The sequence below is a fragment of the Thamnophis sirtalis genome, unplaced genomic scaffold, assembly GCF_051295495.1.
Source record: "Thamnophis sirtalis isolate CommonGarterSnake01/CBP01778 unplaced genomic scaffold, rThaSir2_p1.2 scaffold_2, whole genome shotgun sequence".
In the NCBI taxonomy this organism is placed as follows: domain Eukaryota; kingdom Metazoa; phylum Chordata; class Lepidosauria; order Squamata; family Natricidae; genus Thamnophis; species Thamnophis sirtalis.
Window position 1 is genome coordinate 65618401 of NW_028261382.1, and position 58987 is coordinate 65677387.

At 46.2% G+C, this 58987-nt stretch overlaps 2 protein-coding genes across 13 annotated transcripts in view; one reads left to right on the forward strand and one right to left on the reverse strand.

The window, feature by feature from the left end:
• NCOR2 (nuclear receptor corepressor 2) overlaps positions 1-15170 on the forward strand; it is a 205648-nt gene extending 190478 nt beyond the window's left edge. For 7 of the 10 annotated variants that reach the window (XM_087705827.1, XM_087705828.1, XM_087705830.1 and 4 more), the window contains exons 45-47: positions 914-1144; positions 4387-4566; positions 8298-14907. In XM_087705827.1, the coding sequence (XP_087561953.1) occupies positions 914-1144; positions 4387-4566; positions 8298-8479 (593 nt within the window). In that variant the 3' untranslated portion in view covers positions 8480-14907. Of the gene's footprint in view, positions 1-913; positions 1145-4386; positions 4567-8297 lie in introns of all 10 variants that reach the window. The other 3 variants (XM_087705832.1, XM_087705831.1, XM_087705836.1) reach the window with 2 other exon arrangements.
• Positions 15171-38265: 23095 nt separating this feature from the next.
• On the reverse strand, positions 38266-55382 carry RFLNA (refilin A). Of its 3 annotated transcripts, none has more exons than XM_087705841.1 (5): positions 55292-55382; positions 53948-54081; positions 52438-52658; positions 43771-43880; positions 38266-39890 (listed from the first exon to the last, which is right to left on the reverse strand). In XM_087705841.1, the coding sequence occupies exons 3-5, from the start codon at positions 52654-52656 to the stop codon at positions 39554-39556; spliced, it is 666 nt and encodes a 221-aa protein (XP_087561967.1). In that variant the 5' UTR covers positions 52657-52658; positions 53948-54081; positions 55292-55382; the 3' UTR covers positions 38266-39553. The 3 variants fall into 3 exon arrangements, with proteins under 3 accessions (XP_087561967.1, XP_087561965.1, XP_087561966.1); XM_087705839.1 differs by lacking the exon at positions 55292-55382 and adding an exon at positions 54655-54980; XM_087705840.1 differs by lacking the exon at positions 55292-55382 and having other exon boundaries at positions 53948-54531.
• Positions 55383-58987: the final 3605 nt, after the last annotated feature.

The following is a 58987-nucleotide window of genomic DNA, read 5'->3' on the forward strand; positions in this document are numbered from 1 at the left end:
ATCAACTGCCTTCTGAGTCAGACATCAGTGAGGCAGAAGAACAACTGGAGCCTGTTCCCAGTGTGCACATGCACAGAGTTGCCAGACAAAGGGAACAGTTAAAGAACAGGGGTCGACTTGGGAGTAAGGCCACAGGGGGACGATGAATGGCCCCTCCCAGAGGAAATAAAAGAGGAGCGAAAGGGGAGTGGAGTTTGCTGGAGAGACAATTATTTCACTTATTGGTTTGTGACTCTCCAAGACTCCTTGACAGGTTTTGCAGATATCTGCCTGGCAGCTCTCCAAGCCAGATAAGGTCTATGACTGTAAATCCTGTGACTGTAAAATGAGCAGAATTCACAGTCAATTAATAAAAGGGGTTTTTGTCTGGACTAGGAGTTTGCTTCCTGCTCTTGGGAAGCCTCAGTCAGAACAGGCACCACGAGATAGGAAGACCACAAACACTGGTAACATCTGAACCCATTTAAGTTCAGCGCCCCCTCACAAAAGCCAAGATGAAGCCATGCCAAGGTTTGAGTGCAAGCCAGCTTCCTTCCCACCTCCTTGCCTTGAGAAAGAAACCATGTGGTCAATGGGTGCGCCCAAACGCAGCACTCCAGAAACTAGCAAAGCCCATGCCTCCTCCTGCCTCCTTCCCGGGGGGGGGGGGGGGGGGGAAGGACATCTCCAGAACTTAGGACCAGGCCAAGTGTGGTCTGCGTCGCAGGATTTGGTGGGGGAAGAGGAGAACTAACACAACAGTGTTGTGTCGTTTCGCAAAGGATGTGCTGACAGTTTTGTTTCTCCCTTCCCTTCTCCCTTCCTTTGTTCTCTTCCCTCCCGCCTCTCCGATTTTCTTCCTCGGTATGCCCCTTTTCTCCTTCCCCACCCCGAACCCCCCTCCCTCTCCTCCTTCCCTTCCGTACCCCCCCAGGGTTAATCAGTTGTAGGAGCCAGGCGGTCCAAGAAAACCCCAGTTCCAACATGGGGCTGGAGGCCATTATCAGAAAGGCTCTCATGGGTAAATATGACCATCGGTGGGACGAGCCCGCTCCTCTCAGTACCAATGCTTTTAACCCTCTGAATGCCAGCCCAAGCTTGCCCGCTGTTCTGCCTGTAACCTCTGCTGAAGGACAGATTGACGAGATTCATTCTTCCACGCCAGGTCGGCTCAGTTGCGTTTGACGTCATTAATCCTCTCTCTGTCTCCCTTCCTTCCTTCCTTCCTTCCTTCCTTCCTTCCTTCCTTCCTTCCTTCCTTCCTTCCTTCCTTCCTTCCTTCCAGTCTTCTCGTTGTGTGTTGTGTTGTGTGTTCGTGTCGTGTCATGCTGCCGATTAATTCCTCCCTGGGTTTCTTTGGTGTGTGTGTGTGTGTGTGTGTGTGTGTGTGTAAGCGCTTAGCCAACGTAACCCTGTCGCTGGCTTTCCGTAACCACTGACCATTTGGGCTGTCTCTTTTTTTTTCATCCTCGTTTTTCCCCACATTGTCTGCTCTGTGTCCACATTGTCCTCACGAACACGTTGTTAGAAAGGTTGGGGTGTCAGGGTAGTACGCTGGGGTTCACACCAAGGGTGGGCTTCAAAAGTTTTAGCAAGGGGTTCTCTGCCAGATTGCTGGGTGGGTGTGGCCATGGTGGCCTCCTGCACCACGGCAGGGCGTTTTTGCCTTCCCTGAGCTCCGGAGGCTTTTCGAGCCTCCGGGAGGGCAAAAACGGCCTCCCCAGGCTCTGGAGGCCAGAGACGGGCCTCTTTCCTGCCTTCCTGAACTTCCGGTAGGCCCTTTTTTGTCCTCCCTGAGCCTCCGCATGCGCCCAACACTTGCCTGCATCTAAAACGGGCCACGTGGGGACTCCTGGAGGAGCGGGGTGGGTTGGGTGGGGCCAGCCAGCAGTGGGATTTGGGGGTTGTCCGAACTGCACAGAATCTTAGCTAGAGATTCTCCCGAACCCCTGCAAATCCCCCAGCAGCTCCACCCCTTGTTCACACCCCCAGCAGTCCGGGATAAGGGACAGGAATGCCAACCCCTTGGAGACGGAGGATAAAGGGTACATATAGTCCTTGACTCACAACCGTTCATTTAGTGACTGTTTAAAGTTACATCGGCACTGAAAATAGGGACTTTCGACCGTTTCTCACACTGAACGACCGTTGCGGAATCCCCGTGGTCACATGATCAGAATTTGGACCCTTGGCAACTTGCGTGTACTTATGACGGTTGCATTGATCCCCGAGGGGAAGCTGCTGAGGTTGAATAGAACATTTTGGGAGGATCTGGGTGCTCCCTGAGCTTGCTTGTTTTCTTGCGGATGTTTCATTACCCAAACTAGGTAACATCATCAGTGCTAGCACGAGCTGCTCAGTGCTCGGCACTGATGATGTTACCCTGTTTTGGTATTCAGAGGTGGTATTCAGCCGGTTTGGGCAAACTTGTAGTCGAGATCTGCCCCGGCACTATGTCATCCTATTTAGCCATGTTTTTGATGCTGGAAGGCACACGCGCAAGCAAAGCACATGCGTGGAAGGCCGGGTGTATGCGCGGACAGTGCACGCGCCCAGCAAACCGGTGGTAAAAATAAGTGAAACCCACCGCTGTTGGTATTGAAACGTCCACAACAAAAGAACCAAGTTCAGAGAGCACCAAAGACCCTAAGGCCTCCTCCTCCACCACTCCACAAACGCCATTCCCTTCTAGCACTGATGATGTTACCTAGTTGGGTGTTGAAATGTCTCCAAGAAAAGAACTCAGCTTAGAGAGTACCAAGGGCCCCTCATTCCCAGCCTGAGCTACAAACATTCTCCTTTATTGATAGAGAACATGACGGTGGCCTTCTTAACTTCCAGGCTAGGCTTTGGAGCGATGGCCATTGGGGCCCTTCATGTGATCACATTCTTGAAGACCAAAGAGGACTCTCTGGGCCATTCACCTCCCTTTCCTTACAGACTCCCATGGAGTCGCATGTGACAGTCATTAGTTAGGGCAGAAATGGTCCCAATAGATGTAACGGATTCAGATCCTGGGCTGGTGTTGCCAATGTCGCCATAGATCTAGGGTGCATCTGGGCCCCTGACCCATCAGAAACAGAGCAGAGAGAGAAGGCCGTGTCCTCACTCTTCCTCCCAGGTCTACACCAAAGAGACATAATCTTCTCCAAATATTCTTCCAGATAATTCTGCCCCTACCTGCAAAGTTTTGGGGAGAAAACACCCCCCCTCCCCTATTTTCATAAGAGCTTGGCCTTCAGATCTTATTTTGAGAACAGTTAATCTTTGGAGCAGGAGCAGGAGCTTTCATTTCAAGATATTGGACAACCACTTGTCTGAAGTGGTGTCGGGTTTCCTGCCTAAGCAAGAGGTTGGACTAGAAGACCTCCAAGGTCCCTTGAAGCTCTATTCTATTCTAATTTCAGGAAGGGACAGCCGTTAGCCCCAAATTTTGCTAGGGTCTAATACTCTACAGCCCCCTCCTGCGATCCTTGGCAAACTTTGGAGTTAATACAGAGAGTCTTCGTTGAATGACCATTTTTTCACAGTTATGACCTCTGCTGCATCTCACGAGATCAAAATTCAGACGCTTGGCAACTGGTTCATATTTTTGACCGTTGCTGTGGTCCGCTTTTGTGACCTTCTGACAAGCAAAAGTCCATGGGGAAGCTTAACCACCGGGGGACTAACTTTTTTCAACTGCAGCATTTCACTTAACAACAACCACATAGAAAGGTCATAAAATGGGACAAAACCCACTTAGCAAAAATCTCTCTTGACAACAGAAATGTTGGCCTCTCTTGTGGTCGTAAGTCAAGGACTACCTGTCATTGGGGTGAAAAAGGGGGGAGGTCTTTCTTTGTTTCTCAGCCTTCTCTCTCTCTCTCTCTCTCTCTCTCTCTCTCTCTCTCTCTCTCTCTCTCTCTCTCCCCCCCCCCCTTTTTCTGCTACCTGCTAAGCCTCGTTGTTCTGTTGTGACCAAGTCCCTGGGAAGATGCGTTGGGAGGGCACCAAACCTTTTCACTGGTTTGACGTAGTACAGGGGTGTCAAACTCAATTTCATTGAGGGCTGCATCAGGGTTGTGATTGACCTCAGGTGGAGCGGGGGGCGTGGCCAGCTCGATGTCACTTCTGTCGGGGGCTCCTATGGTGGCCCAAGCGCTCTGCCAGTGGAAACAGGCTCCCGAGCTCCGTTTTAGGTTGCAGCAGCCTCCTGCAAACCTCAGCCACGCAGCCCACCTGAGCTCCATTTTCACTGGCAGAGCCCCCCCCCCCAGGACGCAGTGTCCATGGCCGTCCCGCGGGCCAGTTCTAAGCACACCATGGGCGAGATCTGACCCACAGGCCTTGAGTTTGACACTCCTGACGTAGTATGACTTTCTCCTGGGAGTTCGAAAATGTTTTCTTTTTTTTTTTCCCTTACAGGAGGGGGGAAACCAAAGGCTGCCGCCAGAGCGAACAGTCGGAAGGCCAGATCTCCAGCACCCGGCCTGTCCTCCACCACTGAGAGGCCGCCATCTGTTTCGTCCGTTCACTCCGACGGGGACTGTAACAGGAGGACACCTCTAACCAACCGGGTTTGGGAGGACAGGCCATCATCCACAGGTACTAGCGCGTCCTTTGACACCAAGTTTGCAATTCCCGGGAGTGTCAGGCGCAGAGAATTGGGTTAGATTGTGGCATGTTCAAGCCCACACACAAGAATCTGGCCAAGTGAAGTTGAACACTAAATTGGCGTAAGATAAGGATCAATTAAATTCTGGAAGGGTTGGGTTTAGACAATGTTTGTGGCAATGTGACAACTCTAGGCTGATGACTCACTTAACTCCATCACCCATCTCTGTCTGCACTTCTACAAATAGGTGGAGTTAGAGATACACTATATTGCCAAAAGTATTCGCTCACCTGCCTTTACTCGCATATGAATTTACTGTAAGTGACATTCCATTCCTAATCCATAGGGTTCAATATGGTGTCGGTCCACCCTTTGCAGCTATAACAGCTTCAACTCTTCTGGGAAGGCTGTCCACAAGGTTCAGGAGTGTGTTTATGGGGATTTTTGACCATTCTTCCAGAAGCGCATTTGTGAGGTCACACACTGATGTTGGACGAGTTTATGTGGCCTACCACTTTGTGGCTGAGTTGCTGTCGTTCTCAAACACTTCCACGTTCTTATAATGCAGCTGACAGTTGACTGTGGAATATTTAGGAGCGAGGAAATTTCACGATTGGATTTGTTGCACAGGTGGCATCCTATCACAGTTCCACACTGGAATTCACTGAGCTCCTGAGAGCCACCCATTCCTTCACAAATGTTTGTAAAAACAGTCTGCATGCCTAGGTACTTGATTTTATACCCCTGTGGCCATGGAAGTGATCGAAACACCCGATTCTGATTATTTGGATGGGTGAGCGAATACTTTTGGCAATATAGTGTAAATGTGTTGAACAGGCAACCACACAGCAGCTTGGCTGGGAAATGCATTATCAGACATAGCAACCAGTAGAGTAGAAGGTGGCCCAAATATAAAAGACTGCCATCAAGGTGGAGTGGTTGAAGGACTGGACCTGGAATGAGGAGACTTGGGTTCAGTCTCCATAGCTACAGAAGTCCCGAAGTGACAATGGGTCTTCTGTCTTGGCCCAACAAAATCTTACATGGGAATGTTGTAGGAAAGCTTTGGAGGACATGAGATGTAAGTCTCATTCAATATTGGCACGTGGAAGCAGGGCAGCAGATGACTTTGAGAAGGTAGGCTGGTGTGGATATGAAGATGATGAGTTAGCCCCAAGGACACCTGGACTTCCCTTCTTCCTCATTGTGGAACTTCTTAAGGTGACTTTGGACCCGTCACTCTCTCTCAGGCCAGCTTAGATCCCAGGGTTGTGTTGGGCTCACCAGCGGTCGGCAGAACTGGTGGCAGACTCAGATAGTGAGGAGGAACATGGGTCAGCCCTGGTGTCTGGGGAAGACTCTGGGGCAGAAGAACAGCTGGAGCCTGTTCCTGATGTGCGCATGCACAGAGCTGCCAGGAGAAGGGAACAGTTAAGGAAGCAGGGCCGACTCGGGAGTAAAGGCACAGGTGGATGATGAATGGCCCCTCCCAGAGGAAATAAAAGAGGAGTGAAAGGGGAGCGGAGTTTTCAGGAGGCAATTATTTTGCTTAATTAGTGTGAAGATTTGTCTGTGACTCTTAGAGACTCCTTGCCAAGTATTTTCTTGTACAGTTGCATTTGGAAGATATCGGCCTGGCAGCTCTCCAAGCCTGATAAGGTCTGTGGTTGTCAATTCACCCTTGAAAGACTGTTTGCCGGGATTTTGCTGGATATGAATGCGAGGAATTCGCATTAGCTTCATAAACAGGGGTTTTGTCGGGACAAGGATCTGCTCCGTTATTTTGTGAAGCCTATGTCAGAACAGGTTGTTACTTAGAAAAAGAGGAGGGGGTTTCTACACTCCTTTTTGCTCCTCAAGGAAGGGTGGGCTATAAACCAATAAACCAGCAACAGTTTCTGTGACCTTATCTTCAGGTGACAGCATTGGAATTTCATTTCTTACACCACTTATGCATGGTGCCATCTTCCTAGAGGTCAATGAATCAGAGGTGAGACAAGGAATGAGGATCATCAAGAGGTCTCTAAGAATTTGGACCTTGACGTGGTTTGTCCAGTCAAGGACATGTGGTTTGGGTGCCCTGGTTACTTCTCTAGAGTTTCATCTGGAATGTCTCCCTCTGAGCCTTTTTCTTCTCTCCCTTCCCAAGAGTTGTCCCAAAGGCTCTTCTTTCAGAAGGCAACTGGACTTCCTTGTTTTTTCTTTGAAGACTTTTAGCTTCTCATCCTGGAAGCTTCTTCAGCTCTGACTGGATGGTGGGGAGCTGAAGGAGCTTCCAGGATGAGAAGCTAAAAGTCTTCAAAAAAAAAAAAAAACCTACAAGGAAGTCCAGTTGCCTCCTGAAAAAGCACCTTTGGGACAACCATGACCTGGATGACTGAGAATCTCCATAAATAGAATTATTTTATTGGCCAAGTATGATTGGACACACAAGGAATTTGTCTTTGGGGCATATGCCCTCCCGCCACCTTTTGTTTTCTCCTTCCTTCCTTCCTTCCTTCCTTCCTTCCTTCCTTCCTTCCTTCCTTCCTTCCTTCCTTCCTTCCTTCCTTCCTTTTTTTCTTCCTTCATTGAATAAAATAGCACAGAATTCTTTATTGGCCAAGTATGATTGGACAAACAAGAAATTTGTCTTTGGTGCAGATGCTCTCAGTGTACATAAGAATACAAGATACATTCGTCAAGAATCATAAAGTACAACACTTAATGGTAGTCATAGGGTACAAATAAGCAATCAGGAAACAATCAATATAAGTCATAAGGATTCAAGCAACAAACCTACAGACCTGCAGTCAGAAGTGGGAGGAGATGGGTGATAAGAACGATGAGAAGACTAATAGTAATAGTAATGCAGACTTAGTAAAGAGTTTGACAGTGTTGAGGGAATTATTTGTTTAGCAGAGTGATGGCGTTCAGGGAAAAACAGTCCTTGTGTCTACTTGTTCTGGGGTGCAGTGCTCTATAGCGTCGTTTTGAGGGTAGGAGTTGAAACAATTTATGTCCAGGATGCGAGCGGTCTGTAGATATTTTCACAGCCCTCTTTTTGACTCGTGCAGTATACAGGTCCTCAATAGAAGGCAAGTTAGTAGCCATTGTTTTTTCTGCAGTTCTGATTATCCTCTGAAGTCTCTGTCTGTCTTGTTGGGTTGCAGAGCCAAACCAGACAGTTGTGGAGGTGCAGATGAGAGACTCAATAATTCCTCTGTAGAAGAGAATCAGCTTTGGGCAGCTTGAACTTTCTGAGTTGACGCAGAAAGAACATTCTTTGTTGTGCTTTTTTGATGACGTTTTTGATACTAGGTGTCCATTTTAAGTCTTGAGATATGATAGAACTAGAAACGTGAACTTTTCTACTGTTGATACTGTGATGTCTAGTATTGTAAGAGGTGGAAGTATGGGGGAAGGGGGTTTCTCCTAAAGTCTACCACCATTTCTACAGTTTTCAGTGCATTTAGTTCCAGATTGTTCTGGTCGCACCACGACTTTCCAAGAGTTATGAACTCCCCCATAGATGGGATTCTGTGGTGCTGAGGGCCAGTTCTTTCACCTCAGAAGGTCTTCTCAAAAGGGGGAAGCTCTTGGTGTGAACTCTGCAAGTGCGAGGAAGTGTGAAAGGAGAGATGGGGGGGGGTCTCTTGCACACCAAGGTTAACTTCCTACCAAATTCTTGGACGAGGCTCCCCAACGCCATTCTCTTGCCTTCCTTTCCGTCATTCTGCAGGTTCAACGCCGTTTCCATACAACCCCTTGACGGTGAGACTTTCCACAGGAGTCGTGACCGGCCCGCCACCCCCCACAGCCACCGTTCTGCAGGGCAGCGCCAGCACCCAGAACCATGGCTGGGAAGAGGAGCCAAAACCGTTGCTGGTTTCACAGTATGAGACCCTCTCGGACAGTGAATGAGAAGAGAGAAGACGTGTGACGGGAAGACCAATGGACAGATGGACGTGGTGGCTATGGAACGGGTCAGGGCTGGGGGATTCTGGGAGTGTGTCTCCTTCAGATCAGCTGCCGGAGCTGTTTTGGGGGTGGGGTGGGGAGTCCTTTTGTTTAATTTTTTATGACATCTGGAAAGAGGGTATTTAAAAACAACAATCCACCACAACAAAAGAAAGTTAAATAGATTTGAAGCCTTAAAAACAACCAGGAAATGGAGCCCACCACCCCATCAGATTTGCGATGAGGCTGATGGCCAAGAGGGAGGGGCTTTGAGATGGCCAAGTCTACTCAACACTCAGGGGGGGTGGTCACATCTTCTGCGTCAACTTTCTCCTTCAGAAAGGAAAAGAAAGGAAAAGAGGGTGAAGGAGGAGTATTGGCTTGGTTAAACTCTTGCTGAGGTTCACCTTCCAGTGAAGCCCCAAGTACCTTCTTGGGATGGGCTGGTGACCTAATACTTGAATCACGTACCATCCAACCCCTTTTCCCCGTAGCTCCTCGTCTTAGCTTAATGAGGGACTGCCATGGTGGAGCTGCGGGTGGTTGGTCATCTAGAGACAATGACCCAAGGCGATCCAATGAATTACAGATCTCGTTTCTAGTCATTCAAAGCAGGGAGGGTAGGAGGGTCTTTCTCCTTGCTCTGTGCCCTTGTTTAAGTGTGAACTTGGAGCACGTTAGAAGCAGATAGCTGGAACTTGGGGTGCAGAGATGGACGTCAAGGAGAAAAACCAAAAGAGAGAAGGTTATTTGGGACAGTGGGGAGAAGAAATTGGAATATCCATTAGGGACAATTCCTCTAGACGTTAGGGCAAGGATGTCCAAACGTGGGAACTTTAAGACTTGTGGACTTCAGCTCCCAGAAGGAATTCTGGGAGTTGAAATCCACAAGTCTTAAAAGTTCCCACGTTTGGACACCCCTGCTGCTGTGGGTATCATCTATAGCAGTGTTTCTCCACCGTGGCCCCTTTAAGACAGGGAGACTTCAACTCCCAGCATCCCCCTGGGCTGGGGAATTCTTGGAGTTGAAGTCCACCCATCTTCATCCGGCTGAGCTTGAGAAATATTGATCGACAGGGTATATTTTTGTTACATTTGGGGGGGGGGGAACGATGCCAGATAATTTCAGAGGGTTATTTTTTAATTCTCGGGGTTTTTTTGGAGGGGGGTGCGAGGAAAGACTCTAAAACAGTGTTATATGCTGCTTCTTTCTTTTTGGTCGCTACCCTTGTACACAGAGGGATTTCTATGTGGTGTGCGAGATTTTTTGAGCTGTTTGTCCATTGTATGGAAATGTCCAGAGGTAACCACAATCCACCTGAATGGTCCTGTAATTCAGTAGAATGTATTAACGTAGCTCTTTTATTAAAAAAAGAAATGTGAATATATATCTATATCTATAGATATATATAGATATATATTAATGCAGACAAACACATACAAACACACCCAGATACACATCCACACATATCATTTCCAGAGTCTTATAATCACCTGTAGGGATAAAGCAAAGGGAGGCCATCATATTTTTCAAAAAAAAAAAAATTGTTTGAGAAGAATAAGAGAATCTTGCAGGAAAGTTGACATAGGTAGTTTTTGAATTGGGGCAGGGGTGTGGGGAGAGGCTCCCTCCCCCCCCTTTAGCTCTCACAAACCACCATACCTATAATTCAAAGTGGTCTCACTTGGTCATCTGTTTTCCTTCCTTTCCTTTCCCTGTCCTACCTGCGAACAATGAATCTCAGCCTTGTTAACGTTGAGCTATGTGGACTTCAGCTCCCAGCATTCCCCAGCCAGCCATGTTGGAAGTCCATATTACTTAAAAGTGGCTAAGATTGGGAAATTCTGCCCTCGATGGATGGTTGTCAGATGTTTCCCTTACTGAGTTCTTGAGGCCAAGGATCCCAGGTAGTTAAGTTTTTTTTCTGGAGCAGACTGGAGCCATGTTGGCATAGCTGAAAAAGGACAATATCACACTGTTGGTATCGCCCCAACATGGTTTAAATTTGTTTCTACGGTGAAGTTTGCTTTCCCAAGCATTTTTTTTTGTTCTAACTCATCCTCTTCATTTTCTCCTATCGATGCAGCTGCTTGTTACAGTATATTAAACTCCGGCATGCATTATTAATTTTTTGCAAAACTGGCATATGTAAAAAAAGCTCAGAAAAGATTCGGGGATTAGGGGTGGGGGGAATTAAGAAGAATCTCTCTGTTTTCCATCTGTTAAAACTTCTGGGTTTCTGAGGCTAAAGGATTCAGCCCAATTGGGCTGAAGAATGTCCCCACTTCCCCACCCCCAGTTAAGTCTTAACAATGAAGGACCTGCAATTAAAGATCGTTCTGGTGATAGACAAGTTATGTGGGGAATAAATTAACAGAAACAGATTAACAGAGTTGGAAGGGATCATCTAGTCCAATTTGCCCCAGCCCAAGCAGGAGACCCCTACACTATTTCTGACCAATGGCAGCCCAATCTCTTCTTGAATGTCTCAAGTGATGAAGCCCCCACACAACTAGAGTTCAAGCACAGTAGTCTCTGTTAAAAAGAAACCCCAAAACCTACTTGAGACAAGGCCAGATCTTGCTAAATACTCCGATAGCAGATACTATCTCACAAGGAACAAAGAAAATCAAGCTTACAGGAGTTGGCATTTAGTGTCCTGCCTAGGCTTCTCAAGAGCACAAAGCCGACTCCTCATCCCAATAAAACCCCTTTTATTTCATTTTAAAGGGAATTCCTCTCCAGCAAAGTCCCGGCCAACAGTCATGAGATTTCACAACCACAGATTTTTTATCAGGCTTGGAGAGCTGCCAGGCTGATACCTTCCAAACTCCATGCTGTAGCAGCAATTACTTGGCAAGAAGTCAGGAACAGATCTTCACCCTAAAGAATTGAACTCCTGCTAACTCCCTCCCCTTTCACTCCACTTTGTTCCCTATGTGAGGGGCCATTCACCGTCCACCTGTGCGTTACTCCTGAGTCAGCCCTTGTTCCTTATTTGTTCCCTTCTGGTAACTCTGCACATGTGCATACTGGGAACAGGCTCCAGCTGTTCTTCTGCATCACTGATCTCCAGTTCCGAAGGCAGCTGATAACTGTCACATGGCCCTCACCCCCTCTCTGCCTCTGACACAGAGCCCTCATCAAAGCCTTCCCCAGACTCCAGGACTAGCCCATGTTCTTCCCCAACCTCCTCACTGTCGGAATCTGCTCTGCTGGCGGGCCACAACATTTAAAAGCTGCTCTAGATAGTTGTCAGGGCCATGGTGTTCTTCACTATCTTAGGAAGACTGTCCAGCTTTGAAGAACCTCAAAGTTCTTCTGGGACAAGAACAATTAAGCATGCCCCGTGTACATCCCACATACCCAGTTTTCCACACAGTAAAGATCATGCATCTGCCTTAAACAGATTCAGATCCAGTCACTGTCCATATGTTACCTTACAAGGGGAGGCAATGTTGTCCGTTGTACCTTGGTGAGCTCCCATGCTGTTTATTCTTGGCCTCATTGATGCAAAGCTTACAAGGACCACCGATAGGCAAGCAAACGAAACTAAAGGTGGAAGAGAAGGGATGCCCACCCTGCCTGCCACAACTTTGTGTGTTCTAATCCGCTGCCTTGTTTTGAAAACCACCAATTAGCCGTCTTGCTTTTGAGAGCCGCAGCTGGGAAGGGGGGCAATCGTAGATCAAAAGCGTCACCCAACAGACGTGCCTAGAAGTTGTTGAGAAGAGGGATTGACCACGGAGGCTCCACCATCAGGGGGTTTTTTTGCCTTTGGAATCTCAGTTTTGTAGTCAGAAAAACTCCTTAGGGGCCACGGCATCTTCAAACCAAATCTTGCCTCCATTTCTCATCTGTGCTGTGGGGAAGAAGTGATGACAGTTGGAAACTAGCTTGCAGTGAAGAATCCTGCAGCTCCTATCTTTCACCCTTCAGTAGGATTTTTTTCTCTCCTCCGATCGATCAAAGCCAAATCTTTAACTCAATCGTTGAAAGTCAATGATAGAATAGCCAACCTTGATTTTTGTTTCATCGAAACATCTCCTGATCGGATCTTTCCAAGTTGATTTGAGGTCAGTTTCAAGAAGTCAACCTTTCTCTTTTTCTTCTTGAGTGCTGCCATAAAAGTGGCTTGATGTTTCTTTTTTGGCCAACACGGGGCTCTTCCCCGGAGGACCACACCCAGAGAAGGAGCCAACTTCGCAGTTGGCTCACAAATTCAGGAAGCCTACATGCAAAATGGCTTTTTTGAACCCGACATACAAGTTGATGACCTTCAACTCAGCAAGAGTGAAGCCCTCACAAAGGCTGTGCTTTTGAGATATACCTTGTCCAATAGTTGTTGAAGATGTAGACTTTTCAAAGGTGCCAAGTTATCTGGCACGGCTTGGATAGCTCCAGATCTACCTGAGGTTCATACAAGACAGGTGTGGTGCAGATGGATAGCAATAGCAATAGCAGTTAGACTTATATACCGCTTCATAGGGCTTTCAGCCCTCTCTAAGCAGTTTACAGAGTCAGCATATTGCCCCCAACAACAATCTGGGTCCTCATTTTACCCACCTCGGAAGGATGGAAGGCTGAGTCAACTTTGAGCCGGTGAGATTTGAACCGCCGAACTGCAGAACTGCAGTCAGCTGAAGTGGCCTGCAGTGCTGCACTCTAACCCTAACATTCTATCCCTAACATGGGATAGAAAATGCGCTAAGCCCTTTGCTTCAATCTGTCTCTTCTTCCCAAAAATTCATGTTGCTGTGCTTTAGACCTTCCTACAGCTGTGTAAATTTCTTATCCATAGCATCGCCGCCGCCTCCTCCAATCTCTTAGTTCAGTTTAGGATGGCTTTGTTGCCAACAAGGTAACTCGGCAGTGATTCAACCAGGCTGAAATCAACTTTAGGACTTACAGATAACAGAGTTGGAAGGGATCTTGTAGGACATCCTAGTCCAACACCACCACCCCCAAAAAGCAGGAGTTCCTACACCACTTTATGGACTTCCAACTCCCAGAATTCATCAGCCAGCATTTGGGGAGTTGGAAGTCCACAAGTCGTAAAGCCGTGGTTGGAGGCCCCTGCCCGAGTCTCCCTTGGACTGCACAGGTACACACAAATGCCACTGGAACACAACACAGAGACGTCATCCCTTGCCGGAGTTTGCAAGCGGTACATTCCAGGGAGGGATTTTATGATCCAAACCCCCCAAAAACTCAAACCCTCCTTCCTTTCCGAAAGGTGATTTCTGCCTTGTATTTCTTTCTGTGTGTTTGTGGGTGTACGTGAATGTGCAAACACAGGCACGTTCTCTTTGGTTTGATGGATACCTACTGTGTTTGTGTGTGTGCATCTATCCTAGTGGAAATGCAATGACCCGCCTTTTTGAGTGCCTGAATCGGTGGCCTGGCACGAGGCTCAAGGGGAGCCGAGTTATGGCAACTGAACCTGTTTTCTTCGGGTTTTGTAACGTTTTGCTGCTTCTTCAAGCTCCTCCTCTTCTTCTCCTCCTCCTCCTCTTCTTCTCCTCCTCTCCTTTCTCCTCCTCCTCTTCTTTTTTCTTCATTTTCCTCTTCCTCTTCTTTTCCCCTTCCTCTTCCTTCTCCTCTTCCTGACTGCTTTTGACTTCTTCCTCCTCTTCCTCCTCTCCCCTTCCTTTTGTTCTACATTTCACCTTTTCCGTCTCTCCTTCTCCTCTTCCTCTCCATCTCCTCTCTTTCTCTTCTTTGTCCTTTTCTACTTTCTCTTCCTTTTCTTCTACTTCTTCACCTTTTCCATCTCTCCACTTCTTCTCCATCTCTCCTTTCTGCCTCTCCTCCTTTCCCCTCTTCTCATTTTCATTCTTCTTTTCCTTCCCCTCTTCCTCCTCCTTTCTCTTCTTCTCATTTTCATTCTTCTTCTTTTCCTTTCCCTCTTCCTCCTCCTTTCTCTTCTCATTTTGATTCAGCAAAACATTTCAAACCAAAAAGGAGAGGAACTCCAGTTGCCCTGGCTCAGCTTCCAGACAACTCTACCCCGTATCTGGATGACTGGGAACCTTCACGGACTTACCTACGGGCACATTTGTGTGCCAAATCGATCTTGGCAAACCCTCCATCTCCCCCCCCCCACAACTCCACATCACTCAGCCCAGTCTCAGAGAGGGCAGCACCGTCTCTGCTGACCATTAGCTCCACGCCAGGCGAACGCCACGCCCTGTGTCTGCTTCAGAGAAAAGCCATGCTCTCTGCCCATTGCAACATTGACGTCTATTTTAGTGACATGCGATAGGTCTTAACCGTGCTGTTTGCGATCACCTTTTTTACAACGAATAAGTAAATAAATTGTGCAATCCGGACCGGTGGGGAGGGGGGGAATAAGAGGAAGCTATGTTAACCTATTAAAGTTTGAAGTGTTCTCTGCCTTGCCATTTGTGCAAACATACACCCACACAAAATAAGACGACAACGAAGAGCAATGTTATTTGAACTGTACAAGGGAGCATGGGGTGGGGGGAGGGAGAGGGGGGGGAAATATATCTATCTTTTGTACAACCAAACTGTGCATAGTGAGTTGTATGATAGAAACACAACTTGTACATAGAAAACTGCAAATTGTAAATATTTATGCAGCTTGCTCTAAAAAGGTTCTCCCCTCCCCCCCTTTCTATGAAAAGTGAAGTTTGGTTCATTGTTTTTTGTTCTCGTTTTGTTGGGTTTTTGGGAGTGGGGGTGGCTCAAAGCCAGCCAGAAGACAAGTTGGGTTGGGCGTGACGAAGCCCTGCGTTCCTGTTTCAATAACGAATAAAAACAAAACCAAAAAAGAGAGAGGGAAAAATTTATTTCCAACCAAGTGCAGGTCTCCCATTTCTTTGTGATGGTCATGCTTGTTCGGCAAGGCAGCCAAATAAAATTTTGAAAAGGAAAGGTCGACCATCTCTTGAGAAAGTCCTGCCAAACCGAAAAGCACTAGAAGAACCGATAAAAACCACGATGCGCTTCTCTGCATCTGAAGGTCAAGATGGCAGCACACAGTCACACTGTCAAAGCCCCAATCTTCTTTAGAGACTTCAGTGGCAAGGATGCGGCCACCTTCTTCATTTTATTGATTACTCTCTGAAATCTTTTACTCAGGTAGCCTAGAGGTGGAGGTCTCGCCTCACAGTCAGGAGGCTGTGAGTTCGATCCTAGGTAGAGGCAGATATTTCTCTCTCGGCACGATGAGAAATATCTCTGCTGAACAAAACTCCGCATTGGTGACGAGAAGAGCATCCGGCCAGTAAACACTCCGCTTCATTCAGTTGCCTAGACTCCAACCCTCAAGGGATTATGTGGTCCTTGAAAGAAGATAATACTGATGGAACGGCATGGATAATAGGAGTGGTCAGTGGCCTAGAGGTGGAGCTCTTGCAATCGGGAGGCTGTGAGTTCGATCCTAGGCAGAGGCAGATATTTTTCTCTTTGGGCACAATGAGAATACATCTGCTGAACAAAACTCCACATTGGCAACAGGAAGGGCATCTGGCCATTCAAACACTGTGCTCACTCCACTCAGTTGTCCAGACAACTGGACAAGGTATTATAGGGTCATTAGAAGAAGAAGAAGAAGATCTTTGAATCATTTGACCATCTCTTCCTTTAACCCTCCGCATTTAAAGATCATTTTGCTAGCACTGTGGCCCAAATCTAAAACCGGGCTGAATCCTGTTCCTAAATCTTGCCAAGGCATGGGGGAAAATAAATAGCTGCTCTTCCTTAAAAGTTTCAGACCTTCCAATTTACTTACGCATTTTCCAGGTCTGCAGACAAAATTGCTGATGTCTTAAGACAAGCCAGGGATTCAATATTTCCAGCCCAAAGGCAGCAGCAATCCTAGGATTAAGAAGTGAATTGAGAAAAGTACCTTATAGTGCTCAGCTAAAGTTTTTCTCTGTTCGATGCTCAGAACTGAATTGTTTAAGTTAAACATCCCCCACCACCCCCAGTAGATTGCAGAAACGAACCTTGAGGCTGTAAATATTGTAGGTGTCCTTTTCCCACCAAGTACTGGATGGACTGAGCGTGCTTAATGCAACTGCCTTGGCTCAGATAATGTACGGTGCAGCCTTTTGATCAAGATCGTGTTCCATAAATCCTCCCCCAAGGTTGCTTCAGAATAGAGCAAGTTGCTAAAAATGTGAATATGTGGAGCAAAACTTTTGCCAGGGAAAAGATGGTGCCATTCCAAGTGTGACCAGCAGGGGGCAGGAGGAGTCTACAGCTTTTTTTTTAATTTCCAAAAGAACTTTTCCCCCCTCTTTATTGAAACTCCATTTCATTGTTTAATATACTGTTAGTTTTATTATTGGGGACCCAGAACCACACGCCCCAATTGGACCCAATAAACTGAATGCTCCCACAAAGCAACTTCTAAAATCTCAGCAGGGAAAAGCTGCAAAGGGAGGCTGAAAGAAAGTTATCTTTAGAAAATTGCAATATGTCTCTCGCCTGTGCATGGCTTTCGGGATGAAAGTGAGGATCCCAAACACCCCCGGTTAATTCTGTTTCTCCAGGTGCACCAATCCCTCGAATGCGCAAATGATTGTACTACAGACTTTCCTGAAAAGGGCAGTTGAAACCCATTTGCAGCCAACACTTCAGAGATCAAATAAAAAGAAAAATTCCCCATGGAGCAAATGAAGGCAGAGGGGAAAAAAGAGAACTTGTCAGTTGCGAAGTCCTCCTCTTTTTCTAAGGGCAAAGAAGATGTCAATAGCCAATGAAAAAAACCAGGGCAGTGACCTAATAAATTTATTGGAACCATAGTTCATAGCAATAGCACTAAGACTTATATACCACTTCACAGTGCTTTACAGCCCTCTCTAAGCGGTTTGCAGAGTCAGCCTCTTGTCCCTCAACAATTTGGCTCCTCATTTTACCCACCTCGGAAGGATGGGAGGCTGAGTCAACCTTGAGCCGGTCAGGATTGAACTGCTGACAGTGAGCAGAATTAGACTGCAATGCTTCATTGTAATCAATGTGCACAGGAAGGAAGGAAGGAAGGAAGGAAGGAAGGAAGGAAGGAAGGAAGGAGGGAAGGGGAATATCAATATTACTTAGACTCATATACTGCATCACAGTGCTTTCCAGCCCTCTCTAAGTGGTTTAGAGTCAGCCTCTTGCCCCCAACAATGTTGCTCCTCATTTTACCCACCTCAGAAGAAGGGAAGGCTGAGTCAACCTTCAGCCGGTCAGGATCAAACTACTTGCAGTGGGCAGAATTAGCCTGCAGTGCTTAATTGTAACCAATGTGCACAGGAAGGAAGGGAGGGAGGGAAATAGTACTAGCAATAGCACTTAGACCGCGTTACCGCATTACAGTGCTTTCCAGCCCGCTCTAAGCGGTTGACAGTGAGCCTCTTGCCCCCAGCAATCTGGGTCCTCATTTTACCCACCTCAGAAGCACGGAGGGCTGAGTCAACCTTGAACCTGGTGAGATTCAAACAGCCAAACTGCTGGCAGCCGCTGATCAGCAGAAGTAGCCCTGCAGTACTGCACTCTAACCACTGCGCCTTCCGCATAACATGGAAGCCGTAAAAATATAATAACCACTTCATTTAATAATCATTTGAAGTTAGAACAGCACTGAAAAAAGTGGCTTATGATCATTTTTTCACACTTAATGACCATTGCAGCTTCCCCAACTGGAAACTGACTCATATTTATGACAGTTGCAGTATCCAAGTGGGTGGGTGTGACTTGACCCCTTTTTGCGACCTGACAAGCGAAGTCCAAGGAGAAGGCAGAGTCACTTAACCTGGTTAGTACTAATTTAACAACTGCTGTGGTCCACTTAACGTCGGGGGGGTATGCCAGATTCACTTAATAACGGCTAGTAAGTTAACAACTGGAGGGATTGACTTAACACTGGCAAAAACGGGGAAAACTTCCCTTAAATGTTTTGCTTGAAATGTGGGGCTCCGGTGCAGGGCTAGGTTGCTACCAGTGTTGTCCCCCAACTGGGCTCTTGCTTGATGTTTAAGCCGATAAGTCACCGGACACAAGGTGTGATATATCAAGATATAAGGACCCCAGTTTGAAAAGCTAACCAAAGGGGCCAAGAATAGAATCTTTCAGCAGTTTTTATAGTCAAGGGATGGTCGCATTCAACCCTTTGCCCTTCCCCTAATAATGCATGCATAACAGATAATATTGATTGGTTATTTGGATTTCAGCCCTACTAAACCCTTATGCTTGTTATGTTAAATAGCTCAATGTCACATCACCTGTTTTTCATGGGTATCCTGCAAAGTGTGCCACTTCTATATGGGTTTTGGGGTTTTTCTTGTAAGCAGCTCTTCTTGTTCCTAATATCCTGGCTAGTGGTAGAGCCAAGGTGGCGCAGTGGTTAAATGCAGCACTGCAGGCTACTGCTAGATCAGCAGGTCAGCGGTTCAAATCTCACCGGCTCAGGGTTGACTCAGCCTTCCATCCTTCCGAGGTGGGTAAAATGAGGACCCAGATTGTTGGGGGCAATATGCTGACTCTCTGTAAACCGCTTAGAGAGGCCTGAAAGGCCTATGAAGCGGTATATAAGTCTACTGCTATTGCTATTGCTATTTTGCGCATGTGCAAAATCTTAAAAACTAAATTTCTGCAAGGAAAATTGTTCTGCGCATGCGCAGATCTGAAGAACAAGATGGCGCCGTGATAGGAAAACTGGTTGGGATGTGTGGCAGGCCTGTGTCGCTACCGGTTCCAGTGACTCAGGCTGCCAAGTTACTTATCTATTCGGCCAAACCAGTAGGAACTCACCTCTGCTCCATTGCGGTCGTAAGTTTAGGACTCCTTATATTGCATCACTAAGTAAACCTCATCTTGAGCGTCTGGTTTTAACGTACTCGTGTGAGGGTTCAGTCGCGGTACGACACTGGCACACACCAACTTTCTCCAAGATATTTTTGATTTCTGAGATTTCCTTGTGGTCCAAGCTCAAACCAGATCCAAAATGGAGGGTTTTTTTTTTACCCCTGAGGCACACACCCCTCCATCCTCTTACCCTTCGCCCTGCAAAGGTGGCAAAAAAAACCCAGTAACATATTTTGTAATCTTTTTTTTTCTCAGCCACTATGATCCTTCTTTTGGAAATTTCCTAAAGGCCAAATTTTTATTTATTTATTGACAACATCCCTGGGATGAATCAGCTGTTACAAAAACAGGTCCACCAAGGCAGGATACTTGCAAAGGGGGGGGGGATGGATTGTGGGTGTTGTGGAATTGTGGGAACGGGAGAACAACGCAGGCACTGAAAGAGCTATTTTGCACCTCGGTGTGATTCCAGAGTAAACTCCCAAACTGGTTTGAGGTGCCTTTAAACAAGGCAGGGCTTGCTTGCTTACTTAGTCCACGTTTCCTGAGTTAGCTAAACATTTCCGTGTTTCCTCTGGCGTCCTGGGAGTTTGGGATTCACACAGAGTCTTTCTTTGTTTTTCTCTGAATGCCTGTTTGAAATTGGTGTCCCTGAAAAAAGTCACATCTTGTGTGTTTCAAAAATTTGGGGAGGTGGAGATTTTCCTAGGGATCGAGTGGAAGGGCCCCAAATAGATTCCTACCTTGGTGTGTTGGTGTTTATGGGAGGAAGGTTGCAGATTAGAAGGTTGCATTAACCGAGGGATACAATCAAAATCAAGGGAGGTACTAATACCAATCTATAAAACCTTAGTAAGACCACACCTAGAGTACTGCATCCAGTTTTGGTCATCACACTATAAAAAAAGACGTAGAGACTCTAGAAAGAGTGCAGAGAAGAGCAACCAGGATGATGAGGGGACTGGAGGCTAAAACATATGATGAACGGTTGCAGGAACTGGGCCTGGCTAGTCTAGTGAAGAGAAGGACCAGGGGAGACAGGAGAGCATCTTCCAATATTTGAGGGGCTGCCACAGAGAGGAGAGGGTCAAGCTATTTTCCAAAGCACCTGAAGTCCAGACAAGAAATAATGGATGGAAACCGAACAAGGAGAGATTCAACCTGGAAATAAGGAGGAATTTTCTGACAGTGAGAACAATCAACCAATGGAACAGAAGTTGCCTTTGGAAGTTGTGGGAGCTTCATCACTAGAGGCTTTCAAAAAGAGACAGGACTGTCATCTGTCATAAATGGTGTAGGGTCTCCTGCTTGGGCAGGTTGGTGGTGGACTAGGTGACCTATAAGATCCCTTCCAACTCTCTTAATCTGTTAGATGTAATCTTGACATCATTTGGAAGGAAACGTGTGGGAGATGCCTGCATACGAAACCTGCTTTGAAAGGGGTTATGCAATTATAAATGATAAAAAGTGGAAACTTTTTGGAGGGTCTTCGGATGTTCTGGGCGGTGAAAAGATTCAGGATAGAACTTTGGGCTTTAGAGAGAAAGAATTTAGGCAGTTCCTGGTTGAAAAAATGGAATTATTTTCTTGCAAGTGCGTTCCCAACCGTCAGCAATCCATTTTGTTCACTTTGCAATTTTTTACCTGTTGCTTCAGCTTTCTTTTCCTGTAACCTTTTCACAGCTAATACAGGGATCCCTTGACTTATGACCACAACTAAGCAAGACGTTTATGTTGTTAGTGAATTTTGCCCCATTTTACGACCTTTCTTGCCACCGTTGCTAAGTGAATCACTGCAGTTGTTAACTCAGTAACACAGTTGTTAAGGGAATCTGGTGTCAGAAGGTCGCAAAAGGGGAATCACGTGACCCCGGGACTCTGCAGCAACCGTCATAAATATGAGTCAATTGCCAAGCTTCTACATTTTGATTGCCTGACCTTGGGAATGCTACAATAGTCGTTAAGTGTGAAAAATAGTCATAAGCCACTTTTTTCAATGCTGTTGTAACTTCGGTCACTAAATGAACTGTTGTAAATCGAGGGCTACCTGTACTGGTTAAGATGCAAGAAAAGAATGAATGAAATGTCTCTAAAAGTTGAGCATTGATAAATGGGCAGGAGCCCAATGCCAGCTGAGCCAGGTCAAACATCGTGATCAGCAGTCAAGGAAATGTGCCCTGTATTGCTGATAAGCCAGCTTCAAAGAGGATTTAACTAGCTTGTGTTGGCCTAACAAGAAGCAGCCGACTGTGGATTGTTGTCTCAGGAGAAGGCAGGTAAAGTTCAACAGCTGAGGAAACAAACACACCTGTAGAAAACAGCAGCTGTCAGGGTTCTCCTAATTAAACCATGAGCCTTGAGCCAAGCTTCAAAAGAAATCCAGTTATTTATTAGGAGCAACGTGTCGGCAGGTGCCCAAGTGAAGCCAGCTCTGACCCCACGTAATTTATGGCCCAATGATGGCCCTGTTTCCCCTCCTCCTAGGGGGTGTCATAAATCACATTTTCCAACGGAGCACTTTTGTGAGCTGTCGAGATCACGCCCCTCCGCCTGTTGCAGGTAACTTGGGAGACAGCCTTGAAAAAGGTATGCATGGAATGTGCTTCTGGTTGTGACTGCCATGATGCTCCATCAGTTTCCCCCTTCTTGCCTATGGCAACTCGAGAGCAGGCCAGGATGCTTTGAGTTGACATTGGCACGAAAGGTCCAGGGGTTATTTGTGGCCATCAAAACTGCAAGGCGAGAAAGTCATTGGACACCCCAAAGGACAAAAGCATTTTTTAATTTTTTTTCTTTCCTTGAAATAAAAAGTGGTGGGATGACCTGATTCCACCTTTCCCAGCCAATTTGGGCTTCTGGTCTCTGAAATAATTTAAATTTCTTTTTTTAAAAAATTTAAAAAAAGCAAGCTTCGGTTTTTACTGGCAACGATCCCAAATAACAGGAAACTCTTGACCAACTCTTGACCATGAGATGGGGGCCTTCGCGGTGCCCAAGTAAGATTTTTACAGGTTTTTCTCACCAAGGGGGATCCTCATGAATGACTCAGATGAGGGAATAGAAGGGGAACTCAAATTTGCAGATGACACTAAGCTGGCAGGAGTAGGCAACAGCCCAGAAGACAGGCTCAGGATCCAAAAAAATCTTGACAGACTTGAACAATGGGCCCTATCAAACAACATGAAGTGTAATGTGGAGAAAAGCAAAGTTTCACATTTTGCCAGGAAAAATAAAAGGTGTAAGTACAGATTAGGCGAGGCCTGGCTCAAAAACAGTCACTGTGAGAGGGACCTTGGAGTCCTAGTGGATGATCACTTGAATATGAGCCAGCCCTGTGCGGTGGCAGCCAAAACAGCTAATGCAATCCTTGGTTGTATTAAAAGAGGCATAGAATCAAGATCACATATTAGTTTCCCTTTATAAAACCACACACCTGCAACACTGCAACCAATTTTGGTCACCCTACTACAAAAAAAGATGTTGAAACTTTGGGAAAAGTGCAGAGAAGAGCAGCTAAGATGATCAAAGGCCTGGAGACTAAACCATATGAAGATCGGCTACAGGATTTGGGTCCGGCTAGTCTAAGGAAAAGAAGAATTAGGGGTGACATAATAGCAGTATTTGAGGGGCTGCCCCAAAGAAGAGGAGTCAAATTATTCTCCAAAGCACCAGAGGCCAGGACAAGAAACATTGGATGGAAACTAATCCAGGAGAGAAGCAACCTGGAATTAAGGAGAATCTTCCTAACAGTGAGGACAATTAACCAGTTGCCTTCAGAAATCGTGGGTGCTCCATCACTGGAGGTTTTTAAGAAGAAACTTACTTGTCTGAGATGGTATAGGTTCTGCTTGAGCAGGGGGATGGACTAGAAGACCTCCAAGGTCCCTTCCAGCCCTACTCTATTCTAATTTTAATATCTCATTTCTCTCTCATCCCCCAAATGTGGCTATTTTCTCCCACAGCTGCCTTTGGGAAAAGGTAGACTGGATGGAGGGGATGGATGTTCTGCTGAACGTCATCATTAAAGTCACCTGTGATGGATGTTGCTCTTGCTTTGGGTGGTCCAGCCACGTTATGTTTGCCAACCCTGCCCTCTTCCCCTGACTGAGGTCCAGAATTAGGTTCAAAGCTAAGGAACAGGCTGTTTTTGAAAGCAGGGCACTGCTAGGCATGGTTTCATCAGGAGAGGTTCCCCATTTTTTCCTCCCATACCGCTAATGACCCTCCATCTTCTCCAGGAATGGATGCCAGCCCCAGATTTGCATAGCGTGTCCACCTGGAGCAGATTTTCGAGAAGAAACAACAGCATGATGATGCCAACATGGGCACCAGATTAACTTGGGTGCCTATTTTGCACCCTGCATCTACACCAATTGCACTACTTCTACAAGGTGTAGTAAGACCACACCTAGAGTACTGCATCCAGTTTTAGTCACCAGATTATAAAAAAAGAGGTTGAGACTCTAGAAAGAGCAACCAGGATGATGAGGGGACTGGGGGCTAAAAGATACAATGAATGGTTGCAGGAACTGCGTATGGCTAATCCAGTGAAGAGAAGGATCAGGGGAGACAGGATAGCAGTCTTCCAATATTTGAGGGGCTACCACAGAGAGGAGGGAGTCAAGCTATTCTCCAAGGCACCCGAAATCCAGACAAGGAAGAATGGATGGAAACTGATCGAGATTCAACCTGGAAATGAGGAACTTTCTGACATTGAGAACAACCAATCAATGGAACAGAAGTTGTCTTTGGAAGTTATGGGAGCTTCATCTCTGGAGGCTTTCAAGAAGAGACTGGACTGCCATCTGTCAGAAATGGTGTAGGGTCTCCTGCTTGAGTGGGGGGTTGGACTAGATGAACTCTAAGGTCCTTTTCAACTCTGTTAATCTGAAAACAACAACAACAACTAAACACATTATCAGAGGCGGCAACAGCTACATGCCCCAGATCAGCGGTATCTTCATCTTCCTCACAGGTGATGCCCATTTTCCACCAATTATGACATTCTGGATTTTTGGTAGGACAGATGTTGGGAAGAAGACTCAGTGGATGTATGGTTGACTTCAGGACTCAAACAAGGACCAAGGGATATCAAAAGATTTCTACTATGCAGGGCATTCCTTGATGGAGCTCTTTGAGGGGGAAAAAGAAAGAAGGGACAGTGAAGGGACAGACGGCTGATCTCAGGTGCTGCGTTTCAGCTAGTTCAGAAGGTCTCAACCAACTCAATGGATTTTAAATTGCGAAATGGTCAGGTCATCTATCTCACACATGTGGGTCCGGTCTAACCCTCTTCTCCCCAGGCTGCTCCAGGCCACCTTTTCCTCTATTTAAGTCCTACATCCTTGGCCCAGGAAGTTCTTAACTCTGAAGGGTTCACTTGTTGGGCTTTGTGTACATTATTATTTTGAGGGGAAAAATTTGTACCTCCAAGCACTTTTGAAGGGGGAGATCTTCTCAACTGTCCAGTCTCTTCTTGAAAGCCTCCAGTGATGAAGCTGCCATAATTTCTGAAGGCAACTTCTGTTGAATCTCTCCTTGTTCAGTTTCCATCCATTATTCCTTGTCTGACCTTCAGGTGCTTTGGAGAATAGCTTGCCCCACTCCTCTCTGTGGCAGCCCCTCAAGTATTGGAAGATGTTCTCATGTCTCCTCTGGTCCTTCTCTTCACTAGACTAGCCATGCCCAGTTCATCGTATGTTTGAAGCGGGACCCACTTCAATTTTGGAATTTGAGCCAGAAACCTGTTGAAGAAGAGCTGGATTTGGTCCACCATGTCCTTGGCTCATGTGCAGAGCAGGTAGCATTGCTTAAATTCCTCGGCCCCTGGAAGTATTTCCTCCTCTCTTCAGGAGAAGATGGGCTTGGGCATTTGCCATGACATTCGAAGTGATCCTTGACAAGAATCGTCCGAGAAAATCCAAGGAGCTGTTTTTGGCAGGGCATGAAAAGAGCTTGGGTGGTCGGCTCAGAAACATCCGTCTATTGTTTTAGGAGTAGCTTCAAAAGCTTTTGTGGGCTCGAAGGAGGGGGTCCCAGCTGGAGGGTGGGAATCTGCTCCTGTGCCCCCCTGAAAGAGCAGAAGTAGTAAGGAAACAGCTCTCGCTCTCTCCTCCATCTGTTGGGGCCCCCAAGGAGTGTTAAATTGATATATCTTCTCACTTGGAAGGCAGAGCTATTGCGATGAGATGAATATCCGTTGGGAATCAGGCCAACTGATAAATCACTCGCCACGGAGGCGGTTTGGATTTCACTCATCCCAGAATTTATGTCAATTTTAATCAGAGGCAGAGAGACAGAGAGACAGAGAGACAGAGAGACAGAGAGACAGAAACAGAAGAGAGAGAGAGAGACAGAGAGAGACAGAGACACACACACAGAGACAGATAGACACACCCACACAAAAAGAGAGACAGAGATAGACACACACAGAGAGAAAGAGCAAGAGTGAGAGAGAGACAGACACAGACAGACACAGAGACAGAGACACAGAGAGAAGCAGAGAGAATTAGATTATATGCTGCAGATTGACAAGAGTTGTGCTCCTGAGTGACTGGTTTACATTGAGAGATCCCCAAAACTGAAGATTTCAAATTCCACAAACCACTTTCCATTGTGATTGAAAATCAAACCGGCCAACAACTGAATCATGCAGGTAGAATCATGCATCCATTTTTGGTCACCACATTATAAAAAAGATGTTAAGACTCTAGAAAGAGGGCAGAGAAGAGCCACCAGGATGATGAGGGTACTGGAGGCTAAAACATACAAAGAACAGTTGCAGGAACCAGGCATAGTTAGTCTAGTGAAGAGAAGGACCACGGGAGACAGGAGAGCATCTTCCAATATTTGAGGGGCTGCTACAAAAAAGAGGGGGTCAAGCTATTTTGCAAGGCACCGGAAGGCCAGACAAGGAATAATGGATGGAAACTGACCAAGGAGAGATTCAACCTGGAAATAAGGAAGAATTTTCTGACAGTGAGATCAATCAACCAACGGAATCGAAGTTGCCTGCAGAAGTTGTGGGAGCTTCATCACTGGACGCTTTCAAGAAAAGACTGGACTGCCATCGGTCAGAAATGGTGTAGGGTCTCCTGCTTGTGTGGGGGTTGGGCTACATGACCTCCAAGGTCCCTTCCAAATCTGTTAATCTGTTAAAAGGTAGTCCTTATGACCATTTTTTCAGCAACCCAGGGCTTTCCCTACCCTTTGAGGTCCTCCCACACTCCTGCATAATGACTGCAAAGGGGAGGGCCTGGATTGCACGGATGCCTGGCTTAATGACAGAATGCTGCCTTTAATGTTTTGTACACCTTAATTTTTCAGGAACCTCTGAAAAATGATGGGGAAAAGATGGCAGAAGTGTCTGGAACATGTCAAGCATAAATAGGAAGAATGTATTGGTATCCTTTTCAAACACCTGTTCAATCAATCTGACAGAGTGTGTTGTAAGCTCAGCAACTTTAAGAAGTTTAAACTTCAACTCCCAGAATACCCCAGCCAGTCATACTGGCTATGGAATTCTGGGAGTTGAAGGACGGACTTCTGGATGAGATTTGCTTTGAAATAAACACATCAGGCTTGGGAAGTGTAAATAATGTGTCCCCCTCCCCTTTTGAGTAAGGTTGCTGTTCCAACTCTTGTATTCAGTCACTAGGTGTTGCTGTTACACTGTTTGCAAACTCACACAATTGTCAACAGAGCGTAGGGGTCAAGGGCAAAACCACACATTGCATAAAAATAGTTTTGTGGCTGAGAAGAAGAAAAAAACATCTCAAGTTCCAGGGGAAAAAGCTGCGTTTTTGTATCATCCAAGCAATTTAGAAAAATTTAACAGCATGAGCTGCCCTGAAGTGAGAAAAATCATACATACAGGCATACATACATACAGACAGACATAGATATAGATGATTGATAGACAGACAGACAGATATAGATGATAGATAGACAGACAGACAGACAGATGACATACATACATACATACATACATACATACATACATACATACATACATACATACACTATGATATAGATGATATAGGTAGATAGCTAGAGTGATAGAGATACATGATATAGATGATAGATAGATATTAGATATAGATAGATATATGATATAGATGCTAGATAATATTAAATGATATAGATGATATAGATGTAGAGATAGAGATATATGATATATGATATAGATGATAGAGATAGATAATAAGATATAGATAGATATATGATCGATAGATATATTATATGATATAGACAATAGATAGATAGATAGATAGATAGATAGATAGATAGATAGATAGATAGATAGATAGATAGAGTCAGTCAGTCAGTCAGTCAGTCAGTCAGTCAGTCAGACAGACAGACAGACAGACAGAAAGCATTTGAAATGTGGATTGACAGGTGGCTGTTACGTATAAACGGGGTTGACAAAATCAGAAATGAGGACGGGAATAAGCTGGCTGGGAAAAGCCAAGGGAAATGATCAAAACCATAAAAAAGCAAAAGTTAGAATATTTTGGAAATGAGATGCGACACCTGAAAAAATACGGCATCCTTCACTTAATCCTCCAGGGAATGATTGAAGACAAAGGAGATCCAGGCAGAAGAAGAACATTGTGGCTTCAAAATCTAAGGGATTGGTTTGGATAACACTCAGCAGCACTTTTTCATTGTGGCTGTTGATCAAAACAGAATTGCCATCATGATCGCCAACATCCGATGACGGATATGGGAATTCTATATACGTGTTTCTCAACCTTGGGAATTTTAAGATATGTCTGGCTGAGGAATTCTGGGACTTGAAGTCCACACATCTTAACATTGCCCACCTTGAAAACACCTGTATACATAAATGAATGTAGATGTTTGACCAGTAACTTGGAGGAGTTTCCCCCCTCCCTCGTTGTACCACTATAATTTTATTACTCTTGTGAGCCACCCAGAGTCGTGTTCTACAAGAGACGGACAGCTCTAGAAACCTTGAAAATAAACACATTTGGAGTTGGACATTGAAGGAACGGCTTCCTTTCCAGCAGAGAGAATGAATGGAGACTATGTTCAAGAAGGCGGCGGCTCAGGACGGGATAAAGCAGCAGCCTTCATTTTTCACGGCGAATTTTATTTTCTAAAAAAACCAAATGTTTCCATGGGTCATTTCAAAGGTTCACACCTGGAGGCATAGGGGACAAGGTTCTCATTCAGAACCTATGGTCGATATACCACCGTTTGGGAGGTTGGAGGGGTTTCAAATAAACCCGTTAGCGCCGTGCAGAATGTTTTCCAATGGCCATTCCTGGTCTCGTCGTTGTTTTCATGGCCAGCCTGGAAGAAGAACCATAAACCCAGGAGGTGCTCAACGCCTTTACTCTTCTTCGGAGTTGAGAGGGAAAAGTAAGGAAGATGAGTCAGAGGCAAAGAGGCAGGTTATAAATTGAATACCTCCTTTTCTTCCCCCTTGTTTTCAGGTTTAAAGGTGTTTTTAAAGTTGGGTAACTCCATCCCATTTTTTCCCTTCATCATGGGTAGGGCTACTTTTGAATCGTCGTCTTCTAACACTGATGATGTTATTTAGTTGGGTCATGAGACATCTGTAAGAAAACAACCAAGCTCAGAGAGCATCAAGAACCCCACAGTCGTCGTCGTCTTCTTCTTCTTCTTCTTCTTCTTCTTCTTCTTCTTCTTCTTCTTCTTCTTCTTCTTCTTCTTCTTCTTCTTCTTCTTCTTCTTCCTTCCCTCTTCCTCTCTCCTCCCCCTCCTCCTCCTTCCCCTTCCTCTTCCTCCTCCTCCTGACTGCTTTTGACTTATTCCTCCTCCTCTTCCTCTTCTCCCCTTCCTTTTGTTCTACACTTTTCCATCTCTCCTACTCTTCCTCTCCATCTCCTCTCCTCCTCCTCTTCCTCCTTTTCTACTTCCACTTCTCTTCCTTTTCTTTTACTTCTTCACCTTCTCCATATCTCCACTTCTTCTCCATCTCTCCTTTCCTCCCCCTCCTCCTTTCTCCTTCTTTTGATTCTTCTTTTTCTTCCTCCTCCTTTCCTCTTCTCATTTTGATTCTTCTTTTCCTTCTCCTCTTCCTTTCTCTTCTTCTCATTTTGATTCTTCTTTTTTCCTCCTCCTCCTTTCCCCTCTTCCTATTTTCATTCTTTTCCTTCTCCTCTTCCTCCTTTCTCTTCTTCTCATTTTGATTCTTCTTTTCCTCCTCCTCCTCCCCCTCTTCTCTTCTTCTCATTTTGATTTTTCTTCTTTTCCTCCTCTTCCTCTCCCTCTCCCTTTCCCCTCTTCTCATTTTCATTCTTCTTTTTCTTCCCCTCTTCCTCCTCCTTTCATTTCTTCTCATTTTTGTTCTTCCTCTTTTCCTCTTCCTCCTCCTTTCTCTTCTCATTTTCATTCTTCTTTTCTTCCTCCTCCTCCTTTCCCTTCTTCTCATTTTCACTCTTCTTTTCCTCCTCCTCCTCCTCCTCCTTTCTCCTCTTCTCATTTTCATTCTTCTTTTCCTACTCCCCTAATTGCAAACACACCCCATCCTGCACTGCATATTCATCGGCAACCTCCTAGTTGAGACCACCAAGTCACTCCTCATTTGATCTCCCTCTGATCTTAAAACACCAGTCGCTCCCTTAACTCAGCCCAGCCCCCAATGCTGGGCGGCCAAGGCTGTAATTCAATTCATTCCAGGGCCGCCTTTTCCCTTTTCAAGGTTAAAATCCAGCTACCTGCACAAGCTACAAGGACCAGCCATCGGGGATATTTAATACGGCAACATGTGGTCTCGTTTACAAAGTTTAAAGAAAAATGTTTCAGATCTTGCAGTTAAGCCCAAAGGGGGGAAGGGGAGGAGTTAGTTCCGAATTGGATTTATATCCAAGTCTGGAGTGACTCCCAAATTTAGCTCAGCTGTTTCTGCTGCTATTTGTCGAACTTGCACACTTCCAAAAATTAAAAAATCCCAAAGTCGTAACATTTCGACAGTGCCTAAATACAGCCGAATTCTGGCCAGGATTTTGAAACTTAGTTAGAAAGGTCCAATGAATGGATAAAATGGATGCAATGTGATTAGAATAATTTAAAACATTCCGCTTGGTGGAATTTCAATTTAATTCCGCTTTTTATTGATCTCCCTCTGTCTCTCTCTCTCTCTAACACAGGATCAAACGGTTTCGCTGTTCCCACGACAGAAAACCCAAATCTGCAGAAAACCCAAATGTTTCTGGACTGCCATTGGTCAGAAATGCTTGGGCAATGTGTGTGTGTGTGTGTGTGTGCGTGCGTGCGTGGACTAGATGACCTACGAGGTCCCTTCCAATTCTGTTAATCTGTTTTGAAATGATGATTTTTGATTGAGAAGGGGAACAGATGATCCCTAAAACAAAACAAAAATGCCAAACCATTTCTTGGGACACAAGACGAGCGGCTTTCTGTCATCTTTCAGAGAAGGTGGGAGCTACATGCAAAAAATTAAAAAGTTTTCCTAGGATTGTTATTGTTTTGGATGTTAGGCCTGAATTACTAATCTTTCCAGTTTTTCCAGCATAAAACATAGCGCAATAGTTTTGCATAACTTGGTCTGCTTCACCCCAGCTTGCAATAAGATATTAACAGAATTGGAAGGGACCTTAGAGGTCTTCTAGTCCAACCCCTGCTTAGGCAGGAAACCCTACACCATTACAGACAAATAGTGGTTCAATCTCTGCTTAAAAATTTCCAGTGTTGGAGTATTTACAACTTCTGGAGGCAAGTTGTTCCACTGATTAATTGTCCTCATGGTTTCTCCTGAATTCCAGGTTGCTACTCCTGGATTAGTTTCCATCCATTGTTTCTTGTCTTGTCTTCTGCTGCTTTGGAAAATAAATTGACCCCCCTCTTCTTGTGGCAGCCCCTCAAATATTGGAACATCCAGTCCTCCAGTCCTTCTTTTCAATAGACTCGATATTCCCAATTCCTTGAATTAGATGTACCCAATTCGAATGTTGCAGGAACTGGGCATGGCTAGTCTGGTGAAGAGAAGAACCAGGGGAGACAGGAGAGCATCTTCCAATAGTAAGACCACACTTGTAGTAAGACCACACCTAGAGTACTGCATCCAGTTTTGGTCATCACACTATAAAAAAAGACGTAGAGACTCTAGAAAGAGTGCAGAGAAGAGCAACTAGGATGATGAGGAGACTGGAGGCTAAAACATATGATGAACGGTTGCAGGAACTGGGCCTGGCTAGTCTAGTGAAGAGAAGGACCAGGGGAGACAGGAGAGCATCTTCCAATATTTGAGGGGCTGCCATAGAAAGGAGGGGTCAAGCTATTTTCCAAAGCACCTGAAGGCCAGACAAGGATTTGCATACCGTGTCCACCTGAAGCAGATTTTCAAGAAGAAACAACAGCATGATGATGCCAACATGGGCACCAGATCAACTCAGGTGCCTATTTTGCACTTTACATCTACACCAACTATATTACATTTACAAGTTGTAGTAAGACCACACCTAGAGTTCTGTTTCCAGTTTTGGTCACCACACTATAAAAAGATGTTGAGACTCTAGGAAGAGCAACCAGAATGATGAGGGGACTGGAGGCTAAAACATACGAGGAACGGTTGCAGGAACTGGGCCTGGCTGGTCTAGTGAAGAGAAGAACTAGGGGAGACAGGAGAGCAATTTTCCAGTATTTGAGGGGCTGCCATAGAGAGGAGGAGGTCAAGCTACGTATTTCCCAAAACACCCGGAGGCCAGAGCAGGAATAATGGATGGAAACTGAACAAGGAGAGATTCAACCTGGAAATAAGGAGGAATTTTCTGACAGTGAGAACAATCAACCCATGGAACAGAAGTTGCCTTCAGAAGTTGTGGGAGCTTCATCACTGGAAGATTTCAAGAATAGACTGGACTGTCACCTGTCAGAAATGGTGTAGGGTCTCCTGCTTGGGTGGGGGTTGGACTAGAAGATCTACAAGGTCCCTTCCAACTCTGTTAATCTGTTAAAAATAGTCTCGCCCTAAATATTTCCACCAATTTTAACTCTGCGGGATTCAGGACAATAGAGTAGAACCCCTTTCAGGCATACAGAAGGGCTGGGAATGACTCTGAATTTTTTTTCCAGCATGGATTTCTTGAAGACCAAGCTATTTTTAACCTGGCTTTGATGTTGCTTAGGCGAGAAGGGAATGAAGGAAAACTGCTATTCAGGTTTCCCCCGCAGGATACCCTGGGTTTGTTTTCCTTGTAACCCAAATCCCACGGATTCAGGCCCTCAAAATAGTCCAGAAGCGCATTTATTAAACGGCTCATGGGCAGATTTCCATCCTGCGTCTTGAGCTGTCTGCGGTGTCTGTCGAGGTCTTATTTTACAAAACTTCACAAAGGGAGAGTTTTGCATATTCCAGATCATTGGATTGTTTCACTCCCAAGAAGAATAGATAAATGCATCTGCAAGAGAAGAGATTTTCTGAATAATCCTCCAAAGCAAAACAACAACAAAGTTTGGTACTGCTTGGCAAATTTAGAAATTTACCCCTTGCGTTTCCAAGCTTCTGTTTTTCCTTCCCGCCCACGTTTTCCTCGCTTCAGGGAGGGTGAAAGTAAGACCCACATCAAACATGGTCTGGCTACAAGACTCACAGACTATTCCCCGAAATGAACCTCAAGAGATTAGTCCAACGAGCTTTTCAGGGCTAATTCGAATTTTGTTAATTTATTACTTCCATCTGGACACAATTAAAGGTGTCGTCACATGTTCGTGAAATCACAGCTATCCAAAATCTGGTTTTTTTTTCCATTTTATTAAAACTAGATATGTGTTTAAACACCTTTGACAATCTTTAAATTATTTCTGTTAGTTGGACAGGAAGGCATTATGCAACAGGAGGGTTATATACATTTATAGAGATATAAAAATAAAAAGGAACCGCAAAAGATCTTATCCCTGTGTTTATCAAACTGGGAAGCTTTGAAGAGGGATGGACTTCAACTCCCAGAAATTCTTGGCTGGCGGGGGAATTCTGGGAGTGGAAGTCCACCCCTCTTCAAAGTTGTCCAAATTGAACAACACTGCCTTATTGTAATATATAAAACATCAAAAAATACTTGTTTTCACTAGCATTCAGGAAGAGCAGAGCGATGAAGTCATAATTACAGATCTAAAATCCCAAGTCCTTTTATTCTCTATCATCCCACGTCTGACCACACAATCAGCTTCCCGCAGTTTGTACGCTTCTGTTTTGACGTCAACTTTCTAACATTACAACGATGTTTGATAAGCCTATAAAAGTCTATTCAGAGCCACAAATTGTTCAGACGTAATGCACCTTTACTACGACGAGATTGAACGTCCAAACAGAAGGTCCAAAGTGTGATTTGAACCCAGCATGCAAACCAAAGAGTCTTGCAAATGTTTGGTTTGGGGTTGGAGGAAAATCAACAGGTTGCTACGATTTGAGATAGTATCAGAGGATGAAGAGAGTCGTTTATGATTCATTCACCTGCTATGTCTGAAAGACACAATTGTGATCTAATCTAGATTGGAATCTAATTGACAGTTTGGAGTTGCATCAGGCATCATTTTCCGATGGAAAACCTACTCAACCAGCTGTTAACCCTTCTTCTGGAAGAGCTTAGCTTAAAATATCTGTTCTGACCCAGCTTCCCAAACACGACAAACCCTCTGGAGTACACTCAAAATATTCCTGCATTAAGAGTGCCAGCAGCACTGGTAAAAAAACGTTTGTCTCTCAGGCTAACAAGTCTACCTGGAAGGTGTCTGCCACATCTATTCATCTCTGCCCGCTGCCTTTTATCCCCAGAGCTAGGGTGGGATTTGCTAGCAGCGGTGGCTCTTCTCTCCCAAGACCAGCCCATAGATTTCCACTGCTCTCCTTTCCTCTGCCTTCTGCACATCCACGCATTGGGCACTGGACCCAGCTGTTCCTCCTCTTCCTCATCAGCCCCCTCCAGATCTGGGGGCTGTTGACTCTCCATCTGAGGGCTGATGGACAGCCCAGGCTCTGCCTCTGTCTCTCTCTCTCTGACAGCTCCATTCCCTCTTCCCCCTCGGAGCTCTAAGGTTACCTTGATGCTGATCCTGACTCCCACGCCTTCTCCTCCTCCTCTGATTTGGCTGCTGAAGGGGCCGGTGGCCAACAGGCCACAACAATATCCACAAAACAACTTAAATTTGATGCATCCAAGTTGTGTCACAGCTGGAACCTGCTTGTGTAACTGGATGCCAGGAAAGACACCATCGCTGTGTGATGCCCAGGTAACACTGAATGGCCTTGTCAACCATCTTGGAAGCCTTTGGGGTCTCTGTGGTCACCGCCAACTAAATGACAGAATCATGCCACCTTAAAGACTTAAAACAGCGCCCCCCAAAAGAATTTAAACCAAGCTATGGGCCTTTGTGTTGAAAAGTTGCATGATATGAAGGGTGGTGGAAAAAGACGCCGATACGACTGCAGCTTTTTTGTTGTTGAAAGAAATAAAATTATCCTTCAGTTGCGGTGAAGTTGCTTTTTGAAAATTAAGCTGACAAGATTGGGGAAATCCAAGCAACGAGCACCACTGGGCTCCCTGCCATCTCCAAGGATCAACGGCCCAACTGAGGCAAAACCAGCCCCTTCCCTCCAGCATTGAAATCTCCATTTTCTTCCTAGAAGAATCCTTGCTTTTGTGCAAGCGGCTGCAATCCATTTCCAGGCAGATCTTGACTTACAACCGTCCCTATAGTGCCTGTTCGAAGTTACGGTGGGGCTGGGAAAAAGGGGACTCATGAGGGTTTTTCACACAATATTGCAGCATCTGTGCAAGTCACGCGATCAACGTGATCAGATGCGTGGCAATTGGTTCCCATTTATGATGATCGCAGCGTCCCGGGATCTCAGGATTCCCCTTGGGTGACCTTCAGCCCAGCAAAGTGCATGAGGAGACCAGATTCACTTAATAATTGGCTTACAATGCGGGAGGGAGGGAGGGAGGGAAGGAAAGAGGGAGGGAGGAAGAAAAGGAGGGAGGGAAGGAGGAAGAAGAAAGAAAGGATAGAAAAGGAGAGTGGGAGGGAAGGAAGGAAAGTAAGGAAAGACAGAAAAGGAGGGAGAGAGGGAGGAAGGAATGAAGGAGAGGGAGGGAGGAGAGAAAAGGAGGGAGGGAAGGAGGAAGAAGGACAGAAAAGGAGAGAGAGGGGGAGGAAGGAATGAAGAAAAGAGGGAGGGACGAGAGAAAAGGAGGGAGGGAAGGAGGAAGAAGAATGAAAGGACAGAAAAGGAGGGAGGGAGGGAGGAAAGACGAGGGAGGGAGAAAGGGACAGAAAAGGAGGAGGGGGGAAGGAAAGATAAGGGAAGGAGGGAGGAAGGACACAAAAAGAGGGAGGGAGGGAGGGAGGAAGGAAGGAAAGATATAATGGCAGTGATTCATTTAACAAGAAAGTCACAAGAAAGGGCATGAGATGGGGCAAAATTCACTCAACCAACATTTCACTGAGATTCAGAAAATTTGGGCTCAATTGTGATCATAGCTTTCCACTGCTACAAAAAAAAAGCCCAACACACCCCAAATCCACCCTCCGGGCTCCTGAATTGTGAGATTTGGGGCTACGTCCAACCGAGCCGTGTCAGCCCAAAAGAGAAAAACCACTCAGGACTTGCCTCAGAACGATGCCACGGGGTGCAGAGACAGGCATTTCTGCACCCTGCTGCATTGGGGGGGGGGGAGAGCCGTCCCTCACGCACTGTCCGACCGGTTGCAGCAGATTTGCCATCTTTCAAGCTGCTGGATATTTTGTGGGGGGGGGGCGCTAATCTAAACCACCTGGCCGAGGGTGTTGGGCTTGAGCAGGCTGGCTGCTTGTGAGAAATGGAAGAGGAAGAATGCAAGGGAGGGGGAGCAAAGCCTCCCGGAGAACTTCAGCTCCTTGGCAGGGAAGCCTTGGAGACCTTCCTTGCTTGGATTTCCCCAATCTTGTCAGCTAGCTTTCCAAGAAGCAACCCACTGCAGCTGAAGGATGATTTTATTTCTTTCCCAAAAAAAAGTGCAATGCAATCCTGCGAAACCTCCCATCTGTATCGGCAACTTTTTCCACCACCCTTCAAATAATACAACAGTAATTGGTCTCATTTGTGACAGTGATGAATCTGCATAACAGGCGGGGAGGTTGAACAGCTAGCTTTGTAGTACAGCAAGAACAATCTTGAGCTGAACACACTGAAAACCGTAGAAACGGTGGTGGGTGTTTAGGAGAAACCATCCCATACTTCCACCTCTTACAATACTAGACAACACAGTATCAACAGTAGGGACCTTCCAATTTCTAGGTTCTACCATATCTGAAGACCTAAAATGGACACCTAACATCAAAAAGTCATCAAAAAAGCACAGCAAAGAATGTTTTTTCAGCGTGAACTCAGAAAGTTCAAACTTCCCAAAGCGGCTGATTCTGTTCTACAGAGGAATGATTGAATCTGTCCTCTGCACCCCCAAAACTGTCTGGTTTGGCTCTGCAACCCCACAAGACAGACAGAGACTTTAGAGGATAATCAGAACTGCAGGAAAAACAATTATGGCCAACCTGTCTTCCATTCAGAACCTGGACACTGCACGAGTCAAAAAGAGGGCTGTGAAAATATCTACAGACCCCTTGCATCCTGGACACAAATTGTTTCAACTCTTACCCTCAAAACAATGCTATAGGGCCCTGCACACCAGAACAACTAGACACAAGGACACTTTCCCCCTCTGCTAAACAAATAATTCCCTCAACACTGTCAAATAATTTACCAAGAATGTATTACTATTCTTCTTCTCTTCCTTCCTAGAATCTATCTCTCCCCTCTTATAACTATAACCATGTTGCTTGCATCTTCCAATTTATATTGTTTTCATTTGTTTCCTGGTATGATCTGATAGCTTATTAGTATCCTATGACTATCACTAAGTGTTGTATCTTATGATTCTTGATGAGTGTATTTTACTCTCCTCATGTACCCTGAGAGCATCTGCCCCAAAGACAAATTCCTTGTGTCTCCAATCACACTTGCCTTGGTTTAAATTCTTTTGGGGACACTGTTTTAAGTTCTCTAACATTTAGTTCTGTCATTTAGTTTTGGCCTGTGTGTGTGACTGCGGGGACCCCGATGGGCTCCAAAATGGTTGAAAAGGCCACCCTGAGTTACGAAAGTGACTCGTGATCGGTCCTTGCACTTACAACCATCTGGGTTGCAGTATCCCTGGGTCAGGGGATCTGTATTTGCGACCTTTCTAGCTTTGTTTCCAACGAGCAAAGTCAATGGGATTGTTCGCTTAACGAAGGCGTGATCGACATAACAACTGCAGGGATTCACTTAACAACACTGGCACCAAGGTCGTAAATCAAGCACAATTCCCTTAACATTGTCCAGCAATGGACCGTCTACTCCGAACTGTGGCCTTTAAGTCAAGGACTCTCCGCAATGATTTATTTCCCTGAACCATTTCTGTGAAACTGAGGCCTCTCTACAATCTTCCAACTATCAACAGCACAAATTTCTAATTTCTTCTCTCTTTCCATTGCTCTAGTCTTAAGGTAAAGGCAAAGGTTCCCCTTGCACATATGTGCTAGTTGTTCCCAACTCTAGCGGGTGGTGCTCATCTCTGTTTCAAAGCCGAAGAGCCAGCGCTGTCCGAAGATGTCTCTGTGGTCATGTGGCTGGCATGACTCAACACCGAAGGCTCACGGAACGCTGTTCCCTTCCTACCAAAGGTGGTTCCTATTTTCCACTTGCATTTTTACATGCTTTCAAACTGGTTGGCAGAAGCTGGGACAAGTAATGGGAGCTCACTCCGTTGCGCGGCACTAGGGATTCGAACCACCGAACTGCCGACCTTTCTGATAGACAAGCTCAGCGTCTTAGCTACTGAGCCACCACATCCCTCTAGTTTTAAATACCCCCAAAATGAACATTTAAAACTGCCTTGGCCACCGTTCACTGTTATTTTAAGATCATTCATGGTTAACAATTTCTCCAACATTTTGACTTTCAGATCCGCTCCAAAGATTCATTTGGATTTAATCTCCTTTCTAAAGCTTTTGTTTTTTGTTTTGTTTTTAAAGAAGCTCGATAAAGATCAAATCAGTTCTCTCTCTTGTTTTGCCACTTCTAACGGTGGTGCAGATTTTTGCAACATTCAAAATGCTGAAAATCCCAATCTTGAAAAGCAAGAAATAGAACAGCAAGGAGATGGTTGAGAAGCACATGCAAAGTTTTTGTCTTCTTCTTCCGGTTCTTTGGTTACCTAACAATGTGAAGTTGTTTCTCCTTCTGGTTTCCTTCCCAGACGTTTTACAGAGGCGAATTCTTGAAATTATGAATTTGAAACCCTTTTTTTCACATAATGTTTTTGGGGGGGATGGGGGGGAAATAGACATTTGGTCCAAGACAACTGTTGGCTCACACACCACCCCCAAAGCTAAGCTTATCACATATAATTCTTGCATAAACTCCCTCTATTTTATGTGTTAATCCCATCATGGTGATCTTGAGGCTTCCCAATAATATTCTCCAGATGAAATTAATACTTAGATTGCTTGATTGGTCAATGAGTGGTGTGGTGGCCTAGAAGCGGAGCTCTCATCTCATACTCAGGAGGCTGTAAGTTCGATCCTAGGTAGAGGCTGATATTTCTCTCTCTGTGCATGCTGAGAATATATCTGCTGGAAAAAAACTCCATACTTGCAACAGGAAGGGCATCCGGCCAATCAAACACTTTGCTAGCTCCATCAGTTGCTCAGACTCCACCCCGCAAAGGATTATGGAGTCATTAAATGATGATGATAATTTGCTCCAATGAGATTCTTGGATAATACTTTTTTCCCCAAGGCAACAAACCTTCTAAAAGCCGCGGGGAAATCTTCAAAAAAGTTTGATACTTTAGAGAGATTTAAATAGCAAACTACGGACGACGGACTTCTTGATTTTTTTAAAAAATGACAGTTAAGTGCTACATAAAGAGGCTGGACCTGACAGGAGACAAATTCAACCTCCAATTTAAAATCTTAGGAGGAGCCTCTCTCCCCGAACCGGTTCTTGGAAGTGTGAAAGACACTTGCGTGGCCCACAATCGAGTCGGCAAGGAAGAAATTGTAACCCTGTGGATGTCTCTGAGATGCCTTCAGCCGGGGGTTGATGAAGTCCATAAACGTGTCTCCAAGAGGTGGACCGATGGTGTAGGTGGACAGGGTAGCCTAGCCCCGACCTTCCAGGAAGCCTAGGACAAGTTATCCGGATGCGTCAGGTAGGTGTTGTTGTCCTCGCACAAGGCGAGTTGGACGCTGGAGGCGAACCACCGCTTGGCACAGCCCAGCCGGTAGTTGAGCGTGGTCCGGTACAGGTTTTTGGCGTGTTTGGGGAAAATGATGGTTGTGCTTTGATACCGCAGGGGCTTCTGACGCGGCTCAAACAGGAGCTGAGATTTATAGTTGCGCCAAGTGCAGTTGGGGGCCACCGTGACGGACTCTCGGTAGGTGGTGATGGTGGGCGTGGGGTGGTAGAAGATGTCATCCCGGAAGTGTTTCTCTGAGCTGTACTTGATCTCCGAATTGCACCTGGGGGAGGGGACAGAGAGAGTAAGGAGGAGGGGGGTCCTGGTGGATCTAAGCCAGCATCCATCACAGCTAATCATCAACTGCTGGAATATAATGGAATATAGAATAGAATAGAATAGAATAGCTATTGGAATAGAATAAAATAGAGTAGAGTAGAATAGAATAGCTATTAGAGTAGAATAGAGTAGAATAGAGTAGATTAGAGTAGAATAGAGTAGAATAGCTATTGGAATAGAATAGCTATTGGAATAGAATGGAATAGAGTAGAATAGAATAGCTATTAGAATAGAATAGAATAGCTATTAGAATAGAATAGAATAGCTATTAGAATAGAATAGAATAGCTATTAGAATAGAATAGAATAGCTATTAGAATAGAATAGCTATTAGAATAGAATAGAATAGAATAGAATTAAATAGAATAGAATAACAGAGTTGAAAGTCACTTCCGGTTTGCTCGTAGGGGCTGTTTTTTGCCCCTCGGAGGTTTCAGGGAAGCCTTACGTGCCCTAACAAATAGCTGTGCGTGCCACATGTGGCACGCATGCCATAGGTTCACCATCATGGAACTAACCCATTTCTAAAGCCTAACCAGAAGACATTTATAAGAGATTAACGGAAGGGACCTTGTAGGTCATCTAGTCCAACCCCCCGCCCAAGCACGAGACACTACACCATTTCTGACAGAGGGCAGTCCAGTCTCTTCTTGAAAGCTTTCAGGGATGAAGCTCCCACAACTTCTGAAGCCAACTTCGGTTCCATGGATTGATTGTTCTCACTGTCAAAAAATTCCTCCTTATTTCTAGGTTGAATCTCTCCTTGATCATTCCATCCATTATTCCTTGTTTGGCCTTCAGATGCTTTGGAAAATAGGTTGACCCCCCCCCCTCCTCTCTGTGGCAGCCCCTCAAATATTTGAAGACTCCTATATCATGTCTCCCCTTGTCCTTTCCTTCACTAGACCGGCCATGCCCAGTTCCTGCAACCGTTCATTGTATGTTTTAGCCTCCAGTCCCCTCATCATCTCGATTGCTCTTCTCTGCACTTTTTCTAGAGTCTCAACATCTTTTTTATAGTCTGGTGACCAAAATTGGATGTAGTACTCTAGGTATGGCCTTACTAAGGCTTCACAGAGTGGTATTAGGACCTCCCTTGATCTTCATTGTATCCCTCTGTTAATGCTGTTTAGGATTGCATTGGCTTTTTTGGGTGCCGCTGCACACTGCTGGCTCCTATTTAATTTGTTTTCCACTAAGACTGCAAGATCCCTCTCACAGTCACTGCTATTAAGCCTGGTTTCATCTAATCTATTTGTGTCGTTTTGGTTTTTCTTGCCTAAGTGTAGGACTTTACTTTTCTCTACATTGAATTTTCTTTTGTTAGAGAGGGGTTTATACTGTTTCTCAACCTTGCCAACACGAAGATGCCGTGAACACTCGGAGTCCACCCATGTTAAAATTCACAAGGTTGAGAAACACTTTTTTTAAAGGAGGCGATTTGCTCCCCTCTGCTGGATTATCTTCATGCTGAGCCCAGAAAGCCTTCTGTCAGCCATCTTTCACTTCGATCCTTGCCTACGCCGACAAGTTGGACTTGATGACCTCAGGGGACCCCTTCCAATTGTAGAATTCCAAGATTAGCAAGTTGCCCAAAGGCAGCACTTTTGACAATTTTTGGCAAAGCCTCTGAAAGTAGCAAGCTTTTCTGCTCTAAAACAGCTCTTGTCTTTAGAAAAATGACTGTGGGCAGTGTGCTGCTTACATCTCTCCCTCCCTCCCTCCCTCCCTCCCTCCCTCTCTCTCTCTCTGAAAAAAAACCCAGCAGTAGCTGAAGCAACTGCTGCCCTGGTATAAAAAGATTAAACACCAGGCGTGGCTTTTAGCCTTTGCCAACGCCCTGAACCAGGCTTGGCCTGGAGCAAAGCAGGCGAAACACAATCTATTTAATGAGTTTTGCAGCTCAGTTTAGAGCCCTGCAGAGAATTTGGTGGGGAAAACACCCGGCTGGGTGGAGGAGACAATTGGGGAAATAATAATAATATTTTTTTAAAAAAAACGGTACCCACAATTGGCAGCCTCTTTGCAGCTTTATCTTCCAAATAAGTTCCCAGCGAGTTAGCAGCTACACCACCCTGCAAAATGTCGCTGGGGATATTTTCAGCCCATCCCTACCTTTGGCGGTGACCGCTTTGGGGGAAGGTTTAGGCGTGGGAGATAATTTGACTTCAGCATGGAGGCGTCAAGCTGCAAGCTCATTTATCTCCCTACCTGTTTTGATGCACAGAATTCAAGGCCCGATTTTCTGTTTCAAATTTTGAGATAAAGGCAATGCAAGATCTAAGGGTTCCCTGCCTTTATCTCCCTCTCTTTGAAGTCCAGGCATTGCTGGCAGCGGAAGAGAAAAATTGCAACTCAGGGCTGAACTGTGGGGGCCTTGTGTTGGTGGTTTTCTTGCAGACGTTTCATAACCCAACTGGGTAACATCATCAGTGCTAGAAGGGAGTGGGGTTTGGGAGATGAAGGAGGACAAGGAGGTGGAGGACAATGACTGTGGGGTCCTTGGAGCTCTCTGAACATAGTTGTTTTCTTGCAGACGTTTCATGACCCAACTAGGTAACATCATCAGTGCTAGGTGGGAGTGGAGTTTGCAGAGAGGAAGAGGAAGGGGACTGTGGGGTCGGTGGTGCCCTCTGAGCTTCCTTGTTTTCTTGCAGACATTTCATGACCCAACTAGGTAACATAATCAGTGCTAGGAGGGAGAGGGGTTTTGTCCTCTGTTTATATATATATATTACTTGCCCTGTCAGTATTGGTGGGAGTGCTCTTTTCTTCTTGGTAGTTCCTTGATTGGTTTATTGTTTGTAAATAAACAAACAGAAAGCCCCACTCCCTTTTAGCCCTGATAATGTTACTTAGTTGGGTCACGAAATGTCTGCAAGAAAACAACCAAGCTCAGAGAGCACCAAGGACTCCACAGTTGTTGACCACCACCACCACCACCTCCTCCTCCTCCTCCTCCTCCTCCTCCTCCTCCTCCTCCTCCCCCCCCTACATACCTCACTCTCTGTTAACATTGATGATGTTGCCCAGCTAGATAATGAAATGTCTGCAAGAAAACAACCAAGTTCAGAGACCAAGGACCCCACACACACAGTTTCCCCCCCCCCCCCGACAAACCCCACTTCCTTCTAACACTGATGATGTTATCTAGTTGGGTCCTAAAACATTTGAAAGAAAAACCATTAGGTTCCGAAGGCACCAAGGACCCAGCCATCATTTCCCCGTGGCACGACAAAACCGCGGTCCACTAAAGCGCGCCCGATTAAAGCACGTCGCTGACGTCATCAGCAGCGCGACAAAAACGACCGCGGAGAAAAAAGGGCGCTTTAAAAAGCGCTTTTAAAGCAAGCCAATTCACGTAAAGGTAAGGGTTAGGGTTAGGGTTAGGGTTAGGGTTAGATTAAGGGTTAGGGTTAGGTTTAGGGTTACGTTAAGCGTTAGGGTTAGGTTTAGGGTTAGGTTAAGGGTTAGTGTTAGGTTTAGCGTTAGGTTAAGGGTTAGGTTTAGGGTTAGGTTAAGGGTTAGGTTTAGGGTTAGGTTTGGGGGGGTTAGGTTTAGGTTTACGCGTTAATTTTAGCTTTACCATTCACAGCGTGCTTTTTTCGTCGCTCTGTGATGACGTCAGGTACGCGGTTTCGTCGAGCGCGCTTTAGTCGACCGCGGTTTTGTGGTGGAACCCATTTCCCATCCCTCCACATTCCCACAAAACCATTGCAATGAAAACAGCCCTCCATCCATCCATAAATTCTGCAAATTTTATTTTATTTTCTTGCAGGAGGTGGAGAAAGGCAGAAGCACACCCAAGAGCAACCTGTATGTTACCTGATTTCCTGTGCCGGCTCAGGGTTGACCTCGATGCTTTCTCCGAAAAACACCGGGTACATCCGAGGTCTGATTTCAGAGGCAGAGGAGTTCAGAAAAACATGAGGAATCTGTAGGGAGGGAAAAAGGCAGGAAATCAACCAGGAATTTTTTAAAAAAAGAACGGGAACAAATCTTGATTTAATTCAAATAAATGTCTGGTCCTTATAAACCACTCTGAAGTCCATCCATGTTACACAAACCTTCAGCATCATAAGGTAGGTAGATGTTAACAGACCCACAAAATTTTATTTTGGGATACAATCAAGATCAAGGGAGGTCCTAATACCTCTCTATAAAGCCCTAGTAAGACCACATCGAGAGTACTTCATCCAGTTTTGGTCACCACACTATAAAAAAGATGTTGAGACTCTAGAAAGAGTGCAGAGAAGAGCAACCAGGATGATTAGGGGACTGGAGGCTAAAGCATACGATGAACGTTTGCAGGAACTGGGCATGGCTATTCTGGTGAAGAGAAGGACCAGGGGAGACAGGATAGGAGTCTTCCAGTATTTGAGGGGCTGCCACAGAGAGGAGGGGGTCAAGCTATTTTCCAAAGCACCTGAAGGCCAGACAAGGAATAATGGATGGAAACTGATCAAGGAGAGATTCAACCCGGAAATAAGGAGGAATTTTCTGACAGTGAGAGCAATCAACTGATGGAACAGAAATTGCCTTCAGGAGTTGTGGGAGCTTCACCAGTGGAAGCTTTCAAGAAGATACTGGACTGCCATATGTCAGAAATGATGTAGGGTCTCGTGCTTGGGTGGGGGGTTGGACTAGATGACCTACCAGGCCCCTTCCAACTAGTTGTAGTTACTAATTGTAGCTATAGCTGTTACTAGTTGTAGTTGAACAAGTAGTCTTCCATTTACTACTGAAGCGACCATTTGAACTTCCAACAGATTAGGGTTAGTCAAATGTTTCCCAAACTTGGCAACTTGAAGACGGATGGACTTCAACTCCCAGAATTCCTCATGGCCGGAGAATGCTGGGAGTTGAAGTCCAGATATTTTAAAATTGCTGAAGTTAAGAAATACTGTTCTAAAACATCTGGAAGGTCTTCCTTTCAATTGGTTATGCATAAAGGCGGCAGTATTCCCAGCTGCAGGGGGCAATTTGCATGGGGGGAAAAAACTCCCGACATGATATTTTGGCATGAGATTTATGAAATAGCAGATGGGAATTTTCTGGATAGCAGCCTTTATCAGTACCCAGAGATGCTGTTTACACACTCCAGGGAGCATCCAAATGAAACGGAGAACAATGCATATTTTGGATGTGTGCAGAGTGTGTTGATTCAGTGCGACAATCATCCTAAATCTTCCTGGTGCAAACAGAAAGAAAGGACATTAAAAGAAGCAGGTGTATTTTTCCCTTGAACTGCCTGGAGAAGGAACAATTCCCAAGCACAATGAGGGAGGGAGGTGGAGAGGGAAGGAAGGAAGGATAGAAAAGGAGGGAGGGATGGACAAAGGAAGGAAGAAAGGAAAGAAGGAAGGAAGGACATAAAAGGGAGGGAGGAAGAAGGGATAGAAGAGGGAGGGAAGGAGGGAGAAGGGAAGGAAGGACAGAAAAGGAGGGAGGGATGGAGGAAGGAAGTGAAAGAAGGAAGGAAGGAAGGAAAGAGAAGGAAAGGACAGAAAAGGAGGGAAGGGTGGACAAAGGAAGGAAGGAAAGAGGGAAGGAAGGACATAAAAGGGAGGGAGGGAAGGAGGAAAATAAGAAGGGAAAAGGGAAGGAAGGACAGAAAAAGAGGGAGGGAGGAAGAAAGAAGAAAAGGGAGGGAAGGAGGGAGGGGGAATGGAAGAAAAAAGGATAGTAAAGGATGGAGGGATGGAGGAAGGAAGGAAGGAAGGAAGGAAGGAAGGAAGGAACTTCAGACAACCTAGAGAGAATCAGACCTCCCTGAAAATAAAACCCTGAAATATGAGCAAACAAAACGGCATTCATTGCAAAAAGATAAAAGAAATTGGCACTGAATTAAAAGCTGTAACCTCCTGGAAAAAACAGAAGGCATTTCATCCGCAAAGCTCTTAGGGACTAGCACCTTGATTGGCATTGTTTGAAAATTGACAGGAATGTCTCCAGTATTCCGTGCGGAAGGAGTCATGAGCCTTTTTCTCCCACATATTTCCTTTGGAGCCAGCACTTCTTTCTCTCTGGAATACGCTCCTTTTACGTTTACCTGGATCATAAACCTGCCGATCCAGGAACGTCAGGAAGAATTCAAAGGGGTTTTAGCAGCTCAAAAAAGAGAGGAGACCAAGGGGAGAGCCGATCAGCCATGCAACTTAAATATGAAATAGAGAGTTGAGCAGAATTTCTAATTCTGTTCTGGATCTTCCAGAAGGAAAACAGGGAAGTCTCATCCCCTCCAAGCTTTGATCTTAAAGGTAAAGGTTCCCCTTGCACATACGTGCTAATTGTTCCCGACTCTAGGGGATGGTGCTCATCTCGGTTTCAAAGCTGTGGTTATGTGGCCGGCGTGACTAAATGCTGAAGGTGCACGGAATGCTGTTACCTTCCCTCCAAAGGTGTTTCCTATTTTTCTACTTGTGTTTTTACATGCTTTCAAACTGCTAGGTTGGCAGAATCTGGGACAAGGAACGGGAGCTCACTCCGTTACATGGTGCTAGGGATTCGAACCGCCGAATTGCCGACCTTTCTGAGTGGTCTTAACCACTCAGTCAGCAAAACAGGGAAGCCTTCCCCTCCAATCTTTGGATCTAAAGTGGGCCCCCAAACAACACGATTTCTATTTCCACCATGGGAATCGAGGTTCCCTCGAGGGGTTAAAGGCAGAGATACGCCACACACTTCTACAGCTAGCCTGCCAGGCACAATTTCAGTAACCACAAACAGACGAAGGTTTGAAATCCTAGCAATGCAAGCGATGCGGGTGCCAGAACGAAGAGGTGCTCCTGGCCAAAAAAATGAAGAAAAAAAAGAGAGAGAAAACACCAACCCAAAATAAAAACAATCCGAAGCCAAGGAATCTTAGCTCGGTGCCAAGGCGGGCGGAATGGGGGCACTCCGAAGAAGTGGTGGGAGGCAAGCAAAGTTTCCCCACGCTTCTTGCGAGGCAGAAGGCCTTTGTGCTGCGATTCCCAGACCCCACCTGGAATGCTGCGTCCAATTTTGGTCACCCCACCCCATAAGAGGTGGGGACTTTTGGAAAAAAAGGTTCAGAGAAGAGCAACTAAGAGGATCAAAGGCCTGGAGACGAAACCATACGAAGAACGGCTGCAGGAATTGGGTCTGGGTAGTCTAAAGAAAAGAAGAATTAAGGGTGACAGGATAGCTGTATTTCAGTATTTGAGGGGCTGCCAACAAAGAAGAGGGGGGTCAAATTATTCTCCAAAGCACCAGAAGGCAGGACGAGAAACAATGGATGCAAACTAACCAAAGAGAGAAGCAACCTGGAATCAAGGAGAAACTTCCTAACAGTCAGGACAATTAAGCAGTGGAGTCGTGGGAATCAAAAATGTTAGCAACCAGTTCTCTGCCCGGTTGCTGGGCGTGGCCTACTTGGTCACCTGCACCATGGCCGGGGGGTGGGGTGGCATTTTGCCCTCCCCAGGCTCCGGAGGCTTTTCTGGAGCTTCCAGGAGGGTGAAAACAGCCTCCCCAGGGCTCTGGAAGCCCTTTGGACTTCTGAACCTCATTCAAGGCCCATTTTTCGCCCTCCCAGAGCCTCTGTGAGCCCTGCACTCATCTGGCATCGAAAACGGGCTGCGTGGAGACTCCAGGGAGGGGGTGGCTGGGCGTGGTCAGCCAGTCCTTGCAACTACCAGTTTGGCAAGCCAGATTAAAATTAACATCCAGTTTGCCCAAACCGGTTCGAAACGGCTGAATCCCACCCCTTTGTCACTAGAGCAGTGTTTCTCAACCTTGGCAACTTGAAGATGTCTGGACTTCAACTCCCAGAATTCCCCAGCCAGCATTCGCCAAGTTGCCAAGGTTGAGAAACACTGCACTAGAGGTTGTGGGTGCTCCCATCACTGGAGGTTTTTAAGAAGAAACTGTCACTTGCCTGAGACGGTGTAGGTTCTGTTTGAGCAGGGGGCTGGGCTAGAAGACCTCCAAGGTCCCTTCCAGCTTTATTCTGATTGATTGATGGATTGATTGATTGGGTTTGACTCTCTTTTTTGGCAAGCCTAGAAGGAGCCATCCAAGAAAGATCAATGCAGGAGGGCTAGCGAACTTTCAGAGTTACAGCGGCACTGAGAAAAGTGACTTTTGGCCAGTCCTCGCACTCACAACCACTGCTGCATCCCCATGGTCACATGATCAAAATTCAGGCACTGGGAATTTATGATGGTTGTCATATCCTGGGTTCATGCGGTCACCCCTTGTGACCTTCCCAGCCAACACGGGAAGCCGGATTCACTTAACAACTGCACGATTCACTTAACAACTGCCACGATTTGCTGAGCCACCGTGAGAAACAAGGAGAGGAAATTGGAGATGACTCGCTTCACAAAACTAGCCCTTGCTTAGAGAGTGGAAATTCTGCTCCCAACTGTGGTCGTAAGTTGAAGACTACCCTGTTTCCCCCCCCCCAAAAAAAAATAAGATCACCCTTGATTAGAAGACCAATCGGGCTGTGGAGCACATGCGCTAAAATAAGCCCTCCCCTGAAAATAAACCCTCCCCTAAAATATTTAAACCAGTGTTTCTCAACCTTCGCAACTTGAAGATGTCCGGACTTCAACTCCTAGAATTCCCCAGCCAGCATTCACTCTCTCCGGCCCTCTCTGGATCAGCTGAGCCACAGGCCGAGGTTAAGGGGCCTCCTGCACCTCCAAAATAATAGGACCTCCCCGAAAATAAGGCCAAGCACTTATTTTTGGGGGGAGGGGTGCCAAAAGAAAATAAGATCTTATTTTTGGGGAACTGCGGTATCTATTAAGGCAGTGATGGCTAACCTTTTCTTCCTCCGGTGCCAAAAGCACTCATGTGCGCACTGTCACACATGCACACGTGCCCACAGCCATAATGCAATGCCCCTCCCATGCACCCCACCCCCTGCACATCTGCATATGACACCCCCATGCTCCCCTCACGCCCCGCCCATGTGTGCGTGACCCAATGGTGGGTTCTGGATCCATACGGTTGGAACAGGTCCGGCGTCGCCCACATGAATGCATGCAGTGCACACATGCGTTGTACCTGCCTGAGACGCCTCCGTAAGCCTCTGTGATGCTCCAGCTGCTAGGCAAAGCATCGCGTAGGCGTCGAGCACGCCATGTGCATGCGTGGAAACGCCAAAGGCTTAAAAGACAGGTAAGGAGCTCGGGTGGGTGGGGGGGGGCCCTGGAGCACCATATCGGAACAGTATCCTGTGCTCCGGGCAGACTCCAGTACGCTCGCACTGGGGCGTACCTCCTGCAAGGTGTGACCCCCCTCGTGCTCGCCCTGTGCATGCGCACACAACCCCCCTCTGACCCCTTTTGGCCTCCCATCCCAAAACATCGCTGGGGACAGGAGAATCTCCGGAGATCTGGGAAGGCACAGGGTGCAGAAAGTGAGGAGAAAGGTATGTGCATGCGTCTCCCGCCTGCAGGACAAACCCCAAAATCAGCGGGCTGACAGGAGGCGCGCATGCTGGGCAACAGTTCGCGTACTTGCCGAGAGGGCTCCGTGTGCCACCTGTGTTATGTGTGCCATAGGTTTGCCATCACGGTGTTAAGGGATCACTCGCGAAGAGAACTTCACTTCCGCACGTGGCGCAAACTGAGAGTAGTTGCAGTGAGGAACTTGTGACTTTTCCTAAGAGCCAAGAAGTATACAGTTTTGGAAAATCCTCATGCCCAGATAGATGCTCAACCCGGACAGGTAAAAAAAATCCAGCAGATACTTAAAACTGGGTGAATGGGAATCTTGGCGAGGTCTTTTTCAAGTCAGCTGGTGGCTTCTGGGTTACAGAAACGAAGCCCCTGGCACTTCCTGAGGTTGCAAACCCAGAACCCAGGGATTTTGGTTTTTTCGTCCTTTTGTTTGTTTGGAGAGGGACAAATTAGCAAGTTTCCTCCAGCCAACCGAAGGGAGGGGACCTGCCAAGACCTCAATTTTCCCAAGGGAAGTTTGCCATAAAGACATTTTTTTCAAAACAAAAACCTGTAGGGCCTCTTCGTTTTTTAATCTGACTGCCGGAACAAGGCAAGTTAGCACTCTGGAAAATTCTGTTTTTTCTTCCTTTTTCTTTCTGTACTTAGAAAGACAATGGAACTGAGCTCCACTGGGCTTGTTGTGGCCCACCAGTGGCCAGTAGAGCTGGCTACTAGATTCGGACAGTGAGGAGGTTGGGGAGGAACCTGGGTCAGTCCTGGAGTCTGGGGAAGGGTCTGATGAGGGATCTGTGTCAGAGGCAGAGAGGGGGCAAGGGCCATTGGACAGTTATCAGCTGCCTTTGGAGTCGGACATCAGTGAGGCAGAAGAACAGCTGGAGCCAGTTCCCAGTATGCGCATGTGCAGAGTTGCCAGACAATGGGAACAGCTAAAGAACCAGGGTTGACTTTGGAGTAAGGCCACAGGTGGATGATGAATGGCCCCTCCCAGAGGAAATAAAAGAGGAGCGAAAGGGGAGTGGAGTTTGCAGGAGATAATTAGTTTGCTTAATGGGTTTGTGACTCTCTGAGACTCCTTGCCAAGTTCTGCAGATATCGGCCTGGCAGCTCTCCAAGCCAGATAAGGTCTGTGACTGTAAATCCTCCCTTGAAAGACTTTGCTGGATGTGAATGAGCAGAATTCACAGCAAATTAATAAAAGGAGTTTTTGTCGGGACCAGGAGTTTACTGCATGCTCTTGGGAAGCCAGAACAGGGCTCTGATAAATTGCAACTGGTTCTCACAAAGACCCACACAGACAGGCCACAAACGAGGCCACAACTTCCACTCACCCACATTTTGCTCCAGTTGTAGCTAAACTCATAGGACACTTGTCCTCAGCATGGTGAATATGTTACAGATTCATTTGCTCACAGTTAAAACGCGTCACTACAGCTCACTAATTAGTTTAGCGTGCGAGGAGACACCACCCAATTAATTATTTTGGGAGATAACACGTTCCGCCCTTCTCCTTCGCATTTCACAACCTTAATCTGTTTTGGGGGACCTAGACGCTTCCTCATGCCTCCCCTCTCTCTCTCCCTCCCTCCCTCCTCCCTCTCCCCCCCTCTCTCTCATACACATACACACTTCTCTTTTCTCTTTCCTCTCTCCCTCCCATCTCTTTCTCTCTCTCTCTCTCCTTCTCCTTCTTCTCTTTCTTTCTCCCTCCTCTTCCTCTTCTCTCTCTTTCTCTCTTCTCTCTCTGCTCTCCTCTCTCTCTCCTCTTTCTCTCTCACACTTCTCTTTTCTCTTTCCTCTCTCCCTCCCCTCTCTTCCTCTCTCTTTCTTTCTCCCTCTTCTCTTTCTCTTTCTCTTTCTCTTTCTCTTTCTCCCTCTTCTCTTCCTCTTCTCTTCCTCTCTCTCTTCTCTTTTTCCCTCTTCTCTCTCTCTCTCTCCCTTTTCTTTCTCTCCCTGCCTTTTCTCTCTCTTTCTTCTCTCTCTCTCTCTCCTCCATGAGGACTGGGAAACTGAAGCTTTCCACAAACACACTTGCACAGCCAATATAATATCCTGCAGAACCTTGACCTGAGCCCCACCCTGGTTGTGTGAAACGAAACTCGTCTTCCAAATAAGAAAATCGAACAAAATTTGATTCCTATATATAGTTTACAGTATGTATACACACACACAGACACACACACATAATGTCCCGGATGTAAAACATAATTAAACCAAATATTTCAGTATTTAATGACTAGCTGATGATCAAGCAATCAGACAGACATCTGGGAAATTTAAAAAAAAAATAGAAACATTGCTATGCCTGCAGTTTGGATGAGAAACGGTGATAGTTCAACCAGCAAAACACTCCACCAATCGTATCGGTTTCCAAGCTAATTCATTGCAGAGAAGCAAATAGTATGGAGTTGTTGCAATTGGTTTTTATTAATTTCATCCTGTCTTTGTTATTTTTATAAATAAGTCAAGGCAGCAAACATCCTTCTTCCTCTTGCTCTTTATCCCACAACAACAGCAACCCTGTGAAGTAGGCTGGGCTGAGAGAAAGATTGGTCCAAGGTTACCCAACTGGTTTTCATGCTTAAGGCAGCACTAGAACTCCCAGTCTCCTGGTGATTGGCCCAATGTCAGCCAGCTCGTTTTCATGCCTAAGGCAGGACTACAACTCACCGTCTCCTGGTGATTGGCCCAAAGTCACCCACCCCTAAGGCAGAACTAGAACTCACTGTCTCCTGGTGATTGACTTAAAGTCGCCCAGCCAACTTTCATGTTTAAGGCGAGACTAGAATTCTTCCTCTCTTGGTGATTGGCCCAAAATCACCCAGCCTGCTTTCATGCCTAAGGCGGAACTAGAACTCACCATCTCCTGGTTTCAATGAATCAGCACGTAAAGCGTGTTCAGCTATTACAGCACGCAAAGTCTACACCTCAGCAGAGATTGCAGCAATCCAAATTAAAATCTGAGTTTCTTTGAACAAGAATGGCAAATTGAAAACTCAAATTCACAGACACACACACAGAAAGTCAAAAGCCATTTCCCCCCAAAAAATCTTACCAGTTTCCCTTCTGGCCCATCTCTCCTGGGCCCCTGATCCAGGATTTCTGTGCAGGAATTCTTCTCCACAGCTTTGTTCTCGGCTCCGCCCGGAGACAAGGAATAGAAAGGAGGGCTCGGGCTGGGGGGCAGCCCCGAATCAGGACTGTCCAGCAAACTCTCCTGGTTCTTTTCCTTGTTGGTGTTGTCCATACCTTGGAACTGCAGGTGACCCACCATGACTGGTTGGGGGGAGGGGGAGAGGAAGGTGGAAAGAAAAGTGGGTCAGGAACAGTGGTGGGTTCTGGATCCCGTTGCAACCAGTACAGTTGCAATGGGGCCTGGCGTCCTCCACATGAATGTGCGCTTGCATCTTACTGTTGCGACACTTCCACGATGCTCCAGCTGCTTGGCGGAGCATTGTGCAGGCGCTGTATGCGCGGTGCACATGCACAGAAACACCAAAGACTTTAAAGACAGGTAAAGAGTGTGGGCGGGAGGGTACCCGGTGCTCTCGCCCAGCGTACTGGGGCGTACCGCCTGCAACCCATCCACCACTGGTCAGGAAGATAAAATCCACCAAGCTGCCAAAAATCCACCTCTGCCTGGGAGGGCCAAGAACCGGGAATGGGGTGGGGTAGTTTTGTGGCCCGCCAGCGGCCAGCAGAACTGGTGGCAGGCTCAGACAGCAAGGAGGTTTGGGAGGAACCTGGGCCAGTCCTGGAGTCTGGGTTCTGTGTCGGAGGCAGAGAGGAGGGCAGAGCAGTATGCCTTCGGAGTCGGAGATCAGTGGGGCAGATGAACAGTAGGAGCCTGTTCCCAGTGTGTGCAAGCGCAGAGCTGCCAGGAGAAGGGAACAGCTAAGGAACAGGGGCCGACTTGGGAGTAAAGCCACAAGTGGGCAGTGAATGGCCCATCCCATAGGGAATAAAGAGGAGCAAAAGGGGAGTGGAGTTTGCAGGAGTTCAATTCATTCAGGTGAAGATCTGTTCCTGACTTCTTGCCAAGTAATTGCTGCTACAGCTTGCCGTTTGGAAGATATCGGCCTAGCAGCTCTCCAAGCCTGATAATGGTCTGTAGTTGTAAAATCTCATGGAAGACTGTTGGCCGGGACTTTGCTGGAGAGGAACTCCCTTTAACCGAAATAAAAGAGGTTTTATCGGGATCAGGAGTCGGCTTCATGATCTTGGAAAGCCTAGGCAGAACAGGTAGGCAATTCATTTTCCCAAGCAGAAACCTGAGAAACTGGGCCTGTTGTGGAGGGTCCAGTTGAAACAAAACAGCAGCTGGCTTTTAAACTTAAACTAAAAAATGATGTTGTTATATTGCTGCATGCATGTCGTATTTACACATGATTTCTATTTTCTCAAAGGACCTCACTTGGGCCGGACTGGGGCAGCCAAAAGGCCAGATGTGTCCCAGGGACCCTACAATGCCAAGGTTTGGCCAAGAGGAAGGGGCAGGAGAGGGTAGCCACCAGGTGATCCCCAAAAGATTAAAGGACCTGCCCGTCCTTTTTCACACGGCCTACCTTGAAAAGGGGTTAGGAGATTCTCCCTTCTGTTTCTCAGAGGCAGGGTTAAGTGGGAGCTGGGGGTCTAGACGAGTCCGTCTCAAGCCCCCCCAACACTCATGTGGAGTGACCTTTCCCAGTCTCAGCTCAAACTAGGGGAAAAAAATCAAGAATGAGTCTCACCCAAAGTATCCAAAATAGCAAATTGAAGGAGCGGTTATCTTCAGCTTGGTTCCCAAACTGGGATTTGGGGTCTGGCAAACCCCCTTTGCTTCTAAGGGGTGGTCTTACACACACACAAACACACGCACGCACGCACGCACACTCAACCTCTTTCACTTTCTTGCAGGTGGGAACTGCAGATCCCCTAGCAATCTTAAACTGGAATGCAAAAGTTTTCCAAAACCTTGAATTTTAATCCCACATTCTGCTCACATGGAGTTGCAAACCTCCGTAAATTCACAAATTGGGAAAAGGTGCTGGTTTTTTGTCTGCCCCAAGACAGGTTTGCACCCATTCAGGGTCTGAAGCCCTGAAAGGGAAGCCAGGAGAAATAGGGGGCGGGGGACGGGACGGGGGACAACAGGGAGCAATATTCATCTCACTCTTCCTGCACCCTCCACCCGAAATAACGACCCCCCCCCACTCCAAGAATCGGCCAAAGCCTCTAAAGGCGCTTCTTCTGCCCCGTTCCACCCCCTGCCCCGACCCCAATCCAGCCCAACCTAGCCAAGGTCCCCTCTCCGGAGCCCCGATTGGCTCGCCGAGAGCGCAGGGCGCATACGGGCCGGGGCGCACAGGGTCCGAAGGCGCACGGCTTGCACCCTGCGCTCCGGGGCAATCCAGTGCCCGGGTGGGTGGCTGAGTGTCCGGAGGTCGTCGGCTGCTTCTCCAAGCCTCCTGCCTCTGCCCTGAATCCGCTGCTGCTGGGAGAGTGCCGGAGCGCAGGATAGAGAAGGCGCAGAGCAAGCGGGCGATATCAAGCGGCGCGCCCGGCTCCTTCCTTCCCTCCTTCTTTCCTTCTCCTTCTTTCCTTCCTTCCTTCTCCCTCTCTCCCTTTCTTTCATCCTTCCCTCCCTCCCTCCCTTCTTCCCTCCTCCCTCCTTCTTTCCTTCCTTCTCCTTCCTTCCCCCTCCCTCCTTCCCTCCGTCTCTTTCCTTCTCCCTCCTTCCTTCTTTCTTTCCCTCCCTTCTTCCCTCCCTCTCTCCTTCTTTCTTTCCTTCCTTCTCCTTCCCTCCTTCTTTCCTTCTCCCTCCCTCCTTTCCTCCTTCCCTTTCTCCCACTCTCCCTTCTTCTTTCCTTCCTTCCTCCCTTCTCCCTTCCCCGGGAGGGGAAGCGGAACCAGGCCAACCCCGAGCCTACGTGGGAGCGGCGGGCTCCTCTGCAGCGCGGCGGTGGCGGTGGCTCCGCTCCAGCTGCAGCTCCCTTCGGTCCCCGAGGCGAGCCCGGCCCGGAGTCCGAGCGGAGGCTCCCGGCTGCTCCTCCTCCTCCTCCGCCTCTTTCCTCTCCCCGAGCCTGACCCGCCTCCTCCTCGCGGGGAGCAGAGCCGGCCCCCCGCTCTCCCCTCTCCCCAGCAAGCGCCTGGTGGTCGTGGGGACGCCTCCTCGCTCGCCCTCCCCCTCTGCTTCTGGGTGGGGACGCGTCCAGACGGGCGCTTTTTGGAGAGGAGCGAGGGCTGCGCTTCTGGGAGGGTGGGGGGCCTTCAGAAGAGGAGGAGGAGGAAGGGAGATTTGACTTTCCGAGTATCGGAGGGCTAAATCAAATATGATTTAGAAAAGAAGTCCTCGTTTTATGACCAGAATGGGGACAGCATGCAACTTGATTTGGGGAGGTAAGGAAAAGGTGAGGAGGAAGAGAGAGGGAGGGGGGCATTTTGCTAAAACTAGTTTGATTAGGGGAGGGGAGAAAAGGAGAAAGAGCAAAAAAATTCAAGTCAGATTCAGGACCTGCAAACCCCAATACCTGTGACGAATAAATGTTCTTAATGGTGATTAATTAGGCTTGACATATTTTGAATGTATTCCATTTTCTTTTTTTTTTCTTTTTGTTTAAATTTTTATTTTATTCAAAAGATTAATAGAAGACAGACAGACAGACAGATACACAGATGGAAACAGAGATAGAAAAAGAGAAAGGAAGGAAGAAAAAAGAAAGAAAAGGTGATAGAGGTAGACTCACAGAAAGATAAATGGATGGATGGATGGACAGATGGACAGAAAGAGATATGGATGGATCGATGGATGGATAGATAGAAACACAAATGGAAAGAAAGAAAAAAGATAGACAGATATAGAGATAGATAGAGATAGATAGATACATAATGAGAGAGATATGATAGATAGGTGATTAGATAGATAGATAGATAGATAGATAGATAGATAGATAGATAGATAGATAGATAGATGATAGATAGATAGATAGATAGATAGATAGATAGATAGATAGATAGATAGATATAGATGATAAATATAGATGGATGGATGGATGGATGGATGGATGGATAGATAGATAGATAGAGATAGATAGAGATAGATAGATAGATAGATAGATAGATAGATAGATAGATAGATAGATAGATAGATAGATAGATAGATAGATGATAGATTAGATAGGTAGGTAGGCAGGCAGGCAGGCAGGCAGGCAGATGTAGGTAGATAGGTAGATCATGTAGAAGACAGAAAATGGATAGGTTCAGGTGAGAGATTGAGAGATGAGAGAGGAATCATATACCACTTTTGAGGACAAAGTTTTGTCAGAAAAGGGGAAGGGTCAGGAGCCCCTATTTCTCTGCCCCTGGAATTCCTGTTTGGATTCTTTCCGGATCTGGCCCAGATGCCTGCCCCCCCCCCCACATTCAAGGGGGAAAACGCTTCACCCATTGATCAAAAGGATGGGCTGCCCTTGACATTTATGGGCGAGAGGTCAAAGCCCAGCGCTGCAGGGTGCATTCCTCTCTCTGGGGCACAGAAGCGCCTCCCACAGATCAACTTGGCAGGCTTAGACCTTTGGAAGATTGATAAATGTCAAAGACCGAGCTGGGCGGCCCACATAGTAACCTCGGGAGATTATCCGTCCTGACCCCCAGCGGGGCAAGGAAGGGGCCTGCTGACCCGCTCCTGCCCAGAGGGCAACAAGAATGCCACGGGGTCAGGAGGAAAGGGAGCTTACCTTTCTCCGCTGATATTGCACAATGAACTAGGTTTGGTTAATGTGGATGAGTGTTTTATGGGGCTCGGAATTACAATTTGAAGATTGTGCGGAGTGGAACACGACCACCTGACTCACTTAACAACTCCTTCCATCCTCTTTCTGTTCTTCTTTGTCTTTCTTCTTTTCTTTCCTTTCTTTCCCTCTTTTCTTCTCTCTCCTTCTTCCTCCCTCCCTTTCCTTCCTTCCTTCTTTCCTTCTTCTCTTCCTTCCTTTTGCCCTCTCCCTCCTTTCCTTTTTCCTTCTTTCTTTTTTCTTTCTTTCTTTTTCTCTTTCTTCTCTCTTTTTTCTTTCTTTCTTTCTTTCTTTCTTTCTTTTTCTTTCTCTTTCTTTTTTTCTCTTTCTTCCCTTCTCTCTTTTTCTTTCTTTCTCTTTCTCTCTTCTCTTTTCTTTCTTTTTCTCTTCTCTTCTTTCTTTCTTTCTTTCTTTCTTTCTCTTTCTTTCTTTTTCTTTATTTCTCCCTCTCAAATGGCGCCTTCCCTGTACCATTTACCCCTTCCTGATTCATCAGCCCACATGCAGCTTGTGTTTCCAACTCCTGTTTCTGTAGCCGGCTTAAGTTTTGTCACAAGCAGAGGGAAAATAACACAGCAGGCTGGAAACTCCTGAGCTTTGGCTGCTGAAAGGAAAACAAGCAGAGCAGAAAGCTACACAGATACTTTTCTATAACTTGTACCCAAGACGGACCCAATATATGGGCAGAGAAGAGGAGTGGAAATTTTATTTTTTTAATCGCAATAATCCCAACAAAATGACTCTGAGTAGTGTAGAAATCAGCCCTAAAGACATAAATCTTTTTAAGAACTGCATTTCTCCCCAACTGAGCCAAGCCTGTACTTCAACTTGTCCATGGGTGATGTTTTTAGTATTACCTTTGGAGAGGACGTGTGTTTATTACACGAAAAGGAGAGAAAAAAAGACGAAAGGAAAAAAATAAAAAAGGGGCGATCAACAACCACTCTGCTCATGATCACACCCACAAGCTTCTCCTCCATATAAATGTTTTTAACACCCATCTTATATTGGTTTATATAAGTTTAACAAGTGCTTCCATAAAGGAGGCCCATGTTTACTGGAATGGCTCATGGTCACCACATCCGTTAACAATTTGAGCTTCACTTGTAAGGAGCACCAGTTTTCCATTCCAGAATAATTAGAGCCACAAGCATCTCTCTCCAAAGTGGAAGGACCAGTCCCTTAGCAATAGAAAATTCCATTTCCATGGCCCGCAGTCAGTCAGGTTTTTTAAAGTATATCTATTCCCCCCCACTCCCGCTCTCTCCTCTCTGATTGTTTATTTACCTATCCATCGTCTGGCTGTTTGTCTGGCTGTCATCTATCTATCTATCCTCTCTAATTGTTTATTTACTTATCCATCATGTCTGTCTGTCTATATCTGTCTGCCTGTCCATCCATCCGTCCATCCATCCATCCATCTCTCTATCTCTATCCGTCCATCCATCTATTGGTATCTCTCTTTTCTCTCTAATTGTCTATTTAGCTATCCATCATCTGTCTGCCTGTTTGTCTGCCTACCTGCCTGCCTCCATCTATGAACCTTTAGAAATCACCGAACTTCTTCTGATTGTACCTCAAATTCTGCAATAATTTTCTTTGTTTTGTTTATGCAAAGTCCTCTCCGAAAGTCACTTTCAGAGGGGATTTTGCAGAAAAAAAATTAAACTACTACAGGATTTGAGGAAACCTATTTTCAACAACTGTCAGCAGAATGCAGAATGCAGAATGAGAGAATTTGAAGGGAAGTTAGAGGTCATCTAGTCCAACCTCTTGCTCAGGCATTCCAGACAAAGGACTGTCAAAAACGACCACAGGTTCTTCGCCAAGAAGGCC

What these genes read in the sequence shown, in the direction of transcription:
- RFLNA (XM_087705841.1), bottom strand. Translation starts at nt 52,656, where the DNA reads ATGGTGGGTCACCTGCAGTTCCAAGGTATGGACAACACCAACAAGGAA. An exon ending in ATGGGCCAGAAGGGAAACTG is followed by an intron (nt 43,881 to 52,437) that starts GTAAGATTTTTT and finishes CCCTCCCTACAG; the next exon opens with ATTCCTCATGTTTTTCTGAA. An exon ending in GAGCCGGCACAGGAAATCAG is followed by an intron (nt 39,891 to 43,770) that starts GTAACATACAGG and finishes CCCCTCCCCCAG; the next exon opens with GTGCAATTCGGAGATCAAGT.